The 72,089-nt window shown below is 53.0% G+C and overlaps 2 protein-coding genes across 4 annotated transcripts in view; one reads left to right on the forward strand and one right to left on the reverse strand.

The window, feature by feature from the left end:
* dpp3 (dipeptidyl-peptidase 3) overlaps window positions 1-21,607 on the forward strand; it is a 63,057-nt gene extending 41,450 nt beyond the window's left edge. For all 3 annotated transcript variants that reach the window (XM_085976281.1, XM_085976282.1, XM_085976279.1), the window contains exons 14-18: window positions 1,266-1,390; window positions 3,810-3,930; window positions 9,349-9,528; window positions 10,478-10,640; window positions 20,601-21,607. In XM_085976281.1, coding sequence (XP_085832407.1) covers window positions 1,266-1,390; window positions 3,810-3,930; window positions 9,349-9,528; window positions 10,478-10,640; window positions 20,601-20,746 — 735 coding nt within the window. In that variant the 3' untranslated portion in view covers window positions 20,747-21,607. The remainder of the gene's footprint in view (window positions 1-1,265; window positions 1,391-3,809; window positions 3,931-9,348; window positions 9,529-10,477; window positions 10,641-20,600) is intronic.
* Window positions 21,608-24,061: 2,454 nt separating this feature from the next.
* Window positions 24,062-40,677, reverse strand: LOC147092953 (E3 ubiquitin-protein ligase pellino homolog 1-like). Its single transcript, XM_085976283.1, has 7 exons — window positions 40,519-40,677; window positions 32,372-32,530; window positions 30,381-30,510; window positions 29,216-29,317; window positions 26,913-27,110; window positions 25,320-25,508; window positions 24,062-24,885 (listed from the first exon to the last, which is right to left on the reverse strand). Exons 1-7 carry the CDS (start codon window positions 40,584-40,586, stop codon window positions 24,304-24,306), a joined length of 1,428 nt encoding a protein of 475 aa, XP_085832409.1. The 5' UTR covers window positions 40,587-40,677; the 3' UTR covers window positions 24,062-24,303.
* Between the last annotated feature and the right edge of the window lie 31,412 nt (window positions 40,678-72,089).

A 72,089-nucleotide genomic window follows, 5' to 3' on the forward strand; every position in this document is an offset into this window, starting at 1 on the left:
CTTTTATGGCCTTGCTAACCTGCGTCGCTACTTTTAGTGACATGTGACAGGCGCCTCTTGCTGCTTGTGACCGTGTTTGTATTTCTGGTGGGTACCTCCGCTGCAGACTGAAATTGTGAGACTTTGTCCAGGGTTAATTGCTTCGGTTACACATCGAGTGCATCTGTGCTATTCACCTCAACCACTCCCTGTGGGAGCGAGTTCCGCATCCCTGCTTTCAGCAGAGCGACTGCTGATTGTAACAGTAGCATTGTGTCCGTGCTGTTCCAATCTTTAAAAACCTTCTCCAGACCCAGCTTTTCAATCGAGCTTCTAGCCACCCCTCTGATCTCCCTGTCCCGTCATGGTTCAATGTCCTATGCCTATATATTTTCTCCTCCCTCCTCTTGCCCCGGGGCCGATTTGAAAGGCTCTATTTCAGTGCATGTTGTCACCGAGTAAAATGGCTGTAGGCTCGGCGGGCGGGGGGAGATCACAGAAGGGCGAGAGCGACACTGTGCCAACTGTTCGGTCAGTCACTGCTCAATGGGTATCACTCTCTCTCGCCTCTGAGTCAGAAGGTCATGGGTTCGAGCCCACACTCCAGAGACTTGAGCACAAAAATCCAGGCCGACACTCCCCAACACTGAGGGAGCGTCGCACTGTCGGAGGGGCAGTACTGAGAGAGCGCCGCACTGTCGGAGGGGCAGTACTGAGGGAGCGCCGCACTGTCGGAGGGGCAGTACTGAGAGAGCGCCGCACTGTCGGAGGGGCAGTACTGAGGGAGCGCCGCACTGCCGGAGGTGCCGTCTTTCGGGTGAGACGTTAATCCGAGGCCCTGTCTGCCCTCTCAGGTGGATGTAAAAGATCCCACGGTTACTATTGGAAGAAGAGCAGGGGGAGTTCTCCCCGGTGACCTGGGGCCAATATTTATCCCTCAACCAACATCACTAAAACGATGATCTGGTGATGATCACATTGCTGTTTGTGGGAGCTTGCTGTGCGCAAATTGCCTGCCGCGTTTCCTACATTACAACAGTGACCACGCTTCAAAAAAAGTACTTAATTGGCTGTAAAAGCCCTTTGGGACGTGCTGAGGCTGTGAAGGGCGCGGGAGAAATTCGAGATCTTTTATCTTTCTTGCGCTGGTGAGGTCTGTTGTATAAACGGGCTGCTGCCTCCGCTGAAAGAAGAGGACTGGCCTGTGAGTCGGTTCAAGGCTGGCTCCTTTCTGGGATTCCGGTGGCGGTCGCTGAAATGAGTCCCGGTTTATTTTTCCCCCTTAGATTAAAAGCTGGTACAAACAAGGCGAGAGCTGGGACAGCAAGTTCTCCACCGTCGCCTCCACCTATGAGGAATGCCGGGCCGAGTGTGTGGGGATGTATCTCTGCCTCAACCGGGAGGTGTTGAAGTAAGTCCGACGTGCGCCACTGCTAAATCTCTTGTTGTGAAGAGGCTTCAAGGGGGATCTAATGTGGATAAATGTGAAGTTATCCACTTTGGTGGAATAAACAGAAAGGCAGAGTATTTCCTAAATGGTGAAAGACTGGGGAATGCAGATGCTCAAAGGGTCCTGGGTGTCCTTGTGCACCAGTCGCTGAAGGTAAGCATGCAGGTGCAGCAGGTGGTTAAGAAGGCAAATGGTATGTTGGCCTTCATAGCGAGAGGATTTGAGTACAGGAACAAGGATGTCTTGCTGCAGTTGTACAGGGCCTTGGTGAGACCACACCTTGAGTATTGTGTGCAGTTCTGGTCGCCTTATCTGAGGAAGGATGTTCTTGCCATGGAGGGAGTGCAGCGAAGATTCACCAGACTGATACCTAGGATGGCAGGAATGACGTATGAGGAGAGATTGGGTCGATTGGGCTTATACTCGCTGGAGTTTAGAAGAATGAGAGGGGATCTCATTGAAACTTATAAAATTCTAACAGGACTAGACAAACTAGATGCAGGAAGGATGTTCCCGATGGCGGGGGGAGTCCAGAACCAGGGGTCACAGTCTAAAGATAAGGGGTAAGCCATTTAGGACAGAGATGAGGAGGAATTTCTTCACCCAGAGAGTGGTGAACCTGTGGAATTCTCTACCACACAAGGCAGTTGAGGCCAATTCATTAAATATATTCAAGAAGGAGTTGGATATATTTCTTAAGGCTAAGGGGATCAAGGGATATGGGGAGAAAGCAGGGACAGGGCACTGAATTTGGATGATCATGATCTCATTGAATGGCGGAGCAGGCTCGAATGGCCGACTCCTGCTCCTATCTTCTATGTTTCTATGAATGTGCAGGTGCAGCAAGCCATTAGGAAGGCAAATGGTAAACTGACCTTCATTACAAGAGGATTTGAGTACAGGAGTAAAGAAGTCTTACTCCAATTATACAGGGCCTTGGTGAGACCACACCTGGAGTACCGTGTACAATTTTGATCGTCTTACCTAAGGAAGGATATACTAGCCATAGAGGGAGTGCAACAAAGGTTCACGAGATTGATTCCTGGGATGGCGGGACTGTCGTACGAGAAGAGATTGAGTAAACTAGGCCTGTATTCTCTTGAATTCAGAAGAATGAGAGGGGATCTGATTGAAGCATACAAAATTATTACAGGGCTTGATAGGGTGGACGCAGGGAGAATGTTTCCCTTGGCTGGGGAATCTAGAACCAGGGGCCACAGCCTCAGGATAAAGGGTAGGCCATTCAGGACTGAGATGAGAAGAAACTTCTTCACACAGAGGGCGGTGAATCTTTGGAATTCTCTACCCCAGAGGGCTGTGGAGGCTCAGTCATTGGGTATATTCAAAACAGAAGTCGATAGATTTCTGACTAGTAAGGGCATCGAGGGATATGGCGATAGGGCCGGTGAATGGAGTTGAGGCAGAAGATCAGCCATGATCTCATTGAATGGCGGAGCAGGCTCGAAGGGCTGACTCCTGCTCCTATTTGTTATGTACTTATGTTCTAAGTCTGATGTGCGCCACTGCTAAATCTCTTGTTGTCCTATCCCCACAGTGCTGGGTGCTGTGACCCAGGGGGAACACTGTCCTATCCCCACGGTACAGTGTGCTATGGAGTACTGTGAGCAGTTCTGGGCACCGCACCTTAGGAAGGATAGACTGGCGTTGGAGGGAGTCCAGCGTAGGTTTACCAGAATGATACCCGGACTCCTAGCGTTAAATTACGAGGAGAGATGACACAAACTAGGGTCGTATTCCCTGGAATTTAGATGGTTAAGGGTGATCTGATCGAAGTTTTCAGGATATTAAGGGGAACAGATAGGTAGATAGAGAGAAACTATTTCCGCTGTTTGGGGATTCTAGGACTAGGGGGCAGAGTCTAAAAATTAGAGCCAGACCTTTCAGGAGTGAAATGAGGAAACACTTCTACACACAAAGGGCGGGAGAAGTTTGGAACTCTCTTCCGCAAACGGCAATTGGTGCTGGGTCAATTGTTAATTTTAAATCTGAGATTGATAGATTTCTGATAACCAAAGGTATTCAGGGATATGGGGCAAAGGCGGGTAGATGGAGTTAGATCACAGATCAACCATGATCTCATCAAATGGCGGAACAGGCTCGAGGGGGCTGAATGGCCTCCTGTTCCTGTGTAACAGGCGCGAGGGGGCTGAATGGCCTCCTCCTGTTCCTGTGTAACAGGCTCGAGGGGGCTTAATGGCCTCCTCCTGTTCCTGTGTAACAGGCTCAAGGGGCTGAATGGCCTCCTCCTGTTCCTGTGTTCCCGTGTCCAGAATGCGCTGGCAGTTTTCTGACGTGTGTGTGTTATTTTGGTGACGCACTCACCTATGATCTACTGTTTCCCCCCTCTGTCCGGCTGCAGGATATTCGGCCATGAGGGCACGGATGCCGATGACGTCATCTATGTAAACTGGCTGACTATGGTGCGGGCGGGAGTCTTGGGCCTGGAGTTCTACACCCCGGAGAACCAGAAGTGGAGGCAGGTGAGTGACCCAGCCACTGTGTGGTTCTTTCCCCTCTCTCTCTCTCTCTCTCTCTCTCTTTCTCTCCCTAACCCACTGCCTAATCTTGCCTTACGCACAGCTCCGCGCCACAGTGCTTTGACCAGGTGGAGATGGAACTGGGCCGGTCTCTCTCTCGGTGAGCTCCCATCCTCCCAGCTTAATCCATGCTAGCCGTGGCTCAGTGGGTAGCACTCTCTCTCTCTCTCGCGCGCTTCTGATTCAGGTCCCACTCCAGAGACTTGAGCCCGTGATCCAGGCTGACGCACCCACTCTAGTACTGAGGGAGCGCTGCACTGTCGGAGGCGACGTTAAACCGAGGCCCTGTCTGCCCTCTCAAGTGAATGTAAAAAGTCCCGCGGCCACTATTAGAAGAAGAGCAGGGGGAGTTCTCCCCGGTGTCCTGGGGCCAATATTTATCCCTCAACCAACATCACTAAAAACAGATGATCCGGTCATTAGGTATTCTGTGGCGAGTGTCTCACCTCCTGACTCCCCAAAGCCTTTCCACCATATACAAGGCACAAGTCAGGAGTGCGATGGAATACTCTCCACTTGCCCGGATGAGTGCAGCTCCCACAACACTCAAGAAGCTCGACACCATCCAGGACAAAGCAGCCCGCTTGATTGGCACCCCATCCACCACCTTAAACATTCACTCCCTCCACCACCGGCGCACCGTGGCTGCAGTGTGGACCAGCTACAAGATGCACTGCAGCAACTCGCCAAGGCTCCTTCAACAGCACCTTCCAAACCCGCAACCTCTTCCACCTAGAAGGACAAGGGCAGCAGGCGCATGGGAACACCACCATCTCCAAGTTCCCCTCCAAGTCACACACCATCCTGACTTGGAAATATATCGTCAATCCTTCATCATCGCTGGGTCAAAATCCTGGAACTCCCTCCCTAACAGCACTGTGGGAGCACCTTCACCACACGGACTGCAGCGGTTCAAGAAGGCGGCTCACCACCACCTTCTCGAGGACAGCTAGGGACGGGCAATAAATGCTGGGCCTCGCCAGCGACGCCCACATCCCATAAACAAATTTAAAAAAAAATTATCACATTGCTGTTTGTGGGAGCTTGCTGTGCGCAAATTGGCTGCCGCGTTTCCTACGTTGTAACAGTGGCTACTTTTTCAAAGTATTTAATTGGCTGTAAAGCACTTTGGGACATCCAGAGGTCATGAAATGCAAGTTCTGGTATTCTTCTATGATCTAGTACTGAGGTATACTGGTGGAGAAGCTGGGATTGTTCTCCTTGGAGCAGAGGAGGTTAGGGGGAGATTTAATAGAGGCGTTCAAAATCATGAGGGGTTCTGATAGAGTAAATAAGGAGAAAGTGTTTCCAGTGGCAGGAGGGTCGGTAACCAGAGGACACAGATTGAAGATAATCGGTAAAAGAACCAGAGGGGAGATGAGGAGAATATTTTTCCGCAGCGAGTTGTTGTGATCTGGAATGCGCTGCCTGAAAGGGCGGTGGAAGCAGATTCAATAGTAACTTTCAAAAGGGAATTGGAGAAATACTTGAAAAGGAGAAATGTGCAGGGCTGTGGGGAGAGAGCAGGGGGGAGTGGGACTAATTGGAGAGCTCTTTCAAAGAGCCGGCACAGGCACGATGGGCCGAATGGCCTCCTCCTGTGCTGTATCATTCTATAAATCAATGTGCCTGTCAACAAAACCGATCATCAATGTCTCTGAGCAGCAAACTGTGGGGACTTTACCCTCTTTCAGGCGATGACTGGCCTGTGCGTTCCCTGTTTTTTATTTAGTTGCAGTGTTCCCAGTATTGCTTTTTACCAGTGTCCCCTCACCGGCCTGCGTCGTTGGGTTTGTGCGGGATATTGTCATATATCCTCCACCTCCAATACAAGTTCAAGGACTGGGAAAACATGGAAATGTCTGGTTAATAGTCTGAAGTCAATGAGATGATAAACCACAATCCCGTACGTGAAGCGTACATGTGGCACAGACACCAATTATACTCACATACCAGAGACTCCTTCAGGAGATCGCAAACATGTCGCCTTGACTGCTTATTCTAGCTTCAGTAAGACGGATCAAAAAGTTGCCAAGTCGCTCCAGTGTCTTTTAGATGTTTATTTATGGCGTCCTAAAACAACCCCATTTATGCCAACGTATTCTAACTGTGTTTGGTTGAGTCTGCACAATAACCTCTTTTTACTCACACTGTGGGGGGGGGTCAGTTATCTTGCCTCTTATCTGAACGGCAATAGATTGGGAGAAGGGGAAGTGCAACGAGACCTGGGTGTCCTGGTGCACCAGTCGCTGAAGGTAAGCATGCAGGTGCAGCAGGCGGTTAAGAAGGCAAATGGTATGTTGGCCTTCGTAGCGAGAGGATTCGAGTACAGGAGCAAGGATGTCTTGCTGCAGTTGTACAGGGCCTTGGTGAGACCACACCTTGAGTATTGTGTGCAGTTTTGGTTGCCTTATCTGAGGAAGGATATTCTTGCCATGGAGGGAGTGCAGCGAAGATTCACCAGGCTGATGCCTGGGATGGCAGGAATGATGTATGAGGAGAGATTGGGTCGATTGGGCATATACTCGCTGGAGTTTAGAAGAAAAAAAAAATCAAAATCAAAATCAACTTTTATTGTCATTGTTAGTGCACAAGTGCAGTACAACGAAATGTAGGCTTGCGGCTCCCGAGAGTGTACATTTAGATTAAGACATTTAAACATTCAACATACATTTGGCTTGTAATACATTAACATAAACATAACCATAATAAAGTGCATTGGCAGATGTGCAGGCTTTAGAGTTTATTTGTGGAGTTCAGTAGGATGACAGCCCTGGGAAAGAAGCTGTTCCTAAATCTGGTCGTTTGGGTGCGAATGCATCTGTAGCGTCTCCCAGATGGCAGGAGGGCGAACAGACTGTGGCTGGGGTGGGTAGGGTCTTTGATGATGGACCGTGACCTCCATAGACAGCGTTTCTGGTATATGTGCTCTATGGTCGGTAGCCGGGTGTCGGTATCTCATTGAAACTTATAAAATTCTAACAGGACTGGACAGACTAGATGCAGGAAGGATGTTCCCGATGGTCGGGGAGTCCAGAACCAGGGGTCACAGTCTAAGGATAAGGGGTAGGCCATTTAGGACTGAGATGAGGAGGAATTTCTTCACCCAGAGAGTAGTGAACCTGTGGAATTCTCTACCACAGAAGGCAGTGGAGGCCAATTCATTAAATATATTCAAGAAGGAGTTAATATATTTCTTAAGGCTAAAGGGATCAAGGGATATGGGGAGAAGGCAGGGACAGGGTACTGAATTTGGATGATCAGCCATGATCTCATTGAATGGCGGAGCAGGCTCGAGGGGCCGAATGGCCTCCTCCTGCTCCTATCTTCTATGTTTCTATGTTTTCCCAGTTCACCAGCCTATTGATCCCGGATTACCTCCCGCCAGTTACTGGACTGATTTACTCTGTACCCAATATATTTCTTGATCTACTGCGCACAGTCCTGGTCTCCGTACTATAAGAAGGACATAGAAGCACTGGAGAAAGTGCCAAAAAGATTTACAGGGCTGGTACCAGAACTGAGAGATTACAGCTCTCGGGAAAGATTGAACAGCTTGGGGCTTTTTTACTTTAGAAAAGAGAAGACTTCGAGGAGACCCGATGGAGGTCTTGAACATTATGAATGGGTTGGACAGGGTAGATGTGGAGAGAATGTTTCCACTTTTGGGAGAATCTAAAACTAGGGGCCATAAATACAAGATGGTCACAAATAAATCCAATAGGAAAATAAGGAGAATTTATTTTTACTGAGACGGTGCAGCACGGTGGCATAGTGGTTAGCACTGTTGCCTCACAGCGCCAGGGACCCGGGTTCGAATCCGGCCTTGGGCGACTGTCTGTGTGGAGTTTGCACATTCTCCCCATGTTTGCGTGGGTTTTCTCCGGGTGCTCCGGTTTCCTCCCACAGTCCAAAGATGTTGATTGGCTATGATAAATTGACCCTTAGTGTTAGGGGGATTAAATACGTGGGGTTACGGGGATAGGGTGGGATATGTGTTGGTGTAGGGGTTACAGGGATCGGGTGGGATATGTGTCGGTGCAGGCTCGATGGGCCGAAATGGCCTCTATCTGCACTGTGGGGTTTCTATGATTCTGTGAATGCATAAGAGTGTCAGAAATAGGAGCAGGAGTCGGCCATTCGGCCCCTCGAGCCTGCTCCGCCATTAAATAAGATCACGGCTGATCATCGACCCTCAACTCCACTTTCCCGTCCAATCCCCATATCCCTCGATTCCCCTAGAGTCCAAAGGTCTATCTGTCTCGGCCTTGGTGAGAATGTGGAACTCGCCACCACAGGGAATGGTTGAGGCGAATGGCTTGGATGCTTTCAAAAGGAAACTAGACGAGTACACGAGAGGAAAGGGACTAGAAAGAGATGCTGAGATGAGGCAGGTGGAATGGGAGGAGACTGGTGTGGAATATAAACACCATCACAGACTCGTTGGGCTGAATGGCCTGTTCCTGTGCTGTACATTCTGTGTAATCCCATTCTCGTGGACGGTTAACCAGGTTCCGTCTCTCGTACTCCAGCCCTGATCTTGTTCAGCCATTGCAAAATGGGCACTGATACGCAGATCTATATTTTAAAATCTAACTACGCCTGTTCAACCTGGTCCACCTATACCTGTTGGTGTTCGCTTACACAGAATCTGCAGCACAGAAACAGGCCATTCGGCCCAACCTGTCCATGCCGGCGTTTATGCTCCACTCGAGCCTCCTCCCGTCTTTCCTCATCTAACTCGATCAGCGTAACCCTCTATTCCCTTCTCCCTCATACGCTTGACCAGCCTCCCCTTAAATCCATCTATACTATTCGCCTCAACCACTCCCTGTGGGAGCGAGTTCCACATTCTCACCACTCTCCGGGTAAAGAAGTTTCTCCTGAATTCCCGATTGGATTTATTAGTGACTATCTTATATTGATGGCCTCTAGTTTTGCTCTTCCCCACACGTGGAAACACTCTCTCTGTATCCACTCTATCAAAACCTTTCATCATTTTAAAGACCTCTATTAGGTCACCCCTCAGCCCTCTCTTTTCAAGAGAAAAGAGACCCGGCCTGTTCATCCTTTCCTGATCTGTATACCCTCGCATTCCTGGTATCATCCTTGTAAATCTTCACTGCACCCCCTCCAGTGCCTCTATCCTTTTTATAATATGGTGACCAGAACTGTACGCAGTGCTCCAAGTGTGGTCTAACCAAGGTTCGATAACAGGTTTAGCATAACTTCCCTACTTTCCAATTCTATCCCTCTGGATATAAACCCTGTGTTTGAAATGACTTGAGTCGGGAGCTGGGGCAGGTTGGATTTTAATGAAAGGCCTCAAAGCCTCAAACTCTCTTACTTTTTTTGTTGCAGGCTCACATGCAGGCGCGCTTTGTCATCCTGCGGGTCCTGCTGGAAGCCGGCCAGGGCTTTGTCGCCGTCCGGCAGACCACGGGCGCAGACGGCAAGCCCGACGCCATCATCACTCTCGACCGAAGCAAGATCTCTTCCGTCGGCAAGGCTGCCATTGAGAGGTTCCTGAGGAAACTGCAGGTAGAGAATGGATAGGCCCTGGAGTGCAGGGGAACCAAGTGGAACGATCACAGTGCTCCAAAACATCGCCCCTGTGTCCCCTCTCTGAACGAGCTCTCCCCTCAGTCCCATTCCCCACCCCATCGCCCCTGTGTCCCCTCTCTGAACGAGCTCTCCCCTCAGGCCCATTCCCACCTCATCGCCCCTGTGCTCTCTGAAAGATCTCAGTCCCTCAGGCCCACCTCCTGACTCCCCAAAGCCTCTCCACAAGGCACAAGTCAGGAGTGTGATGGAATACTCTCCACTTGCCTGGATGAGTGCAGCTCCAACAACACTCAAGAAGCTCGACACCATCCAGGACAAAGCAGCCCGCTTGATCGGCACCCCATCCACCACCTTAAACATTCACTCCCTCCACCACCGGCGCACCGTGGCTGCAGTGTGTACCATCTACAAGATGCACTGCAGCAACTCGCCAAGGCTTCTTCGGCAACAACTCCCAAACCCGCGACCTCTTCCACCTAGAAGGACAAGGGCAGCAGGCGCATGGGAACACCACCACCTCCAAGTTCCCCTCCGAGTCACACACCATCCTGACTTAGAAATGTATCGGCCGTTCCTTCATCGTCGCTGGGTCAAAATCCTGGAACTCCCTCCCTAACAGCACTGTGGGAGCACCTTCACCACACGGACTGCAGCGGTTCAAGAAGGTGGCTCACCACCACCTCGAGGGCGACTAGGGATGGGCAATAAATGCTGGGCCTCGCCAGCGACGCCCACATCCCGCGAATGCATATTTTAAAAATTCAGCCCATCACCCCATGCTCTGTGTCTCGCTCTCTGAAAGGCCTCTCCCCTCAGTCCCATTCCCCTGCCCTTTCCCCACACCCTTTAAACATTTTCCTTTTCAAATATTGACCCCCCCCCCCCCCCCCCCCAAAGGTTCTGATGGATTCTGCATTCTCCGCAGGTGTATAAAACCACGGCCGACGTTGAGTCGGGGCGGGCTCTGTACTCAAGGTACTCGGAGGTGACGGACTCAGAGCCCGAGAAGTTCCTTGCCCTGCGGGAGACCGTTCTGCTGCGGAAGGAAGCTCGGAAGATCTTTGTCCAGGCTAACACCTGGATCGAAGGTAGGCTTGGTTTACGCACGGGTCTCTGGGGTGTTAGTGGGGCGGGAGGGGGCGGGGGTGCTCCAGGCATGGGTACTCTGAGGAGGGTTCCCGCTAACTTGGCGGGGGGTGTTTGGGGATATCTCTGAACGGGAAGGGCGGGAAACGTTTGGGGGGGGGGGGCAGTTATCTCGGCAGGGGGAGGGGGGGAGCCCGGGTATAGTTTCCTCTCTGTGCTTGGTTGCGATCTCGATCCAGAATGGCCCAATGAATGGTAGGACCCTAGGAAGGACAGAGGATCAGAGGGACCTTGGTGTGCATGGACATAGATCCCTGAAGGCAGTGGGACAGGTAGATAAGGTGGTTAAGAAGGCATATGGGATACTTGCCTTCATTAGCCGAGGCATAGAATATAAGAGCAGGGAGGTTATGATGGAGCTGTACAAAACGCTAGTTAGGCCACAGCTTGGAGTACTGTGTGCAGTTCTGGTCGCCACACTATAGGAGGGATGTGATTGCATTGGAGAGGGTGCAGAGGAGATTCACCAGGATGTTACCTGGGCTGGAGCGCTTCAGCTATGAAGAGAGACTGGACAGGCTGGGGTTGTTTTCCTTGGAGCAGAGAAGGCTGAGGGGGGACCTGATTGAGGTGTACAAAATTATGAGGGGCATAGATAGGGTAGATAGAAAGGAACTTTTCCCCTTAGTAGAGGGGTCAATAACACGGGGGCATAGTTTCAAGGTAAGGGGCAGGAGGTTTAGAGGGGATTTGAGGAAAAACTTTTTCACCCAGAGGGTGGTTGGAATCTGGAACTCACTGCCTGAAAGGGTGGTAGAGGCAGGAACCCTCACAACATTCAAGAAGCATTTAGATGAGCACTTGAAACGCCATAGCATACAAGGCTACGGACCAAGTGCTGGAAAATGGGATTAGAATAGACAGGGCTTGATGGCCGGCGCGGACACGATGGGCCGAAGGGCCTCTTTCTGTGCTGTATTACTCTATGGCCCGCCGTTTGGCTTCTCGATTTGTCTCATTTCCAGGCGATGGGATGGGTTCGTGCCAACGGTCCCTCTGAGGTGCGCGGGAATCTGAAAGCTCCCACGCGGGCTGCTCGCCACCTTTTACGCTGTAAATACCGGGCAGGCGCAGAAATTTAAAGGGGCCGTGCACTAAATGAAACGGGGCGCGCGGAATGAAGCGCAGCTCACGGGGAACGTTGGTTAGTGCAGCACCTCGGTATTGTACTGTCAGAAGGTCCTGTGTTTGACCCCAAGTCTGCCCAGAATTACCTGATCTCCAGTCAGGACAATGTGGGGGACACACACGACAATTGGGACCAGTGCTCCTGGGCTCGGAGGCGGGGAAAATCAGCCGGGTTTTCCCCCTCCTGATCTCACTATCCTTTGGTCACTCCCGCTGCAAAGTGTGGGTGACACATCAGGCGAATACATAGAAACATAGAAGATAGGAGTAGGCCATTCGGCCCCTCGAGCCTGTTCCGCCATTCAATGAGATCATGGCTGATCATCCAAATTCAGTACCCTGTCCCTGCCTTCTCCCCATATCCCTTGATCCCTTTAGCCTTAAGAAATATATCCAACTCCTTCTTGAATATATTTAATGAATTGGCCTCAACTGCCTTCTGTGGTAGAGAATTCCACAGGTTCACCACTCTCTGGGTGAAGAAATTTCTGCTCATCTCTGTCCTAAATGGCTTACCCCTTATCCTTAGACTGTGACCCCTGGTTCTGGACTCCCCGACCATCGGGAACATCCTTCCTGTGTCTAGTCCTGTTAGAATTTTATAAGTTTCAATGAGATCCCCCCCTCATTCTTCTAAACTCCAGCGAGTATAAGCCCAATCGACCCAATCTCTCCTCGTACGTCAGCCCTGCCATCCCAGGTATCAGCCTGGTGAATCTTCGCTGCACTCCCTCCATGGCGAGAGCATCCTTCCTCAGATAAGGCGACCAAAACTGCACACAATACTCAAGGTGTGGTCTCACCAAGGCCCTGTACAACTGCAGCAAGACATCCTTGTTCCTGTACTTGAATCCTCTCGCTACAGGATTGGGCTTGACTGTGATTTCCTCCTTGGTTCTCGCGTGGAGATGGTACCGGTGGAACCGTACCACCCCCCCCCCCCCCCCCACTCCGAGTGCGAGGCGATGTCCTTCGCAGCAGAGGACAGGGCACAGTAGAGCGACGCCAGGCCGTGCTTGATCTGAGCAGCGAGGCGATGCAGCTGCCCCGGCCCCTCCCACCTCCCAAAACTCCAGCTCATCCCAAACTCTGCCTCTGCCCCATGTCCTAACTCGCACCCAGTCCCGTTCGCCCATCACCCCCTGTGCTCGCTGACCTACATTGGCTCTGGTCCGGCAACGCCTCGATTTTAAAATTATCATCCTGGTGTTCAACTCCCTCCACGGCCTCCTCATCCCCCCCTCCCTATCTCTGTAACCTCCTCCAGCCCCTACACCCCTCCCTATCTCTGTAACCTCCTCCAGCCCTACACCCCTCCCTATCTCTGTAACCTCCTCCAGCCTCTACACCCCTCCCTATCTCTGTAACCTCCTCCAGCCCTACACCCCTCCCTATCTCTGTAACCTCCTCCAGCCCCTACAACCCTCCCTATCTCTGTAACCTCCTCCAGTCCTACAACCCTCCCTATCTCTGTAACCTCCTCCAGCCCCTACACTCCTCCCTATCTCTGTAACCTCCTCCAGCCCCTACAACCCTCCCAATCTCTGTAACCTCCTCCAGCCCCTACAACCCTCCCTATCTCTGTAACCTCCTCCAGCCCTACAACCCTCCCTATCTCTGTAATCTCCTCCAGCCCTACAACCCTCCCTATCTCTGCAACCTCCTCCAGCCCCTACAACTTTCCCTATATCTGTAACCTCCTCCAGCCCTTACAACCCTCCCTATCTCTGTAACATCCTCCAGCCCCTACAACCCTCCCTATCTCTGTAACCTCCTCCAGCCCCTACAACCCTCCCTATCTCTGTAACCTCCTCCAGCCCTACAACCCTCCTTATCTCTGTAACCTCCTCCAGCCCTACAACCCTCCCTATCTCTGTAACCTCCTCCAGCCCCACAACCCTCCCTATCTCTGTAACCTCCTCCAGCCCCTACAACCCTCCCTATCTCTGTAACCTCCTCCAGCCCCTACAACCCTCCCTATCTCTGTAATCTCCTCCAGCCCCTACAACCCTCCCTACCTCTGTAACCTCCTCCAGCCCCTACAACCCCTCCCTAGCTCTGTAACCTCCTCCAGCCCTACAACCCTCCCTACCTCTGTAATCTCCTCCAGCCCCGACAACTTTCCCTATCTCTGTAACCTCCTCCAGCCCCTACAACCCCTCCCTAGCTCTGTAACCTCCTCCAGCCCTACAACCCTCCCAATCTCTGCAACCTCCTCCAGACCCTACAACTTTCCCTATCTCTGTAACCTCCTCCAGCCCCTACAACCCCTCCCTATCTCTGTAACCTCCTCCAGCCCCTACAACCCCTCCCTATCTCTGTAACTCCTCCAATCCCTACAACCCTTCCTATCTCTGTAACCTCCTCCAGCCCCTGCAACCCCTCCCTATCTCTGTAACCTCCTCCAATCCCTACAACCCTCCCTATCTCTGTAACCTCCTCCAGCCCCTACAACCCTCCCTATCTCTGTAACCTCCTCCAGCCCTACAACTGATGCGCTATCAATTACTCATAAAAGACTGAGAGTTAAGAGAGTAACTAAAGGCTTTTATTAACAAAAGAATGAAGGTCTGCCTCGAGCGGTCGACCGGTCCAGAATACAAAGGGCTGGGGAGCAGTCACCTTTATACTAGGACTTGTGGGAGGAGTCAGCCGAGGCATGTCCAGGCATGTACACAGTGGAATACAAACAGTGGTTTACCACATTCACCCCTTGTTTAAAATTGAGTCCGGCGGGGTGAAGTGTATTAAAAGTTAGTGTATTGGAGTCTCTCCGGAGGTCTTGTCTGCCGCTGTGATCGGCGTGGCGACGGCAGGGGTAGTGGAGCTTCCGGCGTCGAGTCCTGCATAGGCTGTGGCACAGGCGTGTCGTCCTCGTAGATGTCGAGCGGGTCGCGGGGCCCGGGCCTGCCGTCTGCTGGGGCTGGATATCGGATCGTGGGGGGGGGTGGTAGTGAGTAGTGGGTTACTGCGGCCCCCGAGGGTGCAAGGTCTCTTACGGAGACTGTGTCCTCCCGCCCGTCCGGGTATGCAATGTAAGCATACTGGGGGTTGGCGTGGAGGAGGTCGACCCTCTCGACCAGGGGGTCCGTTTTATGGGTCCTCACGTGTCTTCTCAGTAGGACCGGCCCTGGGGATGTCAGCCATGGCGGTAGCGATGTCCCCGATGTGGACTTCCTTGGGAAGACAAACATTTTCTCATGAGGGGTGGCGTTAGTGGCAGTGCAGAGCAGTGACCGAATAGAGTGGAGCGCATCGGGGAGCACATCCTGCCAGCGGGAGGTTGGAAGGCCCCTAGACTTTAAGGTTAGCAGGGCGGCCTTCCAAACTGTCGCATTTTCTCTTTCCACCTGTCCGTTCCCCCGGGGGTTGTAACTGGTGGTCCTGCTTGTGGCAATTCCCCTAGTTAGCAGGTACTGACGGAGTTCGTCGCTCATAAACGATGAGCCCCGGTCGCTATGGATATAGCTGGGGAAACTGAACAGGGTGAAGAGGTCGTTCAGACATTTAATGACCGTGGCACTGATCATGTCCGGGCAGGGGATGGCGAACGGGAAACGGGAGTACTCATCAATAATATTGAGGAAGTACACATTGCGGTCAGAGGAGGGGAGAGGCCCTTTAAAATCAACGCTAAGGGGCGAGTGGCTTTTATCAGGTGGGCCCTGTCTGGTCTATAAAAGTGCGGTTTGCACTCAGCGCAGACTTGGCAGTTCCTGGTCATGGTCCTGACCTCCTCAATAGAGTAAGGCAGGTTGCGGGCCTTGATGAAGTGGAAGAACCTGGTGACCCCCGGGTGGCAGAGGTCATTGTGGAGGGCCCGCAGTCTATCGATCTGCGCGCTGGCGCAGGTGCCACGCGATAGCGCATCCGGGGGTTCATTGAGCTTCCCGGGCCGGTACAAGATCTCGTAGTTGTAGGTGGAAATTTCGATTCTCCACCTCAAGATCTTGTCATTTTTGATTTTGCCCCTCTGCTTGTTGTTAAACATAAAAGCAACTGAACGCTGGTCAGTGAGCAGGGTAAATCGTTTTCCGGCCAGGTAGTGCCTCCAATGACGCACAGCCTCCACAATCGCCTGGGCCTCCTTCTCAACAGCGGAGTGTCTGGTCTCCGGGCCTTGGAGGGTTTGTGAAAAGAAGGCCACGGGTCTCCCCGCCTGATTGAGGGTAGCGGCCAGGGCAAAGTCGGACGCGTCGCTTTCCACCTGGAAGGGGATGGATTCGTCCACTGCGTGCATGGTGGCTTTGGCAATGTCCTCCTTGATACGGTGGAAGGCTAAGCGGGCCTCTGCCGTCAAGGGAAAAGAGGTGGACTTGATCAGCAGACAGGCCTTGTCCGCATAGTAGGGGACCCACTGGGCGTAATAGGAGAAAAACCCTAGGCACCTCTTCAGGGCCTTGAGGCAGTGGGGCAGTGGGAGTTCCATAAGGGGACGCATCCGGTCGGGGTTGGGGCCGATGACTCCGTGTTCCACAACACAGCCAAGGATGGCGAGGCGGTTTGTGCGGAATATGCACTTCTCCTTGTTATATGTCAGGTTCAGGAGTTGGGCGGTGCGGAGGAATTTTTCGAGGTTTGCGTCATGGTCCTGCAAGTCACGGCCGCAGATGGTCACATTGTCCAGATATGGGAAAGTGGCCTGCAACGCATTTTGATCTACCATCCGGTCCATCTCCCTTTGGAAGACGGAGACCCCGTTGGTGACGCCAAAGGGAACCCTAAGGAAGTGATAGAGGCGGCCGTTTGCCTCAAAGGCAGTATACTGGCGGTCCTCAGGGCGGATAGGGAGCTGGTGGTACGCTGATTTCAGGTCAATGGTCGAGAAGACGCGGTACTGCGCGATCTGGTTGACCATATCAGCTATGCGGGGGAGTGGGTAGGCGTCCAGCAGGGTGTAGCGATTTATTGTCTGGCTGTAGTCGATGACCAGGCGCTGCTTCTCGCCGGTCTTAACGACCACAACCTGGGCTCGCCAGGGGCTGGTGCTGCCCTCAATAATCCCTTCCTTCAGGAGCCGCTTCACTTCGGTTTTAATGAAAACCCTGTCCCCGGCACTGTATCGCCTGCTCTTTGTGGCGATGGGCTTACAGTTGGGGGTGAGGTTAGCAAACAGTGGTGGGGGGGTGACTCTGAGTGTGGAGAGGTTGCACCTGGTGCGCGGCGGGCAATTTGGAAGCTGCTGGCTGCGGACTGTGAGTGGGGGGAGGGGTCCACCGTACGCCATCGTAACACTTTTAAGGTGGCACTGAAAATCTAACCCCAGCAGGACGGCAGCGCAGAGGTCGAGCAGGACCAGAAGTTTAAAATGATCGTACACAGTCCCGTCTACTACGAGTGTCACTACGCAGTAGCCGCCGATGTCCGCCGACTGGGACTCGGAGGCCATAGAAATCCGCTGGTGCGCAGGCAGGACTGGGAGAGAGCAACGCCGCACCGTGTCGGGGTGGATGAAGCTCTCCGTGCTCCCAGAGTCAAAAAGGCAGATTGTATCGTGACCATTTACCTTAATGTCCATTGTGGAACTGGCCAGCTGGTGCGGTCTCGCTTGGTCCAGTGTAACGGATGCCAGCGTAGGGGTCGGTGTGTCGCTGCGGGTATCAGATGAGGCGGTGTTGGGGGCCTGCTGCGTTCCGGCTGTCGTCCAAGATGGCGGCGTCCATGATCCCCATGTGGCTGGAGGCGTCCAAAATGGCTGCTGTACCGGTGGTTCGCACATGGCCGGGGAGGCCCAAGATGGCGGCCCGCATGGCCCACACGCGGCGCTGCTGGGGTTCGGGGTGGCTTTGGCCCTGCAGACGCTAGCGTAGTGTCCCTTCTTCCCGCAGCCCGAGCAGATCGCGTTTTTCGCCGGGCAGCGCGCTCTGGGGTGTTTTGCCTGGCCACAGAAGTAGCATTTCTGGCCTTGGGGCACTGCTGTCTGGCCTTGGGACACTGCTGCGGTAGTTGGGCCGTGGCTGGGGTGGCACGGCGCTATGAGGCGGTCCTACCGTGTCCCAGGCTGTCATTCCCCGCGGCGTCCACGGTGCAGAGGAGTCGGCATCCATGCCCCGGTAGGCTGCATCCAATGATAGTGCGAGTTCAGAGGCCTTGTTGAGGTCGAGGTCACTCTGCTCCAACAGTCGCTGTCGGGTGTAATTGGATCTGTGGCCCGCTACAAAAGCGTCCCGGATAAGTTCCTCTGTGTACACGGCGGCCTTTACATCCTTACAACCACAGGCCCGGCCAAGCACAGACCGTGCCTGAAGGTATTCCACGGTCGATTCCCCAGGTTGTTGTTTACGACTCCCCAGAAGGTGCCTGGCGTACACTTCGTTCACTGGGCGCGTGTACTGGTCCTTGAGGAGCTTGATAGCGTCCACGTACGAGGTCGCGTCTTGGATGACCGAGTACACTCGGTGGTTCACTTTGGAGGTCAGGACATCCAGTTTGTCCTCGTCCGATTTGATTGCTGCGGAGGCGGTCAGGAATTTTTCGAAACACTTAAGCCAGTGAGTAAACTTGGTGGATGAGTCCGCCTCCCGATGACCTAAGTCCAGGCATGCTGGTGTGAGGATCTTCTCCATTATAAAAATTTTGTTAATAAAATTGATGCGCTATCAATTACTCATAAAAGACTGAGAGTTAAGAGAGTAACTAAAGGCTTTTATTAACAAAAGAACGAAGGTCTGCCTCGAGTGGTCGACCGGTCCAGAATACAAAGGGCTGGGGAGCAGTCACCTTTATACTAGGACTTGTGGGAGGAGTCAGCCGAGGCATGTCCAGGCATGTACACAGTGGAATACAAACAGTGGTTTACCACAACAACCCTCCCTATCTCTGTAACCTCCTCCAGCCCCTACAACCCTCCCTATCTCTGTAACCTCCTCCAGCCCCTACAACCCTCCCTATCTATGTAACATCCTCCAGCCCCACAACCCTCCCTATCTCTGTAACCTCCTCCAGCCCTACAACCCTCCCTATCTCTGTAACCTCCTCCAACCCTCCCTATCTCTGTAACCTCCTCCAGCCCTACAACCCTCCTTATCTCTGTAACCTCCTACAACCCTCCCTATCTCTGCAACCTCCTCCAGCCCCTACAGCTTTCCCTATCTCTGTAACCTCCTACAACCCCTCCCTATCTCTGTAACCTCCTCCAGCCCGACAACCCTCCCTACCTCTGTAACCTCCTCCAGCCCTACAACCCTCCCTATCTCTGTAACCTCCTCCAGCCCTACAACCCTCCTTATCTCTGTAACCTCCTACAACCCTCCCTATCTCTGCAACCTCCTCCAGCCCCTACAGCTTTCCCTATCTCTGTAACCTCCTCCAGCCCCTACAACCCCTCCCTATCTCTGTAACCTCCTCCAGCCCGACAACCCTCCCTACCTCTGTAACCTCCTCCAGCCCTACAACCCTCCCTATCTCTGCAACCTCCTCCAGCCCTACAACCCTCCCTATCTCTGTAACCTCCTCCAGCCCTACAACCCTCCCTATCTCTGCAACCTCCTCCAGCCCCTACAACCCTCCCTACCTCTGTAACCTCCTCCAGCCCTACAACCCTCCCTATCTCTGCAACCTCCTCCAGCCCTACAACCCTCCCTATCTCTGTAACCTCCTCCAGCCCTACAACCCTCCCTATCTCTGTAACCTCCTCCAGCCCCTACAACTTTCCCTATCTCTGTAACCTCCTCCAGCCCTACAACTTTCCCTATCTCTAACTCCTCCAATCCCTATAACCCTCCCTATCTCTGTAACCTCCTCCAGCCCTACAACCCTCCCTATCTCTGTAACCTCCTCCAGCCCCTACAACCCTCCCTATCTCTGTAACCTCCTCCAGCCCTACAACCCTCCCTATCTCTGTAACCTCCTCCAGCCCTACAACCCTCCTTATCTCTGTAACCTCCTACAACCCTCCCTATCTCTGCAACCTCCTCCAGCCCCTACAGCTTTCCCTATCTCTGTAACCTCCTCCAGCCCCTACAACCCCTCCCTATCTCTGTAACCTCCTCCAGCCCGACAACCCTCCCTACCTCTGTAACCTCCTCCAGCCCTACAACCCTCCCTATCTCTGCAACCTCCTCCAGCCCTACAACCCTCCCTATCTCTGTAACCTCCTCCAGCCCCTACAACCCTCCCTACCTCTGTAACCTCCTCCAGCCCTACAACCCTCCCTATCTCTGCAACCTCCTCCAGCCCTACAACCCTCCCTATCTCTGTAACCTCCTCCAGCCCTACAACCCTCCCTATCTCTGCAACCTCCTCCAGCCCCTACAACTTTCCCTATCTCTGTAACCTCCTCCAGCCCTACAACTTTCCCTATCTCTAACTCCTCCAATCCCTATAACCCTCCCTATCTCTGTAACCTCCTCCCTATCTCTGTAACCTCCTCCAGCCCCTACAACCCTCCCTATCTCTGTAACCTCCTCCAGTCCCTACAACCCTCCCGAGATCTCTGCGCTCCTCCAATTCTGGCCTCTTGCGCATCCCCCGATTTCCATCGCTCCACCATTGGCGGCCGTGCCTTCAGCCGCCTGGGCCTTAAGCTCTGGAATTCCCTCCCTAAACCTCTCCGCCTCTCTCTCCTCCTTTAAGACGCTCCTTAAAACCGACCACTTTGACCAAGCTTTTGGTCGCTTGCCCGAATATCTCATGTGGCTCGGTGTCGAATTTTGTCTGATTTACGCTCCTGTGAAGTGCCTGGGGCCGTTTTACTACGTTGAAGGTGCTGTATAAGCTGGTGACTGCCAGCCCTTTTTTGACTCTTCTCTTTTCCCTTCCCTTCCCCAATCCAGGTGGAGATGTCAAACTTCAGAACTACGAGGCCACAGCTGCCGGCGTCATCCAGTCCTTTGTCGAGCGTTTCTCAGAAGAGGACGGGGGGCTGGAGTCGGATCTCCAGTGTCTCTCTCGGAGCGACTCCCAGTGCTGGAACGTCTAACGCCCCACACCACCCCCTTGCCTCTTCCCGCCTCCATTCTGTTTCGATGAATGTATTTTAATTTTTTTGTTGCCCTTTTTTGATTTTTTTTTTTTTAAAGCCGTTTCAGAGCTTTGAATTCCGAAGATCAAAATGCAGACTGGTTCAAAGACCGTATCACTGTTTGAATGGATTTGAACGGTTTACAGGATCGAGCGATTCCCATCCAGGTAACTGGATTAGTGCGTCGTTGCTGCTGACTGGCCCGCGAGGACTGAAACTCGCAAGTCAGGCCTGAAGTCCACACCCCACTTCAATGAATTCTCTTTCACCACAGCCCTTCCCCGCACTGTCGGAATGTTGCATATCCCTTGATGTTGGCAGCCTTGCCAAGCTGGAAATGCCCAAAGACTTTGGCCAGTTTCAGCCCGGTTCCGAGTTGGTTGGAGCCCAGTGCACCGGGCTAGGGCGGGACCATTTCCTATAAGGATCCCCGTGCAGTCGGCAGGGAGAGGCGTGTTTCAAATCCAGCTCTCCCGAGGTGCGGGGGGGCCTGCGTACTAACCGACGGGAGCAGCCCGGGGCGGGGGGGGGGGGGGGGTCTTCGATCCCAGTTGTAACCTTTAACCTCGTGCGCACAGCTGATGGTTTAACTCGCCCCGACCGGGAAGGATTACAAACCGCACTGTGAATTGAATAATGCAAAGGGCCGGGGCGGCTGACTGTCGAATGATTCTGACTAATTACTATTGGAAATCACTGCTTGAAAGACGAGCGGGCACGCGTTTGTTCTGGTGATTGCAATTAGGTAGCGCGATCTTACGACCGGGACTGTGTTCTGTTTTTCTAACTCTGCAAGAAATAAAGTGACCTTCCAACCGTGTGAAATGTCGCGTCCTCGGGGGTGGGACTGCCGTGGAATTCCCCCTTGTGGAGCTCCGTGTGGGTGGGATTCCCCCTCCGGCACTTTGGCTACATAGATCTGTGGGAGCTTGGGGTTGGAGGGGCGGTGCTGGGGAGTCGGGAGAAGAGACCAGTGCAATTTGAACAGATCCCAGAAGAAATATGCCTGGGCATTGGCCACACCGCCGTCTCCACTGGGGCACGTTTCCCAGCAACTTGCCAAGGCTTCTCCGACAGCACCTCCCAAACCCGCGACCTCCACCACCTAGCAGGACAAGGGCAGCAAGGGGCCTGGGAACACTACCACCTCCAAGTCACACCAGCCTGACTTGCAAATATATCGGCCGTTCCTTCAACGTCGCTGGGACTCCCTCCCTAACAGCACTGTGGGACCACCTTCACCACACGGACTGCAGCGGTTCAAGAAGGCGGCTCACCACCACCTTCTCGAGGGCAACTAGGGATGGGCAATAAATGCTGGGCCTTGCCAGCGACGCCCACATCCCAGGAACTAATATTAAAGTGTGTTCTACCCCTTCCCAGGCCTTCCTGTCATTTTCTTGCTCCTCCTCTCCACGCCCACAAGCAACACCTTGGCGCCTCACCCAAGTTGCCAGTTGACAAGTGAATGGCCAGTGGACAATTTTAATCGTGGGTGTGTGTCACAGCCACCCCAAGCAGACCCCACGGACTGGTCGAACACCTCTTGTGGTGGCGGTCACTGGATAGGGAGCAGCAGCCCTGGCCGATTAAATATTCCCTTCCTTTCCCAAGACTGTTCAGACCACTTGGTCAGTGTTGCGAGTCAGAAGGTCGTGGGTTCGAGCCCCACTCCAGAGACTTAGCGTCAGCCAGGCCGATACTCCCTGGTGCAAGTACTGAGGGAGTGCCGCACTGTCGGAGGGGCGGTACTGAGGGAGTGTCGGAGGGGCGGTACTGAGGGAGCGCCGCACTGTCGGAGGGGCAGTACTGAGGGAGCGCCGCACTGTCGGAGGGGCGGTACTGAGGGAGCGCCGCACTGTCGGAGGGGCGGTACTGAGGGAGCGCCGCACTGTCGGAGGGGCAGTACTGAGGGAGCGCCGCACTGTCGGAGGGGGCGGTACTGAGGGAGCGCCGCACTGTCGGAGGGGCGGTACTGAGGGAGCGCCGCACTGTCGGAGGGGCGGTACTGAGGGAGCGCCGCACTGTCGGAGGGGCGGTACGGAGGGAGCGCCGCACTGTCGGAGGGGCGGTACTGAGGGAGCGCCGCACTGTCGGAGGGGCGGTACTGAGGGAGCGCCGCACTGTCGGAGGGGCGGTACGGAGGGAGCGCCGCACTGTCGGAGGGGCGGTACGGAGGGAGCGCCGCACTGTCGGAGGGAGCGCCGCACTGTCGGAGGGGCGGTGCTGAGGCAGCGCCGCACTGTCAGAGGTGCCATCTTTCAGGTGAGACATTAAACCGAGGCCCCTTCTGCCCTATCAACTGAATGTAAAAGATCCCACGGCCACTATTGGAAGAAGAGCAGGGGGCAGTTCTGCCCAGTGTCCTGGGGCCAATATTTATCCCTCAACCAACATCACTAAAGAAAACACGATATCTGCTCATTATCACATTGCTGTTTGTGGGAGCTTGCTGTGCGCAAATTGGCTGCTGCGTTTCCTACATTACAACAGTGACCACACTTCAAAAAAGTTGTAAAAGGCGCTCTATAAATGCAAGTTCTTTCTTACACTTGGAGTTTGTCTTGAATGCAGCGAGCTGCCCAAGTGGCCATTCTTCCCAGACACTGGGTGTCGGCCGGCTATCCAACTATATCAGCCAGCTCAATTAAAGCCAATTTTGGAAAAAGACCCTGTGGTCCTGGCAGCCCGTCCCGCACAACTGCAATGCCTTGTGCGTCGCCACACAGCGGAAGCCACGTGATCTCCTGGGAGGGGTGAAAAATCAGATTTAAAAAAACTCAGGCCAATTACATACAGCACAGAAACAGGCCATTCGGCCCAACTGCTCCGTGCCGGTATTTCTGCTCCACACGAGCCTCCTCCCGCCCCTCTGCATCTCACCCCATCAGCTTATCCCTCTGTTCCTTTCTCCCTCCTGTGTTTATCAAGCCTCGACCACTCCACGCGATGCTGAGCACCGGCACTCGGGAATGTCGGCCTGGATTTTGTGCTCGACGCTCTGGAGTGGGGATTCAGAACCCCCCCCCCCCCCCGTGCTCTCCTCCATTGAGCCAGGGCCGACACCCAGTGAAATCCCACTGTCTGAAGTCCAAGAGAACGGGCAATTGGATGAGGGGGGGGGGGGGGGGGGGGGAGAAAGCCTGTGGGACCGAACTGAACCCCAGCGAGACTCGCCACCTGAAGAAAAGGAGGGAGGCTGCCGGGGGGGGGGGGGAAAGAGAGGAGAGGATCCATGCAGAGAAATAAACCTGTTGAATTAGCACAGACGAGTGGTTTTTAAACCTTCTTTAATTCGACGATTTTATAATCTTATTACAAAAAACAACCGATTAGATTCCTGCCTTTACTTTTTCACACTGCCAAATATTATATATACTTATTTTTTTTTAAAAAGATACGAGGTTTTGCATAAATATAATGAATCCAGAGGGGGAGAGAAATCAGCTGGATCTTGGGCACTGTAAAGAAACAAGCTGAGGTGGATGGGTGGGGTCGGGACGGCGGTGATCCCTTCAGTCAAGCGGCCCCTGGTAGATCAACTTGATGTAGCCCTTGTCTCCGGTCAGCCACGTGGCGCAGAAGGGGCAGGCGGCGTGGAAGGCGTGCGTGCCGTGAGGGAGCGGGATCCGCGACCAGTACTTCACCGTCTTGGCGGAGCAGACGTGGCCGCAGGGGCAGAAGGCGTGGCTGGGGGGCCCGGGGTCCAGGTAGGAGCCGGCCTCGCAGCCCATCCACAGCGGCACGTAGGGCCCCACCCGCCGGCACATGGGGCACTCGCGCTCGTCCGTGGCGGCCCCGCCGGCCCCCGGCTCCTTGCGGCAGCCCCAGCCGTGGTAGCCGTGCACGTGGCCGCAGCTGACGTACACCCAGGGCTGCTTCTTCTCAATCACCTCCCGCCGGGCCAGGCTGGGGAACGCCAGCGTGCTGAAGCCCACCGGGCACTGCGGCCGGGCGGCGTTGATCTCCTGCCGCAGCGCCTCCAGGTGCTTGAGCGTGGGCGCGTGCTCCAGCCCTTCCGTCGTGCGCCAGAGCAGCGTGGCGCCGCACAGGTCGATCAGCGAGCCGTCTTGCAACACATTGGATTCATTCTCCACCTAAACACGCACACAAGAACAGTTCGCAATGATTGAGTGGGGCAATCGAATGCTCTACAGTGCTCCCTCTACACTGTCCCATCAAACACTCCCAGGGCAGGTACAGCACGGGTTAGATACAGAGTAAAGCTCCTTCTACACTGTCCCATCAAACACTCCCAGGGCAGGTACAGCACGGGTTAGATACAGAGTAAAGCTCCCTCTACACTGTCCCATCAAACACTCCCAGGGCAGGTACAGCACGGGTTAGATACAGAGTAAAGCTCCCTCTACACTGTCCCATCAAACACTCCCAGGGCAGGTACAGCACGGGTTAGATACAGAGTAAAGCTCCCTCTACACTCCTGTTAAACTATGTGTTGATCTTTGATGGAGAGGATACCCGCCCACAGACACTACAACTTGTACAAAGGCAGAAAGGAAAGGCCACGTACCAACTTCCCCCTCTGCTGCGCTGACCTGGTCTCCCGCAAGGCGTACACGTTTCCGCAGACCGAGATCTCCCGCCACACGCCAGGGGTGGAGTCTTCGGAGAAACCGCGGGCTGGGTGCATGACCAGCACCCCGTTCGTGGTGAGGCCGTCCATCAGCCCGTCCGGTGTCCGCCACTTAGCTGCTCTTTCCTAAATATCAGCAAGACAAGAGAGGTCAGAACACACAGCCTAGGGGTGAATGGGGAGAGAGCAACCCAAGGCTGCAGGTTCGAGTCGAACCCCAACCAATGGTAACTTGAGTCAATTCCCGGGAGAGGTTAGCCGTGCGGAATGTGTAACTCTCCCACTCCAGAGACTTGAGCCCCATAAATCCAGGACAGACACTCCCCCGGTGCCAGTACTGAGGGAGCGCCGCACTGTCGGAGGGGCGGTACTGAGGGAGCGCCGCACTGTCGGGGGGGCGGTACTGAGGGAGCGCCGCACTGTCGGAGGGGCGGTACTGAGGGAGCGCTGCACTGTCGGAGGGGCGGTACTGAGGGAGCGCCGCACTGTCGGAGGGGCGGTACTGAGGGAGCGCCGCACTGTCGGAGGGGCGGTACTGAGGGAGTGTCGGAAGGGCGGTACTGAGGGAGCGCCGCACTGTCGGAAGGGCGGTACTGAGGGAGCGCCGCACTGTCGGAGGGGCGGTACTGAGGGAGCGCCGCACTGGCGGAGGGGCGGTACTGAGGGAGCGCCGCACTGTCGGAAGGGCGGTACTGAGGGAGCGCCGCACTGTCGGAGGGGCGGTACTGAGGGAGCGCCGCACTGTCGGAGGGGCGGTACTGAGGGAGCGCCGCACTGTCGGAGGGGCGGTACTGAGGGAGCGCCGCACTGTCGGAAGGGCGGTACTGAGGGAGCGCTGCACTGTCGGAAGGGCGGTACTGAGGGAGCGCCGCACTGTCGGAGGGGCGGTACTGAGGGAGCGCCGCACTGGCGGAGGGGCGGTACTGAGGGAGCGCCGCACTGGCGGAGGGGCGGTACTGAGGGAGCGCCGCACTGTCGGAGGGGCGGTACTGAGGGAGCGCCGCACTGTCGGAGGGGCGGTACTGAGGGAGCGCCGCACTGTCGGAGGGGCGGTACTGAGGGAGCGCCGCACTGTCGGAGGGGCGGTACTGAGGGAGCGCCGCACTGTCGGAGGGGCGGTACTGAGGGAGCGCGGCACTGTCGGAGGGGCGGTACTGAGGGAGCGCCGCACTGTCGGAGGGGCTGTCCTTCAGATGAGTCATTAAACCGAGGCCCCATCTGCCCTCTCCAGGTGGATGTAAAAGATCCCACGGCCACTATTGGAAGAAGAGCAGGGGGAGTTCTCCCCGGTGTCCTGGGGCCAATATTTATCCCTCAAACAACATCACTAAAACAGATGATCCGGTCATTTATCACGTCGCTGTTTGTGGGAGCTTGCTGTGCGCAAATTGGCTGCCACGTTTCCTACATTACAACAGTGACTACACTTAAAAAAAATACTTCGTTGGCTGTGAAGCGCTTTGGGACGTCCCGAGGTGGGGAAAGGCGCGGGGAGAAATGAGAGTCCCTGAAGCGACCGGTCCCACTTACTCCGAGGAAGATGTTCTTGGACGAGTCGAATCCGGCGGCGTATATGCGCGCGGTGTAGGGCGGGCTGCGCTCGCAGGTGATGCGGCAGGCGAACCTGGAGATGGTGCTCTGCATGGACTGCGCCTCGCTGTTGCTCTGGGTGCTCGGGGCGGTGTCCGTCACCACGAAGTCGATCAGGGTCTCCGTCGAGCGGCCAATCTGCAACCGGGAAGCACAAGCCAGGATACCGGCCGTCATTTCATTCGGCATATCCTCACCAAGGGTTGCAGCTCATGCCCGCTGACGTAAGAAAACTACTGGGCACTTGGACTGAGTATTAAACAAGGCTTTAATCAACTGTTTTTCAACATGGAGATCTAGTTGTGTCCTTCACTAGTTCCTGTTAAAGAATATCCTGAGCAAGCTGGGCCCGTGCCTGAGTATTCTCCCTGGACAGCACCACCAGCAGGCCGCCCAGTATTATTTCATAAGTCATTTCCACATGAATGACAAGATTCATGTCACCCGCGTCAGATTTCCACCACCCCCCCGCCACCTCCCTCCCCCTCACACCAACCACTCTCCTCAGGAGTCGGCCCTTCGAGCCTGCTCCGCCATTCAATATGATCATGGCTGATCCCGTCTCAATACCATATTCCCGCTCTCTCCCCATACCCCTTGATGCCTTTTGTGTCCAGAAATCTATCTATCTCCTTCTTAAATATATTCAGTGACTCGGCCTCCACAGCTTTCTGTGGTAGAGAATTCCACAGGTTCACCACCCTCTGAGTGAAGACATTTCTCCTCATCTCAGTCCTAAATGTCCTACCCCGTATCCTGAGACTGTGACCCCTCGTTCTAGACCCCCCCCCCTCCCACCCCCGGGGAACATCCTCCCTGCATCTAGTCTGTCTAGCCCTGTCAGAATTTTATATGTTTCAATGAAATCCTCTCTCATTCTTCTGAACTCTAGTGAATACAGGCCTAGTCGACCCAATCTCTCCTCATACGACAGTCCCGCCATCCCAGGAATCAGTCTGGTGAACCTTCGCTGCACTCCCTCTATGGCAAGTATATCCTTTCTTAGGTAAGGAGACCAAAACTGCACACAGTACTCCAGGTGTGGTCTCACCAAGGCCCTGTATAACTGTAGTAAGACATCCTTGCTCCTGCACTCAAATCCTCTTGCAATGAAGGCCAACATACCATTTGCCTTCCTAACTGCTTGCTGCACCTGCATGTTTGCTTTCAGTGACTGGTGTACAAGGACACCCAGGTCCCTTTGTACATCAGCATTTCCCAATCTAGCACCATTTAAATACTATACCGTTCTGTTTTTCCTACCGAAGTGGATCACTTCACATTTATCCACGTTATACTGCATCTGCCATGTATTTGCCCACTCACTCAACTTGTCTAAATCAGCTTGAAGCCTCTTTGCATCCTCCTCACAACTCACAATCCCACCTAGTTTCGTGTCGTCAGCAAACTTGGAAATATTACATTTGGTTCCCTCATCCAAATCATTGATATATATTGTGAATAGCTGGGACCCAAGCACTGATCCCTGCGGCACCCCACTAGTCACCGCCTGCCACCCCGAAAAAGACCCATTTATTCCTACTCAGTTTCCTGTCTGTTAACCAATTTTCAATCCATGCCAGTATATTACCCCCAATCCCATGTGCTTTAATTTTGAACACTAACCTCTTATGTGGGACTTTTATCAAAGGCCTTCTGAAAATCCAAATACACCACATCCACTGGTTCTCCCTTATCTATTCTACCAGCTACATCCTCAAAAAAACTCCAGGTGGTTTGTCAAACACGATTTCCCTTTCATAAATCCATGTTGACTTTGTCTAATCCCGTTGATATTTTCTGAGTGTCCTGTTATCACATCCTTTATAATAGACTCTTGCATTTCCCTACTACTGATGTTAGGCTAACTGGTCTGTAGTTCCCGGTTTTCTCTCTCCCTCCTTTTTTAAATAGTGGGGTTACATTTGCCACCCTCCAATCTGCAGGAACTGTTCCACGATCTATAGAATTTTGGAAGATGACAACCAATGCATCGACTATTTCCATGGCTACCTCTTTTAGTACTCTGGGATGCAGATTATCAGGCACTGGGGATTTATCAGCTTTCAGTCCCATTAATTTCTCCAGCACTATATTTTTTTTTTTTTTACTAATACTAATTTCCTTTAATTCCTCCTTCTCACTAGACCCTTGGTTCCCTAGCATTTCAGGGAAGTTATTTGTGTCCTCTTCCGCCCCTCCACCGTTCCCCCTCACCATCCCCCTGTCCCAGGCTCCCTTACCTGGAACATGTCCGTGCTGCTGTCGTGACTGTACTCCACAATGACCGACTGACTGCGGGACAGGGTGTAGGACACACTGTGCTGCCCCATGTTACTCAGTGCCTGCAATCAGAGCCCAGCGTTAGCCCGCACACCCATCGTAACACAGACAAGCGCGCACCGTTTCCGAACCTGAAGGTCGTGGGTTCGAGCCCCCACTCCAGAGACTCAAGCCCCATAATCCAGGGCAGACACTCCCCCAGTGCCAGTGCTGAGGGAGCGCCGCGCTGTCGGAGGGGCGGTCCCGAGGGAGCGCCGCGCTGTCGGAGGGGGCGGTCCCGAGGGAGCGCCGCGCTGTCGGAGGGGGCGGTCCCGAGGGAGCGCCGCGCTGTCGGAGGGGGCGGTCCCGAGGGAGCGCCGCGCTGTCGGAGGGGGCGGTCCCGAGGGAGCGCCGCGCTGTCGGAGGGGGCGGTCCCGAGGGAGCGCCGCGCTGTCGGAGGGGGCGGTCCCGAGGGAGCGCCGCGCTGTCGGAGGGGGCGGTCCCGAGGGAGCGCCGCGCTGTCGGAGGGGGCGGTCCCGAGGGAGCGCCGCGCTGTCGGAGGGGGCGGTCCCGAGGGAGCGCCGCGCTGTCGGAGGGGGCGGTCCCGAGGGAGCGCCGCGCTGTCGGAGGGGGCGGTCCCGAGGGAGCGCCGCGCTGTCGGAGGCGGCGGTCCCGAGGGAGCGCCGCGCTGTCGGAGGCGGCGGTCCCGAGGGAGCGCCGCGCTGTCGGAGGGGGCGGTACCGAGGGAGCGCCGCGCTGTCGGAGGGGGCGGTACCGAGGGAGCGCCGCGCTGTCGGAGGGGCGGTACCGAGGGAGCGCCGCAAGTCGGAGATGCCGTCTTTCAGATGAGACGTTAAACCGAGGCCCCGTCTGCCCTTTTGGGTGGATGTAAAAGATCCCACGGCCACTATTGGAAGAAGAGCGGTGGCGGCGGGGGGGAGGGGGAGTTCTGGTGTTTGGACAATATTCCTCCAACACTTCCTGTTTGTGGGAGCTTGCTGTGCGCACACTGGCTGGCGCATTTCTTACATTACAACAGTGACTACAGTCCAAAAAAAGTACAGCATGGGCTGTGAAGCGCTTTGGGATGTCGCGAGGAGGCGCTGTAGAAATGGGAGTTCCGTCTAATGCAAGGGTGAAGGTTACCTTCGAGGCCAGGGGAGTCGACGTAATGTGTATCACATCCGGTTTGACGCCATTAGCACTCGGCCTCTTGTACAAGGCCAGTCGACTCCTCCAGCGCCCTCTGTCGCCGTTTGCCAGTGATCCATTGTAGCTGGAGGAAGAGAATGGCATCAATTATTCAGGAGCGAGGGAGCTGGCATCAAATCTGCGGCCCTTCAAGAGAAGGCTGAGGGGTAACCCGAGAGAGTTCCTTAAAATGATGAAAGGTTTCGATAAGAGTGGAGACAGAGAGAGTGTTTCCACTTGTGGGGAAGAGCAAAACTAGAGGCCATCAATATAAGATAATCTCCAAGAAATCCAATCTTTACCCAGCGGGTGGTGAGAATGTGGAACTCGCTCCCACAGGGAGTGGTTGAAGCGAATAGTATCGATGCATTTAAGGGGAGGCTGGACAAGCGTATGAGGGAGAAGGGAATAGAGGGTTACGCTGATAGAGTTAGATGAGGAAAGACGGGAGGAGGCTCGAGTGGAGTATAAACGCCGGCATAGACTGGTTGGGCCGAATGGCCTCTTTCTGTGCCGGATATCCAATGTTAACTGCCCATCCTAATGCCTTGCTTATTCAAGTCCCATCATTAGCTCCCCCCCACGAGGCTCAGTTGGGCAAAATGTAGCATAGGAAGATCCCAAGGTTCAATTCCCCCCCCCCCTCCCCCACGCTCTGTCCTGAGTTAGCCATTGTTACAAGTGGCCTTGGGCTAGGGGGAGAGGGAAACACCAGCCAGGGTTCCTGCTCCTGACCACTGTCCCGCCTGGGCGGCGAGGGCTGCTTCGGGTTTAATTGTGATTCCTTTCAGAGTTGAATAACCTGCTGACCCTCACTGCCTCCCACCCGCAGAATGATAGGAGCAGGAACTGGGGCTGGAATCAAAATGGTCAACAAAGGGCGACTGGAATGTTGGCCTTGATCACGAGAGGGCTGGAATCGAAACAGGAGGAAGTTGTGCTCCAACCTGTACAAAGCCCCGGTTAGACCACATACTGTCAGCAGTTCTGGGCACCGCTCCTTAGAAAGGATGTACCGGGCCTCGGAGGGAGGGCAGCGCAGATTGACCAAAACGTTACCGGGGCTCCACGGGTTAGACTATGAGGAGAGATTCCACAAACTCGGCTTGTGTTCCCTGGAATACAGCAGGTTAAGGGGGGATTTGATTGAGGTGTTTAGGATTTTGAAAGGAATTGATGGGGTGGATGGAGAGAAAGTGTTTCCGCTGGTGGGGGCGGGGGGGGGGGGTCTAGGACAAGGGGGCAGAACCTTAAAATCAGAGCCAGGCCGTTCAGGAGAGAAGTTGGGAAACGTTTCTTCACACAAAGGGTGGTGGAAGTGTGGAACTCTCTCCCACAGAAAGCACTCGACGCCAGCTCAATAATTTTAAATCCGAGATCGATAGATTTTTGCTAGACAAGGGAGATGGAGCCAAGGTGGGTGGATGGAGTTAGGATACAGATCAGCCGCGACCTCAGTGAATGGGGGACAGGCTCGAGGGGCTGAACGGCCTCCTCCTGTTCCTGTGTAACAGGCTCGAGGGGCTGAATGGCCTCCCCCTGTTCCTGTGTAACAGGTTCGAGGGGCTGAATGCCCTCCTCCTGTTCCTGTGTAACAGGCTCGAGGAGCTGAATGGCCTCCTCCTGTTCCTGTGTAACAGGCTCGAGGGGCTGAATGGCCTCCTCCTGTTCCTATGGAACGCAAGGAAGAACTGGAAGCCGGAGCGGGATGCGAGAACTGGGAACTGGAGGAGGCCATTCAGCCTCCTTGAGCCTGTTCCGTCATTCAATGAGATTGCAGCTAATCTGTGACCCAACTCCATCCACCTGCCTTGGCTCTGAAACCCTCAATACCCTCACCCGTGCAGGAACTTGGACAGGAATGGCAGGGGCAATACAGAAAAGGGGGAATGATACAGAAGGGTGAACAGTGCCGGAGGAGACAATCCACGCGCGGGGAACCTCACCCTAAGACGATGAACTCTCCGTATTTGACAAAGTCCCTGCTGGTCAGGGAGAGCTCGGTGCTGCCCGGGGTGGGGTGGAGCTGGGAGGGTCTGGTGCAGCTGCTGTGTAGATCCAATGCCTGAGCTGTCACTGCTTCTGTGCTTCCCTCCAGCACCATCCTAGCAACGAGAACACAGAGGGAGAGGCAGCGTTAAACACTCACGCAAGACATCAAAAGCACGGCCGAGCACGGACACTCTGGGAGTTATGCTTCATTCCCCACTGAATTATTGCTCATCGGCGGAGGGATGTTTGTATTGGGAATGGAACACTTTCTATTTTGGATATGTAGTGTCAGCTTTTAACACTCCCAGGGCAGGTACAGCACGGGTTAGATACAGAGTAAAGCTCCCTCTGCACTGTCCCATCAAACACACCCAGGGCAGGTACAGCACGGGTTAGATACAGAGTAAAGCTCCCTCTACACTGTCCCATCAAACACTCCCAGGGCAGGTACAGCACGGGTTAGATACAGAGTAAAGCTCCCTCTGCACTGTCCCATCAAACACTCCCAGGGCAGGTACAGCACGGGTTAGATACAGAGTAATGCTCCCTCTACACTGTCCCCATCAAACACTCCCAGGGCAGGTACAGCACGGGTTAGATACAGAGTAAAGCTCCCTCTACACTGTCCCATCAAACACTCCCAGGACAGGTACAGCACGGGTTAGATACAGAGTAAAGCTACGTCTACATTGTCCCCATCAAACAGTCCCAGGGCGGGTACAGCATGGGTTAGATACAGAGTAATGCTCCCTCTACACTGTCCCATCAAACACTCCCAGGGCAGGTACAGCACGGGTTAGATACAGAGTAAAGCTCCCTCTACACTGTCCCATCAAACACTCCCAGGGCAGGTACAGCACGGGTTAGATACAGAGTAAAGCTACGTCTACATTGTCCCCATCAAACAGTCCCAGGGCGGGTACAGCATGGGTTAGATACAGAGTAATGCTCCTTCTACACTGTCCCATCAAACACTCCCAGGGCAGGTACAGCATGGGTTAGATACAGAGTAATGCTCCCTCTACACTCTCCCATCAAACACTCCCAGTGCAGGTACAGCACGGGTTAGATACAGAGTAAAGCTCCCTCTACACTGTCCCGTCAAACACTCCCAGGACAGGTACAGCCCGGGTTAGATACAGAGTAATGCTCCCTCTACACTGTCCCATCAAACACTCCCAGGACAGGTACAGCACGGGTTAGATACAGAGTAAAGCTCCCTCTACACTGTCCCATCAAACACTCCCAGGACAGGTACAGCACGGGTTAGATACAGAGTAAAGCTCCCTCTACACTGTCCCATCAAACACTCCCAGGGCAGGGACAGCATGGGTTAGATACAGAGTAAAGCTCCCTCTACACTGTCCCATCAAACACTCCCAGGGCAGGTACAGCACGGGTTAGATACAGAGTAAAGCTCCCTCTACACTGTCCCATCAAACACTCCCAGGGCAGGTACAGCACGGGTTAGATACAGAGTAAAGCTCCCTCTACACTGTCCCATCAAACACTCCCAGGGCCGGTACAGCACTGGTTAGATACAGAGTAAAGCTTCCTCTACACTGTCCCATCAAACACTCCCAGGGCAGGTACAGCACGGGTTAGATGCAGAGTAAAGCTCCCTCTACACTGTCCCATCAAACACTCCCAGGGCAGGTACAGCACGGGTTAGATACAGAGTAAAGCTCCCTCTACACTGTCCCATCAAACACTCCCAGGGCAGGGACAGCACGGTGGTGAGTGAGTGTGCTCTGTGTTGGTGCAGTGGGAGGGAAGCTTATCTCCGAGCTGTGGCAGTCTGCACAGGATGATAAATGGACAGACGGAAGGATCGAGAAAAGACTCGGGTGAAAGCAATCTGTCTTTTCGAAACAAAGCTGGATGTGCTGTGCTGCGGGCTCAGATTTCAGTGGGACCGGGTGCTGAGTGTAAATCAATCGCCTTGAGCATTTATACAAGCCTGAAAAATTCATACAGCCCCGGCTAACATTACATCGATCAGTGGGATGGAGCAGTCTGTCCCAGATACACCTCCCCGCCAAGGGAGATGGAGGAACAGGCCTCTGCCTTACGCTGTGATTAAATGGTATTAGCCTTGGCTCCGAGGGTAGCTCTCGCTCGCTCTCTCGCCTGAGTCAGAAGGTCATGGGTTCGAGACCCTCTCCAGACACTTGAGCACGAAATCCAGGCCGACACTCCCCAGTGCCAGTGCAGAGGGAGCGCCGCACTGACGGAGGGGCAGTACTGAGGGAGCGCCGTGCTGTCGGAGGGGCAGTACTGAGGGAGCGCCGCACTGTCGGAGGGGCGGTACTGAGGGAGCGCTGCACTGTCGGAGGGGCGGTACTGAGGGAGCGGCGCACTGTCGGAGGGGGCAGTACTGAGGGAGCGCGCACTGTCGGAGGGGCGGTACTGAGGGAGCGTCGCACTGTCGGAGGGGCAGTACTGAGGGAGCGCCGCGCTGTTGGAGGGGGCAGTACTGAGGGAGCGGCGCACTGTCGGAGGGGCAGTACTGAGGGAGCGCCGCACTGTCGGAGGGGCAGTACTGAGGGAGCGCCGCACTGTCGGAGGTGCCGTCTTTCGGATGAGACGTTAAACCGAGACCCCCGTCTGCCCTCTCAGGTGGATGTAAAAGATCCCACGGCCACTATTGGAAGAAGAGCAGGGGGAGTTCTCCCCGGTGTCCTGGGGCCAATATTTATTCGTCAACCAACATCCCTAAAACAGATGATCTGGTCATTAACACATAGCTGTTTGTGGGAGCTTGCTGTGCACAAACTGGCTGCCGCGTTTGCTACATTACAACAGTGACTACACTTCAAAAAGTAATTCATTGGCTGTGAAGTGCCTTGGGCTGCCCTGAGGTGCTGAAAGACGCTGGAGAAATGGGAGTCTTTCTTTGAAGGAAGACTATAATTGTTTTCCGTAGACCTGGATTAGGGAGACGGATAGTCACCCGAGTTTCCCACCTCTTGAATCGGTACCCAGTGGCCCTCCGCTGCAAAGTGCGCGTATCGGGCTGGGGCTTGGAGTGCGATGGAAACCACAGTCAAATAGCCTCACTCTCCTGGGTCTCTCGCGCGCAAATTGGCCGGTGGGGTGGGGGGGGGGGGGGTGTCATGAATCTTATCATGACTCATGAAGTAACACTGGGCGGCCAGCTGGTGGTGGCGTCCAAGGAGTAGAAATACTCGGGCGTGGGCCCAGCTTGCTCAGGATGTTTCTGTAACCAGGAACGAGTGATGTAACTAGAAAGCTCATGGTTTTGAAACAGTTGATTAAAGCCTTGTTTTATACTCAAACCAGGCACTCTGTAGTCTTTCTACATCAGGGTGAACAACGGCTGGGAAGCAGTTGCCCCTGATGTCCAAGTCGGAATGGTGTGCATGACTCGGGAGGGGGAATCTCGGAGGCGACTCGAGAACCGGGTTGCGACGCCCCACATAGTCGCACGGCCCTGCCGGATGATCGCGCGCAAAAAAAAAGTGGCCGCTCGCACGGGTTGTGGGACGGGGCACGCTGGCGCCTGTGTGGACACCCCCCCCCTCGCCCGGCGAGAGTCCGGCACCTTGTGGTGAGGAGGAAACCGGTGGAAGCTGGCGTGGTGACGAGAGGTGAAAATAAAGTGGGTGGGCAGTGAGCTGGCTGCCGAGTCCCCCACAGACTGAGTCACCACTCCCAGTCACGCTGCAGCCAGCTCCTCCGCACCGCCCCATCTGTAGGTTGTAATTGGGCAAAGTTTAAACTATTTCACGCAGAGCGTTTCATGAATATGTTTCCCTCCCACTCTTGTGATTTATTTATAACTTTTCCTTCTGTCTCATCGGTGCTTCATGTCCCGTCCTCCCTCTCCAATCTTTTAAGCTTGGGGGAATTACGTAGAATTATACAGCACAGAAACAGGCCATTCGCCATAACTGGTCCGTGCCGGTGTTCCTGCTCCACTCGAGCCTCCTCCCACCCCATCAGCGTATCCTTCTATTCCCTTCTCCCTCATACGCTTGTCCTGCCTCCTCTTAAATGTCTCTATACTATTCGCTTCAACCACTCCCTGTGGTAGCGAGTTCCACATTCTCACCACTCTCTGGGTAAAGAAGTTTCTCCTGAATTCCCGATTGGATTTATTAGTGACGATCTTATATTGATGGCCCCTAGTTCTGGTCTCCCCCACAAGTGGAAACACCTTCTCTACGTCCACCCTATCGAACCCCCTTCATAATCTTAAAGACCTCGATCAGGTCACCCCTCGGCCTTCTCTTTTCTAGAGAAAAGAGCCCCAGCCTGTTCAGTCTTTCCTGATAAGGTATAACCTCTCAGTTCTGGTATCATCCTTGTAAATCTATTTTGCACCTTCTCCAGTGCCTCAATATCCCTTTTTGTAATACGGAGACCAGAACTGTGCACAGTAACTCCAAGTGTGGGATATGGAGACCAGAACTGTGCACAGTAACTCCAAGTGTGGGATATGGAGACCAGAACTGTGTACAGTGCTCCAAGTGTGGGATATGGAGACCAGAACTGTGCACAGTAACTCCAAGTGTGGGATATGGAGACCAGAACTGTGCACAGTAACTCCAAGTGTGGGATATGGAGACCAGAACTGTGTACAGTGCTCCAAGTGTGGGATATGGAGACCAGAACTGTGCACAGTAACTCCAAGTGTGGGATATGGAGACCAGAACTGTGCACAGTAACTCCAAGTGTGGGATATGGAGACCAGAACTGTGTACAGTGCTCCAAGTGTGGGATATGGAGACCAGAACTGTGCACAGTAACTCCAAGTGTGGGATATGGAGACCAGAACTGTGCACAGTAACTCCAAGTGTGGGATATGGAGACCAGAACTGTGCACAGTGCTCCAAGTGTGGGATATGGAGACCAGAACTGTACACAGTAACTCCAAGTGTGGGATATGGAGACCAGAACTGTACACAGTAACTCCAAGTGTGGGATATGGAGACCAGAACTGTGCACAATAACTCCAAGTGTGGGATATGGAGACCAGAACTGTACACAGTAACTCCAAGTGTGGGATATGGAGACCAGAACTGGGCACAGTAACTCCAAGTGTGGGATATGGAGACCAGAATACAGCACAAAACTCCAGGTGAGTACTTTAGCATTAGTCCACACTCCTCTGGATGAGGCTGATGTTTCAGCTGTGAGATACCTTGTATTAAATAACATTATAAATATTAAACTAGAGTGAGATCTCATCTTTGATCGACTAGGAAAGCGCAGAATGGACAGGTCGCTCAGTAACCCCTCTCCCCCAGCGCCCTGTGTTACTAATTGTATCTCTACTGATGTTAATCCAGCTCCCTCACACTGTCACTCAGTAACCCTCTCCCCCAGCGCCCTGTGTTACTGACTGTATCTCTAGTGATGTTAATCCAGCTCCCTCACACTGTCACTCAGTAATCCCTCTCCCCCAGTGCCCTGTGTTGCTGACTGTATCTCTACTGATGTTAATCCAGCTCCCTCACACTCAGTAACCCCTCCCAGCCAGTTGCCAGTGATATGCTATCATCCTCCCTTCAGATTCTGACCTAGATTTCCACCCATTCATGGAGAATGAACAGAAAGTCTATCACTTTTCCCCATCCTTTCCTGAAACCATGAACCATGTCACAGGCACCCAGTCTTATTATGATAGCTGCCCAAGGGGCCACCCCTCATGTGGGAGTCCAGAGAGAGAGAGTGTCGATGGGCTATACCACCACGGGGGGGCATCACAGACAGGGACAGCCTGTGTTCACTTGACAGCTATGCAGTTCCCAGTCGGGGCCATAGAATCACAGAACGATACCACACAGAAGGAGGCCATTCGGCCCATCGTGCCTGTGCCGGCTCTTTGAAAGAGCTCTCCAATTAGTCCCACTCCCCCCTGCCCTTTCCCCACAGCCCTGCACATTTCTCCTTTTCAAGTATTTCTCCAATTCCTCTTTTGAAAGTTACTATTGAATCTGCTCCCACCGCCCTTTCAGGCAGCGCATTCCAGATCACACCAACTCGCTGCGGAAAAACATTCTCCTCATCTCCCCTCTGGTTCTTTTACCAATTATCTTCAATCTGTGTCCTCTGGTTACCGACCCTCCTGCCATTGGAAACACTTTCTCCTTATTTACTCCATCAAAACCCCTCATGATTTTGAACGCCTCTATTAAATCTCCCCTTAACCTTCTCTGCTCTAAGTAGAACAACCCCAGCTTCTCCAGTCTCTCCACATTAACTGAAGTCCCTCATCCCCTGGCACCATTCTAGTAAATCTCCTCCGCACCCTCTCCAAGGCCTTGGACATCCTTCCTAAAGTGCGGTGCCCACAATTGGACACAATGCTCCAGCTGGGGCCTAACCCAGTGATTTATAAAGGTTTAGCACTAACTTCCTTGCTCTTGTGCTCTCGGCCTCTGTTTATAAAGCCCAGGATGCCGTGTGTTTTTTAACAGCCTTTTCAACATGTCCTGCCACCTTCAAAGACTTGTGTACGTACACCCCCAGGTCGCTCTGTTCCTGCACCCCCTTTAAAACTCTACCGTTTAGTTCAGATTGCCTCTCTGCATTCTTCGTACCAAAATGAATCACTTCACACTTCACAGAATCACAGAAACCTCACAATGCAGATAGAGGCCATTTCGGCCCATCGAGCCTGCACCGACACATATCCCACCCCCGATCCCCGTAACCCCTACACCAACACATATCCCACCCTATCCCCGTAACCCCGCGTATTTAATCCCCCTAACACTAAGGGTCAATTTTATCATAGCTTCTCTGTGTTAAATTTCATCTGCCATGTGTCTGCCTATTTCTCCAGTCTGTCTATGTCCTCCTGAAGTCTGTTCCCATCCTTCCCACTGTTTACTACATTTCCGAGTTTCGTGTCATCTGCAAACTTTGAAATGGTGCCTCATACACCCAAGTCCAGGTCATTAATATAGGCTTAAAAGAGCAGTGGTCCCAACACTGACCCCCTGGGGGACACCACTTGCACACCTCCCTCCAGTCTGAAAGACAACCGTCCGCCAACACTACTACTCTCTCCCGGCTTGCTCTTCCTTGCCCCTTTCATCCCACGGGCTTCAGTTGTAAGGTGGAGGGGGGAACCTTGGCTGATTTCCCCACCTCTCTCCTTCGCCGAGGGGGGATCGACAGGCGACCTCTGGTGCACCAGTTCTCCCACAACTCAGACTGGGTCTGGTCCCAGGCCTGTGTCACCCACAGATAGTCAACTGGCAACTGCAATCAATTGGATTTTAGGGTTTGGCGGAGGCAGAACAGGGGCTAATTTAGGATTTTTATTTTAACAATCCCACATTACTTGTGAAATCCTACGAGAGCAGGGAACCATTGCAAATAAGTCTGGAAGATTTTTTTTTGCAAAAAAGTGTTCACTGAATCCCTGCCTTTAAGAGGGGGCGACAACAACAACAATCGAAGGGCATTCACAGTTGTTATTGCACTGGGGGATTGCAATCGATCCGGGGAAGGGATGAATGCAAAAGAAACTCGCCCTGGGAAGGGAGTCAGCAGGGGTGGGTGTATGGAGGAAGACAGGGGCAGAGCCTATTAACACAGGGACTGCGCTAGTTCAGCAAACACCCATTGCGTAATTATTACAGGGGACTATTTACGACTTTGATGCCCTGTTCAGCATCACCTGGTACAATATCCTCCCCTGACATTTGCATTATTTCAAACTACAGAGACTTATAGAGAGGGGGGGGGGGGTGGAAATGGAGAGAACAGGCAGATTAAACAAATATTCACGAACCCTAAAATATATATTTAAAAAAACCTGCTTCTTTCAATGGCATGCATTCCCCCCCCAATCTAATTCAAACGCAAACACAGGTATAAATATAACATTAAAATATATATCGTCAGTTCTGCTACCTGCACAACATATTAAAAACAAGACAGGAGGGGAGGAAAGAAATAAGCTGCATGCTGTTCTAATTTAATATGCAATTGCTTTTTAAAAACTCAATGCAATATAAAAGACTGCCTCCTGTGGATCTGAAATTTTATAAAAACACACACATTGTGCTATTTACTGGGAAATAATTAAATATTATATATATACATAAATAAAGAGCTGTACCCTGTGCTGTGGCTGCTCCCAGGATGGTTATTTGCCTGCTTTCCGAGTGCCTCTGATTTCAGTCCCATCAGCTTTAATAGCCCCGCATTGCTGGATGTGGCACATTGTGTCTAGTCTCCGGCTTTGCAAAGATTGCAACCTCCCCGGGACAGAGCCTTTGATTGACAGCTGGGGCCTGCACCCGCCCTCCTCGGCCTCCCATTGGCCGGCGGGCACCCCCCCCCCATCCCCACGTCAATCACACGCCTCCTCTGTGACGTCCCCGCCTGGTTCTTCAGACCTGACGTCACGGCCAAAGCTGATTGGCTGCCCTCAGCCAGTGGTGTTGGGGGGGGGGCCAACACAGGCAGGATGGGCCGAATGGCACCCACCACTTTCGCCGCCGTCCCTGGCTCCCGTCCGACGGTGTCGTCCCATAGAACGGTGCAGGACAGAAAGAGTCCATTCGGCCCGTCCCGCCCATGCTGGCTCCTTGAAAGAGCTAAAAAGAAAGACTTACATTTCTCCCGTGCCCTTCACGACCACCGGACGTCCCAATGCGCTTTACAACCAACAGAGAACATTTTGGAGTGTAGTCGCTGTTGTATATGTCTGCATTTGGGTTTTCAGAAGGTGTTCGCTCAGGTGCCACACCAGAGGTTATTAAACAAAATAAGGGCTCATGGGATTGGGGGGTAATATACCAGCATGGATTGAGGATTGGCTAACGGACCTCAGTACCGCCCCTCCGACAGTGCGGCGCTCCCTCAGTACCGCCCCTCCGACAGTGCGGCGCTCCCTCAGTACCGCCCCTCCGACAGTGCGGCGCTCCCTCAGTACCGCCCCTCCGACAGTGCGGAGCTCCCTCAGTACCGCCCCTCCGACAGTGCGGCGCTCCCTCAGTACCGCCCCTCCGACAGTGCGGCGCTACCTCAGTACCGCCCCTCCGACAGTGCGGCGCTCCCTCAGTACCGCCCCTCCGACAGTGCGGCGCTCCCTCAGTACCGCCCCTCCGACAGTGCGGAGCTCCCTCAGTACTGCCCCTCCGACAGTGCGGCGCTCCCTCGGTACTGCCCCTCCGACAGTGCGGCGCTCCCTCGGTACTGCCCCTCCGACAGTGCGGCGCTCCCTCGGTACTGCCCCTCCGACAGTGCGGCGCTCCCTCAGTACTGCCTCTCTGACAGTGCGGTGCTCCCTCAGTACTGCCCCTCCGACAGTGCGGAGCTCCCTCAGTACTGCCCCTCCGACAGTGCGGCGCTCCCTCAGTACTGTCCCTCCGACAGTGCGGCGCTCCCTCGGTACAGCCCCTCCGACAGTGCGACGCTCCCTCAGTACTGCCCCTCCGACAGTGCGGCGCTCCCTCAGTACTGTCACTGGGAGTGTCTGGAGATGGATTTGAACCCACGACCTTCTGACTTTGACTCGAGAGAGAGCGCATGACCAACTGAGCCACAGCTGGCACCTCGATCCTCTTCGCGGACAGTTCAACAGCCTGCCGGCACTCCACACCTGGGCCAGAGGACTGGGTCAAGCATTACAGGCTTGTTTGGAGCATGTCATAGAGTCATAGAGTCATACAGCACGGATAGAGGCCCTTCGGCCCATCGTGTCCGCGCTGGCCATCAAGCCCTGTCTAATCTAATCCCATATTCCAGCATTTGGCCCGTAGCCTTGTATGCGATGGCATTTCAAGTGCACATCCAAATGCTTCTTAAATGTTGTGAGGGTTTCTGCCTCCTCAACCCTTTCAGGCAGTGAGTTCCAGACTCCAAACACCCTCTGGGCGAAAAAGTTCTTTCTCAAATCCCCTCTAAACCTCCCGCCCTTGTCCTTGAATCTATGCCCCCTAGTTATTGACCCCTCTACTAAGGGAAAAAGCTCCTCAGCATCCATCCTATCTATGCCCCTCATAATTTTGTACACCTCAATCATGTCCCCCCTCAGCCTCCTCTGCTCCAAGGAAAACAAACCCAATCTGCCCAGTCTCTCTTCATAGCTGAAGCGCTCCAGCCCTGGTAACATCCTGGTGAACCTCCTCTGCACCCTCTCTAACGCGATCACATCCTTCCTGTAGTGTGGCGACCAGAACTGCACACAGTATTCCAGCTGTGGCCTAACCAGTGTTTTATACAGCTCCATCATAACCTCCTTGCTCTTATATTCAATGCCTCGGCTAATGAAGGCAAGTATCCCATATGCCTTTTTTACCACCTTATCCACCTGTTCCGCCGCCTTCAGGGATCTGTGTACTTGCACACCCAGATCCCTCTGACCCTCCGTCTTGCCTAGGGTCTTTCCATTCATTGTGTATTCCTTTGCCTTGTTAGTCCCCCCAAAGTGCATCACCTCGCACTTTTCCGGGTTAAATTCCATTTGCCACTGTTCCGCCCATCTGACCAACCCATCTATATCGTCCTGCAGACTGAGGCTACCCTCCTCGCTATTTACCACCCTACCAATTTTTGTATCATCCGCGAACTTACTGATCATACCCTTTACATTCATATCCAAGTCATTAATGTAGACCACAAACAGCAAGGGACCCAGCACCGATCCCTGTGGTACCCCACTGGCCACAGGCTTCCAGTCACAAAAACAACCTTTGACCATCACCCTCTGCCTTCTGCCACTAAGCCAGTTTTGTATCCAATGTGCCAAGGCACCCTGGATTCCATGGGCTCTTACCTTCTTGACCAGTCTCCTGTGCGGGACTTTATCGAAGGCCTTACTGAAATCCATGTATACCACATCCACTGCGTTACCCTCATCCACACACCTAGTCGCCCCCTCAAAAAATTCAATCAAATTAGTCAGACATGATCTTCCCTTGACAAAGCCATGTTGACTATCCCTGATTAATCCTTGCCTCTCCAAGTGGAGACAAATTTTGTCCCTCAGGATTTTTTCCAATAATTTTCCTACCACTGATGTTAGGCTCACTGGCCTGTAGTTCCCCGGTTTTTCCCTACTACCCTTCTTGAATAATGGTACTACATTAGCGGTTCTCCAGTCCTCTGGCACATCCCCTGTGGCCAGAGAGGTCCTGAATATATGTGTTAGAGCCCCCGCAATCTCCTCCTTTGCCTCACACAGCAGCCTGGGATACATTTCATCCGGGCCTGGGGATTTATCCATTTTTAGGCCAGCTAAAACCGCCAATACCTCCTCCCTCTCGATGTTAATATGTTCGAGCATATCACAGTCCCCCCGCCCTATTTCTATGTCTACATCGTCCTTCTCCATAGTGAAAACAGATGCAAAAAATTCATTTAGAACCCCTCCTACATCTTCCGGCTCCACACACAGATTGCCACTTTTGTCCCTAATGGGCCCTATTTTTTCCCTAGTTATCCTCTTACCCTTAATATACTTATAAAACATCTTAGGATTTTCCTTTATTTTGCTCGCCAGTGTTATTTCATGGCCCCTCCTTGATCTCCTAATTTCTTTTTTAAGTATCCCCCTGCACTTTTTGTACTCCTCTAGGGCTTCCTCCGTCTTTAGCCTTTTGTATCTACCAAAAGCCCTCCTTTTTTTCCTAATCCATTCTCGTATATCCCCTGACATCCAAGGTTCCCTGTGGTTTTTGGAACCACCCTTGACCTTTACGGGAACATGTTGCCATTGTATGATCTCAATCTCCCTTCTGAAAGCCTCCCATTGCTCCGATGCGGATTTTCCTACAAGTAGCTGATCCCAGTCCATTTTGGCCAGATCCTGCCTTATCCTATTAAAATCGTCCTTCCCCCAATTTAGAACCTTTATTTCCGGCCCATCCCTGTCCTTTTCCATGACCACCTTAAATCTTACCATACTATGGTCACTATCACCAAAGTGCTCACCTACTAGCACTTTTTCCACTTGGCCGGCCACATTCCCTAGAATTAGGTCCAGTACCGACCCTCTCTTGTAGGACTTTCTACATGCTGGCTCAAAAAGCTCTCCTGGATGCACTTTAAGAATTCTACACCCTCTGAGCCTTTCACACTCTGACTATCCCAGTTAATATTGGGGAAGTTGAAATCCCCCATTATTATTACCCTATTATTTGCACATTTCTCTGAGATTTGCCTACATATCTGTTCCTCTATCTCCCCCTGACTGTTTGGAGGCCTATAGTACACTCCCAGCAAAGTGCTTGCCCCCTTTTTGTTTTTAAGCTCCACCCATATGGCCTCATTAGAGGACCCTGCTAATATATCATCCCTCCTTACTGCAGTAATTGACTCCTTAATTAATATTGCGACACCCCCTCCTCTTATACCTCCCCCTCTGTCTCGCCTGAAGATTCTGTACCCCGGAATATTGAGCTGCCAGTCTTGCCCTTCCCTCAACCATGTCTCCGTGATAGCAACAATATCATACTCCCATGTGTTTATCAACACCTTCAGTTCATTCACCTTATTTGCAAGACTCCTTGCATTAAAATAGATGTCATCCAGCCTTGCCCTTATATATTTGCCCTGTCTACCAAGCTGACTTGTTTTTTTCTCTATAATGTGGGACCCCTTAGCCTTCAGGAGAGGAGGGGAAGGCAAATAGACAAATAACTAAAACAGAATTCACTATTTATTGTTATTAATGATGTTGTGATCTGGAATGCGCTGCCTGAAAGGGCGGTGGAAGCAGATTCAATAGTAACTTTCAAAAGGTGAATTGGATAAATACTTGAAAAGGAGAAATGTGCAGGGCTGTGGGGAGGGAGCAGGGGGGAGTGGGACTAATTGGAGAGCTCTTTCAAAGAGCCGGCACAGGCACGATGGGCGGAATGGCCTCTTTCTCTGTAGTATAATTCTGTGAATGGAACTAATTGGCTAGTTAATTGGTCAGCCAGTGGCTCAGTGGGTACCATTCCCACGCCTGAATCAGAAGATCGTGGGTTCAAGTCCCACTCCAGAGACTTGAGCAAAAACATCGAGGCTAACACTCCCTATGCCAGGAGTGGCAGTACTGAGGGAGCGCCGCACTGTCGGAGGGGCAGTACTGAGGGAGCGCCGCACTGTCGGAGGGGCAGTACTGAGGGAGCGCCGCACTGTCGGAGGGGCAGTACTGAGGGAGCGCCGCACTGTCGGAGGGGCAGTACTGAGGGAGCGCCGCACTGTCGGAGGGGCAGTACTGAGGGAGCGCCGCACTGTCGGAGGGGCAGTACTGAGGGAGCGCCGCACTGTTGGAGGGGCTGTACTGAGGGAGTGCCGCACTATCGGAGGGGCGGTACTGAGGGAACGCCGCACTGTCGGAGGGGCAGTACTGAGGAGGCGCCGCATTGTCGGAGCGGCAGCACTGAGGTAGCGCCGCACTGTCGGAGGGGCGGTACTGAGGGAGCGTCGCACTGTTGGAGGGGCGGTACTGAGGGAGCGCCGCACTGTCGGAGGGGCAATACTGAGGGAGCGCCGCACTGTCGGAGGGGAGGTACTGAGGGAGCACCGCACTGTCGGAGGGGAGGTACTGAGGGAGCACCGCACTGTCGGAGGGGCGGTACTGAGGGAGCGCCGCACTGTCGGAGGGGCTGTACTGAGGGAGCGCCGCACTGTCGGAGCGGCAGTACTGAGGGAGCGCCGCACTGTCGGAGGGGCGGTACTGAGGGAGCGCCGCACTGTCGGAGGGGCGGTACTGAGGGAGCGCCGCACTGTCGGAGGGCAGTACTGAGGGAGCGCCGCACTGTCGGAGGGGCAGTACTGTGAAAGCAGCGCACTGTCGGAGGGGCAGTACTGAGGGAGCGCCGCACTGTCAGAGGGGCAGTACTGAGGGAGCGCCGCACTGTCGGAGGGGCAGTACTGAGGGAGCGCCGCACTGTCGGAGGGGCCGTCTTTCGGATGAGATGTTAAACCGAGGCCCCGTCTGCTCTCTCAGGTGGATGTAAAAGATCCCACGGCCACTATTTAAAGAAGAGCAGGGGGAGTTCTCCCCGGTGTCCTGGGGCCAATATTTATCCCTCAACCAACATCCAGAAAGCAGCTTATCTGTTCGTTATTGCTGTTTGTGGGAGCTTGCTGTTCGTAAAGTGGCTGCCGCGTTTCCTACTTTACAACAGCGACCACGCATGAAAAAAGCACTTCATTGGCTGTGAGGCGCTTTGGGACGTCCTGAGGTGGGAGAAATGGGAATTCTTCTTTATGATTCAATTAATATTTGGGACCGGGTAGAATGATCTAGAGCTGGGAACCCATTCTAACCTACATCTGAGTTTATATTTGTCAACATTTACATTTTAAGAGAGACACAGTGAGTGAGAGTTGTGCTTAATGATAAAATCCCCAATCCATATTTGCTTCTAAAAATATCTTACAAGTCAACAATGTTTTGTAATGAATCTCCTTTTCTTCTTCTGAGGCAGTCCCTCGGAACCGAGGATGACTTGCTTCCACACTAACAATGAGTTCTCAGGTGACTGATGAGTCCAATGTGGGACCTACAGTCTCTGTCACAGGTGGGGCAGACGGTGGTTGAAGGGGCGGGTGGGTGGGGTGCTTGGGTTGACGTGCGCTCCTTGCGCTCCTTGCGCTTGGCTTCCGCTTGCTCCCGGCGAAGAGACTCGAGGTGTTCGGCGATGCTTCTCCTCCACTTTGTGCGGTCTTGGGCCGGGGATTCCCAGGTGTCAGTGGTGGGGATGTTGCACTTTTTCAAGGAGGCTTTGAGGGTGTCCTTGAAGCGTTTCCTCTGCCCAGCTGGGGCTCTCTTGCCGTGTCGGAGCTCTGAGTAGAGCGCTTGTTTTGGGAGTCTCGTATCGGGCATGCGGACGACGTAACTCGTCCATCGGAGCTGATCGAGCGTGGTCAAAGCTTCGATGCTGGGGATGTTGGCCTGAGCGAGAACACTGACGTTGGTGCGCCTATCCTGCCAATGGATTTGCAGGATCTTGCGGAGGCAGCGTTGGTGGTACCTCTCCAGTGCTTTGAGGTGCCTGCTGTACATGGTCCATGTCTCTGAGGCATACAGCAGGGCGGGTATCACTGCTGCTCTGTAGACCATGAGCTTGGTGCCGGGTTTGAGGTCCTGGTCTTCAAACACTCTCTTCCTCAGGCGACCGAAGGCTGCACTGGCACACTGAAGGCAGTGTTGGACTTCGTCATCGACGTCTGCCCTTGTTGACAGTAGGCTCCCAAGGTATGGAAAGTGGTCCACGTTGTCCAAGGCCTCGTCATGGATTTTGATAATCGGGGGGCAGTACTGTGTGGCGGGAGCAGGTTGGTAGAGGACCTTTGTCTTATGGATGTTTAGTGTAAGGCCCATGCTCTTATATACTTCGGTGAAGATGTTGACGATGGTTTGGAGTTTGGCCTCAGAGTGTGTGCAGACGCAAGCGTCGTCTGCATACTGTAATTCGACGACAGAGGATGGGAGGACCTTGGATCTGGACTGGAGGCGACGGAGGCCGATTGCGGTAATTACAGGGGAGTTTCCCTGCTGTCTGCCACAGGGAAAATCATCGCAAGAATCCTCCTCAATCGCCTTCTCCCAGTGGCCGAAGAGCTCCTCCCAAGTCGCAATGTGGATTCCGCCCACTAAGGGGCACAATGGACATGATCTTCACCGCACGTCAATTACAAGAGAAATGCAGGGAACAGCACCAACCACTGTACACGGCCTTCTTTGATCTCACAAAGGCCTTCGACACGGTCAACCGTGAGGGATTATGGAGTGTCCTCCTCAAATTCGGCTGCCCTCAAAAGTTTGTCACCATCCTCCGCCTGCTTCACGACGACATGCAAGCCGTGATCCTGACCAACGGTTCCACCACAGACCTAATTCATGTACGAACCGGGGTCAAACAAGGCTGTGCCATTGCACCAACGCTCTTCTCGATCTTCCTGGCTGCAATGCTCCATCTCACCCTCAGTAAACTCCCCGCTGGAGTGGAGCTAATCTACAGAACAAACGGGAAACTGTTCAAACTTGTCACCTTTCTTGAAGATGGTCACAATTACGGCGTCTCCGAGATCCCCTGGCATTCTCTCCTCCTTCCAGATAAGAGAAATGAGTTCATGTATTCGCGCCAATAGTGCTTCTCCGCCATGCTTTAGTGCCTCGGCGGGGATTCATTCTGCTCCTGAGGCCTTGTTGTTCTTCAGTTGTCGGATGGCCTTTTCAACCACAGGCCGGGCTGGGGTTGTGCTGAGATGGTGGCGGGTAGCATGCTGTGGGATGGAGTCGATTACACTCGCGTCGAGGTATACAAAGTAATGAACAACTGATGATGTTACATGATCTTGTATAGGTTAAGTGAGTGGGCAAAAATCTGGCAGATGGAGTATAACGAGGGAAAATGTGAGGTTATCCACTTTGGTAGGAAGAATAATAAAGCAAAATATTATTTAAATGGAGAGAGACGATAGAATGCTGAGGTACAGAGGGATCTGGGGGTCCTCGTACATGAAACACAAAAAGTTAGCACGCAGGTACAGCAAGTAATTAGGAAGGCAAATGGAATGTTGGCCTTTATTGCAAAGGGGGTTGGAGTATAAAAGTAGGGAAGTCCTGTTACAACTGTACAGGGTGCTGATGAGACCACACCTGGAGTACTGCGTACAGTTTTGGGCTCCTTATTTAAGGAGGGATATACTTGCATTGGAGACAGTTCAGAGAAGGTTCACTAGGTTGATTCCGGAGATGAGGGGGTTGTCTTATGAAGAAAGGTTGAGCAGGTTGGGCCTATACTCATTGGAGTTTAGAAGAATGAGAGGTGATCTTATTGAAACATATGATACTGAGGGGGTTCGACAGGGTAGATGCAGAGAGGATGTTTCCCCTCGTGGGGGAATCTAGAACGAGGAGGCATAATTTCAGGATAAGGGGTCGCCCTTTTAAGACGGAGATGAGGAGGAATTTCTTCTCTCAGAGTGTTGTGAATCTTTGGAATTCTCTGCCCCAGAGAGCTGCGGAGGCTGGGTCATTGAATATATTTAAGGTGGAGATAGACAGATTTTTGAACGGTGAGGGAGTAGAGGGTTATGGGGAGCGGGCAGGGAAGTGGAGTTGCGGCCAAGATCAGATCAGCCATGTTCTCATTGAATGGCGGAGCAGGCTCGAGGGGCTGAATGGCCTACTCCTGCTCCTGCAGGAGTGCTGCATTGTCGGAGGTGCCGCTTTTCAGACGTGACGTTAAACCGTGGCCCCGTCTGCTCTCTCAGGTGGTCGTAAAAGATCCCACGGCCACTATTTCGAAGTGGAGTTATCCCCGGTGTGTTGGGGGCCAATATTTATCCCTCAAACAACATAACAAAAGCAGATGATCTGGTCATTATCACATTGCTGCTTTGTGGGAGCTTGCTGTGCGCAAAATTGCTGTTGCGTTTCCCGCATTACAACAGTGACTACACTCCAAAAAAGTGCTTCTTTGGCTGTAAACGCTTTGAGACGTCCGCTGGTCGTGAAAGGCGCTACAGAAATGTAAGTCTTTCAAACACCTTCTTTCCTACTTCTCATGTTCTAATGTATTATTCATTTACATCTGTTACAAATGATTGCTGCAACAGGTAGCCATTGATACCACACAGCAATTTAAAAAACAACAAGCTCACAGCACCCCGACAAAATGTTCACAGCTTAAGCCCCAGTGCACCGTGTAAATTGTAAACCTGCAGCAATGGGGTTGGAGGGAGTTGGAGCAGGAACCTGGCTGCGCGGAACCTTTGTTCGGGGGCGCCGGGGAGCGCTGAGAGCGGCGCACCGGAAGCGGAGGGGAGCGGTTGCCCCTGGCGACGGGGCCGAGCCGGACAGGCCTGACGGATTATGGCCTCGGGCGGGCCGGAGGGCGGCGAGGAGTGAGTGAGAGCGAGCCGGTGCGGCCAGAGGGTAGCGGGGGAGAGGGAGTGAGGCCTGTGCGGGGCGGCGGCCTGGCCAGGAGGCTCCATAAACACCCCAAACACACACAACCCATCACCAACTCACTCACTCACACACAACCCATCACACTCACTCACTCACTCACACACAACCCATCACACTCACTCACTCACACAACCCATCACACTCACTCACACACACAGCCCATCACACTCACTCACACACACAACCCATCACACTCACTCACACACACAACCCATCACACTCACACACACACACAGCCCATCACACTCACTCACACACACACACAACCCATCACACTCACACACACACACACAACCCATCACACTCACACACACACACAGCCCATCACACTCACTCACACACACAGCCCATCACACTCACTCACACACACAACCCATCACACTCACTCACACACACAACCCATCACACTCACACACACACACAGCCCATCACACTCACTCACACACACAGCCCATCACACTCACTCACACACACAACCCATCACACTCACACACACACACAACCCATCACACTCACACACACACACAGCCCATCACACTCACTCACACACACAGCCCATCACACTCACTCACACACACAACCCATCACACTCACACACACACACAACCCATCACACTCACTCACACACACAACCCATCACACTCACTCACACACACAGCCCATCACACTCACTCACACACACAACCCATCACACTCACACACACACACACAACCCATCACACTCACTCACACACACAACCCATCACACTCACTCACACACACAGCCCATCACACTCACTCACACACACAGCCCATCACACTCACTCACACACACAACCCATCACACTCACTCACACACACAACCCATCACACTCACACACACAGCCCATCACACTCACTCACACACACAGCCCATCACACTCACTCACACACACAGCCCATCACACTCACTCACACACACAACCCATCACACTCACTCACACACACAACCCATCACACTCACACACACACACACACACACACACACACACACACACACACACCCCATCACACTCACTCACACACACACAACCCATCACACTCACTCACACACACAACCCATCACACTCACTCACACACACAACCCATCACACTCACTCACACACACACACACAACCCATCACACTCACTCACACACACAGCCCATCACACTCACTCACACACACAACCCATCACACTCACTCACACACAGCCCATCACACTCACTCACACACACAACCCATCACACTCACTCACACACACAACCCATCACACTCACTCACACACACAACCCATCACACTCACTCACACACACAGCCCATCACACTCACACACACAGCCCATCACACTCACTCACACACACAGCCCATCACACTCACTCACACACACAGCCCATCACACTCACTCACACACACAACCCATCACACTCACTCACACACACAACCCATCACACTCACTCACACACACAACCCATCACACTCACTCACACACACAACCCATCACACTCACTCACACACACACACACACACACAGCCCATCACACTCACTCACACACACACAGCCCATCACACTCACTCACACACACAGCCCATCACACTCACTCACACACACAACCCATCACACTCACTCACACACACAACCCATCACACACACACACACACAGACACACACACACACACACACACACACACACACACACACAGCCCATCACACTCACTCACACACACACAGCCCATCACACTCACTCACACACACAGCCCATCACACTCACTCACACACACAACCCATCACACTCACTCACACACACAACCCATCACACACACACACACACACACACACACACACACACAGCCCATCACACTCACTCACACACACAACCCATCACACTCACTCACTCACACACACAACCCATCACACTCACACACACACACAGCCCATCACACTCACTCACACACACAGCCCATCACACTCACTCACACACACAGCCCATCACACTCACTCACACACACAACCCATCACACTCACTCACACACACAACCCATCACACTCACACACACACAGCCCATCACACTCACTCACACACAGCCCATCACACTCACTCACACACACAGCCCATCACACTCACTCACACACACAACCCATCACACTCACTCACACACACAACCCATCACACTCACAACCCATCACACTCACACACACAGCCCATCACACTCACTCACACACACAGCCCATCACACTCACTCACACACACAGCCCATCACACTCACTCACACACACAACCCATCACACTCACTCACACACACACAACCCATCACACTCACACACACACACACACCCACACACAGCCCATCACACTCACTCACACACACAGTCCATCACACTCACTCACACACACAGCCCATCACACTCACTCACACACACAACCCATCACACTGACTCACTCATACAACCCATCACCAACTCACCTCACTCACTCACTCACACACAACCCATCACACTCACTCACACACACAACGCATCACACTCACTCACACACACAACCCATCACACTCACTCACACACACAACCCATCACCAACTCACCTCACTCACTCACTCACACACAACCCATCACACTCACTCACACACACACACAACCCATCACACTCACTCACACACACAGCCCATCACACTCACTCACACACACAGCCCATCACACTCACTCACACACACAGCCCATCACACTCACTCACACACACAACCCATCACACTCACTCACACACACAACCCATCACACTCACTCACACACACAACCCATCACACTCACTCACACACACAACCCATCACACTCACTCACACACAACCCATCACACTCACTCACACACACAACCCATCACACTCACTCACACACACAACCCATCACACTCACTCACACACACACACACAACCCATCACACTCACTCACACACACAACCCATCACACTCACTCACACACACAACCCATCACACTCACTCACACACACACAACCCATCACACTCACTCACACACACACAACCCATCACACTCACACACACACAACCCATCACACTCACTCACACACAACCCATCACACTCACTCACACACAACCCATCACACTCACTCACACACAGCCCATCACACTCACACACACACAGCCCATCACACACACAGCCCATCACACTCACTCACACACACAACCCATCGCACTCACTCACACACACAACCCATCACACTCACACACACACACAACCCATCACACTCACTCACACACACAACCCATCACACTCACTCACACACACAACCCATCACACTCACTCACACACACAACCCATCACACTCACACACACACACAGCCCATCACACTCACTCTCACACACACAACCCATCACACTCACTCACACACACAACCCATCACACTCACTCACACACACAACCCATCACACTCACTCACACACACACACACAACCCATCACACTCACTCACACACACACACCCCATCACACTCACTCACACACACACAACCCATCACACTCACTCACACACACAACCCATCACACTCACTCACACACACAACCCATCACACTCACTCACACACACACACACAACCCATCACACTCACTCACACACACAGCCCATCACACTCACTCACACACACAACCCATCACACTCACTCACACACAGCCCATCACACTCACTCACACACACAACCCATCACACTCACTCACACACACAACCCATCACACTCACTCACACACACAACCCATCACACTCACACACACAGCCCATCACACTCACTCACACACACAGCCCATCACACTCACTCACACACACAGCCCATCACACTCACTCACACACACAACCCATCACACTCACTCACACACACAACCCATCACACTCACTCACACACACAACCCATCACACTCACTCACACACACACACACACAGCCCATCACACTCACTCACACACACACAGCCCATCACACTCACTCACACACACAGCCCATCACACTCACTCACACACACAACCCATCACACTCACTCACACACACAACCCATCACACACACACACACACACACACACACACAGCCCATCACACTCACTCACACACACAACCCATCACACTCACTCACTCACACACACAACCCATCACACTCACACACACACACAGCCCATCACACTCACTCACACACACAGCCCATCACACTCACTCACACACACAGCCCATCACACTGACTCACTCATACAACCCATCACCAACTCACCTCACTCACTCACTCACACACAACCCATCACACTCACTCACACACACAACCCATCACACTCACTCACACACACAACCCATCACACTCACTCACACACACAACCCATCACCAACTCACCTCACTCACTCACTCACACACAACCCATCACACTCACTCACACACACACACAACCCATCACACTCACTCACACACACAGCCCATCACACTCACTCACACACACAGCCCATCACACTCACTCACACACACAGCCCATCACACTCACTCACACACACAGCCCATCACACTCACTCACACACACAACCCATCACACTCACTCACACACACAACCCATCACACTCACTCACACACACAACCCATCACACTCACTCACACACAACCCATCACACTCACTCACACACAACCCATCACACTCACTCACACACAGCCCATCACACTCACACACACACAGCCCATCACACACACACAGCCCATCACACTCACTCACACACACAACCCATCGCACTCACTCACACACACAACCCATCACACTCACACACACACACACAACCCATCACACTCACTCACACACACAACCCATCACACTCACTCACACACACAGCCCATCACACTCACTCACACACACAGCCCATCACACTCACTCACACACACAGCCCATCACACTCACTCACACACACAGCCCATCACACTCACTCACACACACAACCCATCACACTCACTCACACACACAACCCATCACACTCACTCACACACACAACCCATCACACTCACTCACACACAACCCATCACACTCACTCACACACAACCCATCACACTCACTCACACACAGCCCATCACACTCACACACACACAGCCCATCACACACACACAGCCCATCACACTCACTCACACACACAACCCATCGCACTCACTCACACACACAACCCATCACACTCACACACACACACACAACCCATCACACTCACTCACACACACAACCCATCACACTCACTCACACACACAACCCATCACACTCACTCACACACACAGCCCATCACACTCACTCACACACACAGCCCATCACACTCACTCACACACACAGCCCATCACACTCACTCACACACACAGCCCATCACACTCACTCACACACACAACCCATCACACTCACTCACACACACAACCCATCACACTCACTCACACACACAACCCATCACATTCACTCACACACACAACCCATCACACTCACTCACACACACAACCCATCACACTCACTCACACACACAACCCATCACACTCACTCACACACACAACCCATCACACTCACTCACACACAACCCATCACACTCACTCACACACAACCCATCACACTCACTCACACACAACCCATCACACTCACACACACACACACAACCCATCACACTCACACACACTCACACACACAGCCCATCACACTCACTCACACACACAACCCATCACACTCACACACACACACAGCCCATCACACTCACTCACACACAGAACCCATCACACTCACTCACACACACACAACCCATCACACTCACTCACACACACACAACCCATCACACTCACACACACACAACCCATCACACTCACACACACACAACCCATCACACTCACTCACACACAACCCATCACACTCACTCACACACAACCCATCACACTCACTCACACACAGCCCATCACACTCACACACACACAGCCCATCACACACACACAGCCCATCGCACTCACTCACACACACAACCCATCGCACTCACTCACACACACAACCCATCACACTCACTCACACACACAACCCATCACACTCACTCACACACACAACCCATCACACTCACTCACACACACAACCCATCACACACACTCACACACACACAACCCATCACACTCACTCACACACACAACCCATCACACTCACTCACACACACAGCCCATCACACTCACTCACACGCAGCCCATCACACTCACTCACACACACACAACCCATCACACTCACTCACACACACAACCCATCACACTCACTCACACACACAGCCCATCACACTCACTCACACACACAGCCCATCACACTCACACACACACACACACAACCCATCACACTCACTCACACACACAACCCATCACACTCACTCACACACACAGCCCATCGCACTCACTCACTCACACAACCCATCGCACTCACTCACACACACAACCCATCGCACTCACACACACACACAACCCATCGCACTCACTCACACACGCAACCCATCGCACTCACTCACACACGCAACCCATCGCACTCACTCACACGCAACCCATCACACTCACTCACACGCAACCCATCACACTCACTCACACACAGAACCCATCACACTCACTCACACACACAACCCATCACACTCACTCACACACACAACCCATCACACTCACTCACACACAGCCCATCACACTCATTCGCACACACAGCCCATCACACTCACTCACACACACAGCCCATCACACTCACTCACACACACAACCCATCACACTCACTCACACACACAGCCCATCACACTCACTCACACACACAGCCCATCACACTCACTCACACACACAACCCATCACACTCACTCACACACAGCCCATCACACTCACTCACACACAACCCATCACACTCACTCACACACACAGCCCATCACACTCACTCACACACAGAGCCCATCACACTCACTCACACACAGAGCCCATCACACTCACTCACACACACAGCCCATCACACTCACTCACACACACAACCCATCACACTCACACACACAACCCATCACACTCACACACACACTCTCACAACCCATCACACACACTCACACAACCCATCACACTCACTCACACACACAACCCATCACACTCACTCACACACACAACCCATCACACTCACTCACACACACAACCCATCACACTCACTCACACACACAGCCCATCACACTCACTCACACACACAACCCATCACACTCACTCACACACACAGCCCATCACACTCACTCACACACACAACCCATCACACTCACTCACACACACAACCCATCACACTCACTCACACACACAACCCATCACACTCACTCACACACACAGCCCATCACACTCACTCACACAACCCATCACACTCACACACACGCACAACCCATCACACTCACTCACACGCACAACCCATCACACTCACTCACACACACAGCCCATCACACTCACTCACACACACAGCCCATCACACTCACTCACACACACAGCCCATCACACTCACTCACACACACAACCCATCACACTCACACACACAACCCATCACACTCACACACACACACAACCCATCACACTCACTCACACACACAACCCATCACACTCACTCACACACACAACCCATCACACTCACTCACACACACAACCCATCACACTCTCACACACACAGCCCATCACACTCACTCACACAACCCATCACACTCACACACACGCACAACCCATCACTCACTCACACACGCACAACCCATCACTCACTCACACACACAACCCATCACACTCACTCACACACACAGCCCATCGCACTCACTCACACACACAGCCCATCGCACTCACTCACACACACAGCCCATCGCACTCACTCACACACACAGCCCATCGCACTCACTCACACACACAGCCCATCGCACTCACTCACACACACAGCCCATCGCACTCACTCACACACACAACCCATCGCACTCACTCACACACACAACCCATCACACACACACACACAGCCCATCACACTCACTCACACACACAGCCCATCACACTCACTCACACACACAACCCATCGCACTCACTCACACACACAACCCATCCCACTCACACACACAGCCCATCACACACACAACCCATCACACTCACACACACACACAGCCCATCACACACACACACACACACACACACAACCCATCACACTCACACACACACACAACCCATCACACTCACACACACACACAACCCATCACACTCACACACACAACCCATCACACTCACTCACACACACAACCCATCACACTCACACACACACACACACAACCCATCACACTCACTCACACACACAACCCATCACACTCACTCACACACACAGCCCATCACACTCACACACACAGCCCATCACACTCACACACACACACAACCCATCACACTCACTCACACACACACAACCCATCACACTCACACACACAGCCCATCACACTCACTCACACACACAGCCCATCACACTCACTCACACACACAACCCATCACACTCACTCACACACACAACCCATCACACTCACTCACACACACAACCCATCACACTCACACACACACACACAGCCCATCACACTCACTCACACACACAACCCATCACACTCACTCACACACACAACCCATCACACTCACACACACACACAACCCATCACACTCACTCACACACACACACACACAACCCATCACACTCACTCACACACACAGCCCATCACACTCACTCACACACACAACCCATCACACTCACTCACACACACAGCCCATCACACTCACTCACACACACAACCCATCACACTCACTCACACACGCAACCCATCACACTCACTCACACACGCAACCCATCACACTCACTCACACACACAACCCATCACACTCACTCACACACACAGCCCATCACACTCACTCACACACACACAACCCATCACACTCACACACACACAACCCATCACACTCACTCACACACAACCCATCACACTCACTCACACACAGCCCATCACACTCACACACACACAGCCCATCACACACACACAGCCCATCACTCTCACTCACACACACAACCCATCGCACTCACTCACACACACAACCCATCGCACTCACTCACACACACAACCCATCGCACTCACTCACACACACAACCCATCATACTCACTCACACACACAACCCATCACACTCACTCACACACACACACACACAACCCATCACACTCACTCACACACACACACAACCCATCACACTCACTCACACACACAACCCATCACACTCACTCACACACACAACCCATCATACTCACTCACACACACAACCCATCACACTCACTCACACACACAACCCATCACACTCACTCACACACACAGCCCATCGCACTCACTCACACACACAGCCCATCGCACTCACTCACACACACAGCCCATCGCACTCACTCACACACACAGCCCATCGCACTCACTCACACACACAGCCCATCGCACTCACTCACACACACAACCCATCGCACTCACTCACACACACAACCCATCCCACTCACACACACAGCCCATCACACACACACAGCCCATCACACACACACACACACACACACACAACCCATCACACTCACACACACACACACAACCCATCACACTCACACACACACACAACCCATCACACTCACACACACACACAACCCATCACACTCACACACACACACACAACCCATCACACTCACACACACAACCCATCACACTCACTCACACACACAACCCATCACACTCACACACACACACACAACCCATCACACTCACTCACACACACAACCCATCACACTCACTCACACACACAGCCCATCACACTCACACACACAGCCCATCACACTCACACACACACACAACCCATCACACTCACTCACACACACACAACCCATCACACTCACACACACAGCCCATCACACTCACTCACACACACACAGCCCATCGCACTCACTCACACACACAGCCCATCGCACTCACTCACACACACACAACCCATCACACTCACTCACACACAGCCCATCACACTCACTCACACACACAGCCCATCACACTCACTCACACACACAACCCATCACACTCACTCACACACACAACCCATCACACTCACTCACACACACAGCCCATCACACTCACTCACACACACAACCCATCACACTCACTCACACACACAACCCATCACACTCACTCACACACACAGCCCATCACACTCACTCACACACACAACCCATCACACTCACTCACACACACACAACCCATCACACTCACTCACACACACACAACCCATCACACTCACTCACACACACAGCCCATCACACTCACTCACACACACAACCCATCACACTCACTCACACACACAGAACCCATCACACTCACTCACACACACAACCCATCACACTCACACACACACACAGCCCATCACACTCACTCACACACACAACCCATCACACTCAATCACACACACAGCCCATCACACTCACACACACAGCCCATCACACTCACTCACACACAGCCCATCACACTCACTCACACACACACAGCCCATCACACTCACTCACACACACACAACCCATCACACTCACTCACACACACAGCCCATCACACTCACACACACACAGCCCATCACACTCACTCACACACACAGCCCATCACACTCACTCACACACACAACCCATCACACTCACTCACACACACACAACCCATCACACTCACTCACACACACAACCCATCACACTCACACACATAAAGCCCATCACACTCACACACACACACACACAGCCCATCACACTCACTCACACACACAACCCATCACACTCACACACACACACAGCCCATCACACTCACTCACACACACAACCCATCACACTCACACACACACACAACCCATCACACTCACTCACACACACAACCCATCACACTCACACACACACACAACCCATCACACTCACTCACACACACAACCCATCACACTCACTCACACACACACACACACAAACCATCAGACTCACTCACACACACACAGCCCATCACACTCACTCACACACGCAACCCATCACACTCACTCACACACGCAACCCATCACACTCACTCACACACACACAACCCATCACACTCACTCACACACACAGCCCATCACACTCACTCACACACACAGCCCATCACACTCACTCACACACACACAACTCATCACACTCACACACACACAACCCATCACACTCACACACAGCCCATCACACTCACACACACACAGCCCATCACACACACACAGCCCATCACTCTCACTCACACACACAACCCATCGCACTCACTCACACACACAACCCATCGCACTCACTCACACACACAACCCATCGCACTCACTCACACACACAACCCATCGCACTCACTCACACACACAACCCATCACACACACACACACACAGCCCATCACACTCACTCACACACACAACCCATCACACTCACTCACACACACAACCCATCACACTCACACACACACACAACCCATCACACTCACTCACACACACAACCCATCACACTCACTCACACACACACAGCCCATCACACTCACTCACACACACAACCCACCACACACACACACACACACAGCCCATCACACTCACTCACACACACAACCCATCACACTCACTCACACACACAACCCATCACACTCACTCACACACACACAACCCATCACACTCACTCACACACACAACCCATCACACTCACTCACACACACACCCAACACACACACACACAACCCATCACACTCACTCACACACACAGCCCATCACACTCACTCACACACACAACCCATCACACTCACTCACACACACAACCCATCACACTCACTCACACACGCAACCCATCACACTCACTCACACACTCAACCCATCACACTCACTCACACACACACAACCCATCACACTCACTCACACACACAACCCATCACACTCACTCACACACACACACAACCATCACACTCACCACACACACAACCCATCACACTCACACACACACAACCCATCACACTCACTCACACACACAGCCCATCACACTCACACACACACAGCCCATCACACACACACAGCCCATCACACACACTCACACACACACAACCCATCGCACTCACTCACACACACAACCCATCACACACTCACTCACCACACACAACCCATCACACACACACACACACACACACACACACACACACACACACACACACAACCCATCACACTCACACACACACACAACCCATCACAACACACTCACACACACACACAACCCATCACACTCACTCACACACACACAACCCATCATCACTCACTCACACACACAACCCATCACACTCACTCACACACACAACCCATCACACTCACTCACACACCACAACCCATCACACTCACTCACACACACACAACCCATCACACTCACTCACACACACAACCCATCACACTCACTCACACACAACAGCCCATCACACTCACTCACACACACAACCCATCACACTCACTCACACACACAACCCATCACACTCACTCACACACACAGCCCATCACACTCACTCACACACACAGCCCATCACACTCACTCACACACACAACCCATCACACTCACTCACACACACAGCCCATCACACTCACTCACACACACAACCCATCACACTCACTCACACACACAACCCATCACACTCACTCACACACACAACCCATCACACTCACACACACAGCCATCACACTCACTCACACACACAACCCATCACACTCACTCACACACACACAACCCATCATACTCACTCTCACACACACAACCCATCACACTCACTCACACACACAGCCCATCACACTCACTCACACACAGCCCATCACACTCACACACACACACACAACCCATCACACTCTCACACACACACAACCCATCACACTCACTCACACACACAACCCATCACACTCACTCACACACACAACCCATCTCACTCACTCACACACACAGCCCATCACACTCACACACACACAGCCCATCACACTCACACACACACACAACCCATCACACTCACTCACACACACAACCCATCACACTCACTCACACACACAGCCCATCACACTCACACACACACAACCCATCACACTCACTCACACACACATCCCATCACACTCACTCACACACACAACCCATCACACTCACTCACACACACAACCCATCACACTCACTCACACACACACACACAACCCATCACACTCACTCACACACACACAACGCATCACACTCTCACACACACACACAGCCCATCACACTCACTCACACACACACAACGCATCACACTCTCACACACACACAACCCATCATACTCACTCACACACACAACCCATCACACTCACTCACACACACACACACACACACAACCCATCACACTCACTCACACACACACACAACCCATCACACTCACTCACACACACAACCCATCACACTCACTCACACACACAACCCATCATACTCACTCACACACACAACCCATCACACTCACTCACACACACACACACACACACAGCCCATCACACTCACTCACACACACACACAACCCATCACACTCACTCACACACACAACCCATCATACTCACTCACACACACAACCCATCACACTCACTCACACACACAACCCATCACACTCACTCACACACACAGCCCATCGCACTCACTCACACACACAGCCCATCGCACTCACTCACACACACAGCCCATCGCACTCACTCACACACACAGCCCATCGCACTCACTCACACACACAGCCCATCGCACTCACTCACACACACAACCCATCGCACTCACTCACACACACAACCCATCCCACTCACACACACAGCCCATCACACACACACACACAGCCCATCACACACACACACACACACACACAACCCATCACACTCACACACACACACAACCCATCACACTCACACACACACACAACCCATCACACTCACACACACACACAACCCATCACACTCACACACACACACAACCCATCACACTCACACACACACACAACCCATCACACTCACACACACACACAACCCATCACACTCACACACACAACCCATCACACTCACTCACACACACAACCCATCACACTCACACACACACACACAACCCATCACACTCACTCACACACACAACCCATCACAATCACTCACACACACAGCCCATCACACACACACACACAGCCCATCACACTCACTCACACACACAACCCATCACACTCACTCACACACACAGCCCATCACACTCACACACACAGCCCATCACACTCACTCACACACACAACCCATCACACTCACTCACACACACAACCCATCACACTCACTCACACACACAACCCATCACACTCACTCACACACACAGCCCATCACACTCACTCACACACACAACCCATCACACTCACACACACACACAGCCCATCACACTCACTCACACACACAGCCCATCACACTCACTCACACACACAACCCATCACACTCACTCACACACACAACCCATCACACTCACTCACACACACAACCCATCACACTCACTCACACACACAACCCATCACACTCACTCACACACACAGCCCATCACACTCACTCACACACACAACCCATCACACTCACACACACACACAGCCCATCGCACTCACTCACACACACAGCCCATCGCACTCACTCACACACACAGCCCATCGCACTCACTCACACACACAGCCCATCGCACTCACTCACACACACACAACCCATCACACTCACTCACACACACACAACCCATCACACTCACTCACACACACAGCCCATCACACTCACACACACACACAGCCCATCACACTCACACACACACACAACCCATCACACTCACTCACACACACACAACCCATCACACTCACACACACAGCCCATCACACTCACTCACACACACAGCCCATCACACTCACTCACACACACAGCCCATCGCACTCACACACACACACAGCCCATCGCACTCACTCACACACACAGCCCATCACACTCACTCACACACACAACCCATCGCACTCACTCACACACACAGCCCATCGCACTCACTCACACACACAGCCCATCGCACTCACTCACACACACAACCCATCACACTCACTCACACACACACAACCCATCACACTCACTCACACACAGCCCATCACACTCACTCACACACACAGCCCATCACACTCACTCACACACACAACCCATCACACTCACTCACACACACAACCCATCACACTCACTCACACACACAGCCCATCACACTCACTCACACACACAACCCATCACACTCACTCACACACACAACCCATCACACTCACTCACACACACAGCCCATCACACTCACTCACACACACAACCCATCACACTCACTCACACACACACAACCCATCACACTCACTCACACACACACAACCCATCACACTCACTCACACACACAGCCCATCACACTCACTCACACACACAACCCATCACACTCCCTCACACACACAGAACCCATCACACTCACTCACACACACAACCCATCACACTCACACACACACACAGCCCATCACACTCACTCACACACACAACCCATCACACTCAATCACACACACAGCCCATCACACTCACACACACAGCCCATCACACTCACTCACACACAGCCCATCACACTCACTCACACACACACAGCCCATCACACTCACTCACACACACACAACCCATCACACTCACTCACACACACAGCCCATCACACTCACACACACACAGCCCACCACACTCACTCACACACACAGCCCATCACACTCACTCACACACACAACCCATCACACTCACTCACACACACAACCCATCACACTCACTCACACACACAACCCATCACACTCACACACATAAAGCCCATCACACTCACACACACACACACAGCCCATCACACTCACTCACACACACAACCCATCACACTCACACACACACACAGCCCATCACACTCACTCACACACACAACCCATCACACTCACACACACACACAACCCATCACACTCACTCACACACACAACCCATCACACTCACACACACACACAACCCATCACACTCACTCACACACAACCCATCACACTCACTCACACACATCACACACAAACCATCACACTCACTCACACACACAGCCCATCACACTCACTCACACACGCAACCCATCACACTCACTCACACACGCAACCCATCACACTCACTCACACACGCAACCCATCACACTCACTCACACACACAACCCATCACACTCACTCACACACACAGCCCATCACACTCACTCACACACACAGCCCATCACACTCACTCACACACACACAACTCATCACACTCACACACACACAACCCATCACACTCACACACACACAACCCATCACACTCACTCACACACAACCCATCACACTCACTCACACACAGCCCATCACACTCACACACACACAGCCCATCACACACACACAGCCCATCACTCTCACTCACACACACAACCCATCGCACTCACTCACAACACACAACCCATCGCACTCACTCACACACACAACCCATCGCACTCACTCACACACACAACCCATCGCACTCACTCACACACACAACCAATCACACACACACACACACAGCCCATCACACTCACTCACACACACAACCATCACACTCACACACACACACAACCCATCACACTCACTCACACACACACAGCCCATCACACTCACACACACACAACCCATCACACTCACTCACACACAACATCCCATCACACTCACTCACACACACAACCCATCACACTCACTCACTACACACAACCCATCACACTCACTCACACACACACTACACACCAGCCCATCACACTCACTCACACACACACAACGCATCACACTCTCACACACACACACAGCCCATCACACTCACTCACACACACACAAACGCATCACACTCTCACACACACACAACCCATCATAACTCACTCACACACACAACCCATCACACTCACTCACACACACACACACACACACAACCCATCACACTCACTCACACACACACACAACCCATCACACTCACTCACACACACAACCATCACACTCACTCACACACACACAACCATCATACTCACTCACACACACAACCCATCACACTCACTCACACACACACACAACACACACACACAGCCCATCACACTCACTCACACACACACCACCCATCACACTCACTCACACACACAACCCATCATACTCACTCACACACACAACCCATCACACTCACTCACACACACAACCCATCACACTCACTCACACACACAGCCCATCGCACTCACTCACACACACAGCCCATCGCACTCACTCACACACACAGCCCATCGCACTCACTCACACACACAGCCCATCGCACTCACTCACACACACAGCCCATCGCACTCACTCACACACACAACCCATCGCACTCACTCACACACACAACCATCCACTCACACACACAGCCCATCACACACACACACACAGCCCATCACACACACACACACACACAACCCATCACACTCACACACACACACAACCATCACCACTCACACACACACACACAACCCATCACACTCACACACACCACAAACCAACATCACACTCACACACACACACAACACCCATCACACTCACACACACACACAACATCCATCTCACACACACACACACACCCATCACACTCACACACACAACCCATCACACTCACTCACACACACAGCCCATCACACTCACTCACACACACACACCCATCACACTCACTCACACACACAACCCATCACACACACACACACAGCCCATCACACTCACTCACACACACACCCATCACACTCACTCACACACACACAACCCATCACACTCACACCACACAGCCCATCACACTCACTCACACACACAACCCATCACACACACAACCCATCACACTCACTCACACACACAACCCATCACACTCACTCACACACACAGCCCATCACACTCACTCACACACACAACCCATCACACTCACACACACACACAGCCCATCACACTCACTCACACACACAACCCATCGCACTCACTCACACACACAGCCCATCGCACTCACTCACACACACAGCCCATCGCACTCACTCACACACACAGCCCATCGCACTCACTCACACACACACAACCCATCACACTCACTCACACACACACAACCCATCACACTCACTCACACACACAGCCCATCACACTCACACACACACACAACCCATCACACTCACTCACACACACACAACCCATCACACTCACACACACAGCCCATCACACTCACTCACACACACAGCCCATCACACTCACTCACACACACAGCCCATCGCACTCACACACACACACAGCCCATCGCACTCACTCACACACACAGCCCATCACACTCACTCACACACACAACCCATCGCACTCACTCACACACACAGCCCATCGCACTCACTCACACACACAGCCCATCGCACTCACTCACACACACAACCCATCACACTCACTCACACACACACAACCCATCACACTCACACACACACACACACACAGCCCATCACACTCACTCACACACACAACCCATCACACTCATTCACACACAACCCATCACACACACACACACACAGCCCATCACACTCACACACACACACACAACCCATCACACTCACTCACACACACACAACCCATCACACACACACACACACACAACCCATCACACTCACTCACTCACACACGCAACCCATCACACTCACTCACACACACAACCCATCACACTCACTCACACACACAGCCCATCACACTCACTCACACACACAGCCCATCACACTCACTCACACACACACAACTCATCACACTCACACACACACACAACCCATCACACTCACACACACACAACCCATCACACTCACTCACACACAACCCATCACACTCACTCACACACAGCCCATCACACTCACACACACACAGCCCATCACACACACACAGCCCATCACTCTCATTCACACACACAACCCATCGCACTCACTCACACACACAACCCATCGCACTCACTCACACACACAACCCATCGCACTCACTCACACACACAACCCATCGCACTCACTCACACACACAACCCATCACACACACACACACACAGCCCATCACACTCACTCACACACACAACCCATCACACTCACACACACACACAACCCATCACACTCACTCACACACACAACCCATCACACTCACTCACACACACACAGCCCATCACACTCACTCACACACACAACCCACCACACACACACACACACACAGCCCATCACACTCACTCACACACACAACCCATCACACTCACTCACACACACAACCCATCACACTCACTCACACACACAACCCATCACACTCACACACACACACACAACCCATCACACTCACTCACACACACAACCCATCACACTCACTCACACACACACACACACACACACACACAACCCATCACACTCACTCACACACACAGCCCATCACACTCACTCACACACACAACCCATCACACTCACTCACACACGCAACCCATCACACTCACTCACACACGCAACCCATCACACTCACTCACACACACACAACCCATCACACTCACTCACACACACACAACCCATCACACTCACTCACACACACACAACCCATCACACTCACTCACACACACAACCCATCACACTCACTCACACACACACACAACCCATCACACTCACTCACACACACAACCCATCACACTCACTCACACACACACACACACAACCCATCACACTCACTCACACACACAACCCATCACACTCACTCACACACACACACAACCCATCACACTCACTCACACACACACACAACCCATCACACTCACTCACACACACAACCCATCACACTCACTCACACACACACACACACAACCCATCACACTCACTCACACACACAACCCATCACACTCACTCACACACACACACAACCCATCACACTCACTCACACACACACACAACCCATCACACTCACTCACACACACAACCCATCACACTCACTCACACACACAACCCATCACACTCACTCACACACACACAACCCATCACACTCACTCACACACACAACCCATCACACTCACTCACACACACAACCCATCACACTCACTCACACACACAGCCCATCACACTCACTCACACACACAACCCATCACACTCACTCACACACACAACCCATCACACTCACTCACACACACAGCCCATCACACTCACTCACACACACAGCCCATCACACTCACTCACACACACAGCCCATCACACTCACTCACACACACAACCCATCACACTCACTCACACACACAGCCCATCACACTCACTCACACAAGCCCATCGCACTCACTCACACACACAACCCATCGCACTCACTCACACACACAAGCCCATCGCACTCACTCACACACACAGCCCATCGCACTCACTCACACACACAGCCCATCACACTCACTCACACACAGCCCATCACACTCACTCTCACACACACAGCCCATCACACTCACACACCACACACACACAGCCCATCACACTCACTCACACACACAAGCCCATCACACTCACACACACACACAGCCCATCACACTCACTCACACACAGCCCATCACACTCACTCACACACACAGCCCATCACACTCACTCACACACAGCCCATCACACTCACTCACACACACAGCCCATCACACTCACACACACACAGCCCATCACACTCACTCACACACACAACCCATCACACTCACACACACACAGCCCATCACACTCACTCACACACAGCCCATCACACTCACACACACACACAACCCATCACACTCACACACACACAGACAGCCCATCACACTCACTCACACACACAGCCCATCACACTCACTCACACACACAACCATCACACTCACACACACACAGCCCATCACACTCACTCACACACACAACCCATCACACTCACACACACACACACACACACAGCCCATCACACTCACTCACACACACAACCCATCACACTCACACACACACAACCCATCACACTCACACACACACACAACCCATCACACTCACTCACACACACAACCCATCACACTCACTCACACACAGCCCATCACACTCACTCACACACACAACCCATCACACTCACCACACACAGCCCATCACACTCACTCACACACGCAACCCATCACACTCACTCACACACACAACCCATCACACTCACTCACACACACACAACCCATCACACTCACTCACACACACAACCCATCACACTCACACACACACACACACACAGCCCATCACACTCACTCACACACACAACCCATCACACTCATTCACACACAACCCATCACACACACACACACACAGCCCATCACACTCACACACACACACACAACCCATCACACTCAACACTCACTCACACACACACAACCCATCACACACACACACACACACAACCCATCACACTCACTCACACACACACACAACCCATCGCACTCACACACACACACAGCCCATCACACTCACTCACACACACACAGCCCATCACACTCACTCACACACAGACACAACCCATCACACTCACTCACACACACAACCCATCACACTCACTCACACACACAGCCCATCACACTCACTCACACACACAGCCCATCACACTCACTCACACACACAGCCCATCACACTCACTCAC

This window comes from Somniosus microcephalus, unplaced genomic scaffold (genome assembly GCF_052327205.1).
Source record: "Somniosus microcephalus isolate GS21.2 unplaced genomic scaffold, FLI_Smic_1.0 unresolved_chr2, whole genome shotgun sequence".
NCBI classification, from domain to species: domain Eukaryota; kingdom Metazoa; phylum Chordata; class Chondrichthyes; order Squaliformes; family Somniosidae; genus Somniosus; species Somniosus microcephalus.

Coding starts and splice junctions, on each gene's coding strand:
- LOC147092953 (XM_085976283.1), bottom strand. CDS start 40,586: ATGGGACTGAAATCAGAGGCACTCGGAAAGCAGGCAAATAACCATCCT. Junction 30,511..32,371: donor GGAGAGTTCATCGTCTTAGG/GTGAGGTTCCCC, acceptor CTCTTCCTCCAG/CTACAATGGATCACTGGCAA. Junction 25,509..26,912: donor CCAAGAACATCTTCCTCGGA/GTAAGTGGGACC, acceptor GCTGATATTTAG/GAAAGAGCAGCTAAGTGGCG.